Source organism: Stegodyphus dumicola, chromosome 3 (genome assembly GCF_044657685.1).
Source record: "Stegodyphus dumicola isolate Sdum_Otavi_A_Nest chromosome 3, ASM4465768v1".
NCBI lineage: Eukaryota > Metazoa > Arthropoda > Arachnida > Araneae > Eresidae > Stegodyphus > Stegodyphus dumicola.
Window position 1 is genome coordinate 252,044,144 of NC_140770.1, and position 72,089 is coordinate 252,116,232.

Consider the following 72,089-nt stretch of genomic DNA (forward strand, 5'->3'; position numbering starts at 1 on the left):
GGTATTTTCTGTGCTAATAGTATGGTTTTATGTTTTAAAGTTATATGTAAAATATGTATAACTCATCTCCAAGTCCGTGATATTAACCGATACTGACTGGTGGATTTAGTGAGCTACGCATGTACAAATTAGGATGCAGTTAGTGTTGTATTGTTGCTTTTATACAGCGTCTAGCTACAGGGCAATTAAGTGAACTGAATATGTTGTAGCTATAATTGTTGTCAGAGGTTTTATTGCGCCACACCTGTTGTGTTGAATTTATATCTTTTCCTATAATACCTAAATAATTCTTTATTTTCGGTCCAACGAAACTTCTGAGGTTATCAGAGGTTATATATCTCACAAAACAGTTCCAGTAATTTACCGACAACCAGTGACTCTGGTAGGCTTGGATCGTTTTACTTTTTTAAAAACAGGGTGACCGTTCGATTCGTCTCTTCGTGCAGGACATCCTGTAGACAGATCCTCTTCCTAATAATAATCTCTCGAGGGGACTTTCAGTTCAATGACATGTTAAGTGCCTCCGTGCCAAAAAATTACAATACATTTACTAAGATCCATAATTTCTCCGGACAGACGTGCTAACTATCATATCCAACAGGGCAGCAGATGAAATCATAAAAATTTCACAAACTTATGCATAATCATCAAAAATTGTTTACTTTGTGCTAATTTTACTATTTTTTTTTTTTTTTTTTTTTTTCCCCAGCGCTAAATTTGGCGCATCAAGAAGAATATATTGTTTTTCAAGTAACAGAATGTCTACTCTGGAAAACAAACAAACAGAGATTGTACGAAATTTGCTCATGTACCATTTTTTAGAATATGTTTTGTTAAAAATTTCTTGCTTAAGAAATTTATTTCATGCTTCCTATAAAATATATCCTTTGAGCCACATACACGCGAGATTAAAAGAATAAGGGGAAAATGCCAGCTTATGCTTTTGAAAGCAATTAATTCCTTCGTAATCAAGTGGTTTGGAATATAAATTTGTAAAAATAAAATTTCAATTCGACTCCGAATTCCCTTTCTAATTAAAGCAGGAAAGAGAGCTTCCGAAAGAAGAGAAATGTTAAAATTAGAAGATATGATTGCTTACGGCTAAAGAACAAAAAGAAAATTTCATTTGATGCATCTTTTCTAGTTCTGTACACTGACTTACTTTTTAAAAATTATTCGTACCTCGAGTATAGTTGAAGCATCCCTGCCCCCATCGTTTAGCCGATTGAATTATACATCCTACTAATAAAACGTCTTCAGTCACGTCGTGATAAGATTCTTTCGGGGAAAAGAACCAAAATCCTGTTCATTCTTTTGAAAGTAGCTATTTCTTCACGTTTTTTGGTGGGTTTAACATTTGAGAAGGGGAATTTTTCCCCCTTAGTTGCTAAATGAAGTGTAGCATGTTATTTTAGATCAGGCTTTAGATCAAGACAGACAGGATTTCTTAAGCCAAATTCCTAAAATCTCGCTTTTTTTGCAGGTTGGTTGGCGGCAAAGAATTATTATTTAGCAAGTTGAAATTCTTAACATGACAATCATACGCAATTATTTTATAAGCTTTCCCCCAAAAAATAAAATAAATCAGTAAAATATTTTTAACTCCAAAATGAAGGGCTTGCAAATTTACGACTTGTTAATGGGAATTTAATCGGTCTGAATTCTTATACGTTTCTACAAGGTATCCAGACACGTTCGAAATACTTTGGGGGGGGGGACGGTGAGGTATAATTTACAAATACTATTATCATACTTTTATCTACTTAATAGCACAGCTTAGTCATATCTGAAATAAATTTTTGTTGTTTTTTAAAATAAATTAACTATAGAAAATTAGTAGAAAGCTTTTCAAAAATGTTACAGGAAAAAGACTGAGATTTATTCGAGAAACAACAGCCCTAAAATAAACTGTATGTTCCCTTCTAGTACTTGTACTGGAAAAGTACCTAGTACTTGTAAGTAGTAAGTACTTGTATTTAAAAGTACCTAGTACTTGTATTTAAAAGATAGTATCATATACACAAATTTTAGGGATGATCGAAGAATAATTACAAAATTTTGGAGCATATATATATCGTGTTATAACTCAAGAATTATAATTAGAAAAGTATTTACACATTCGAATTTTTCTCAGTACCTGCGCTAGAAAATACTATAAAAGTACGTAGAGTTTTTCCCTCATAGAAATGGGAAATGGACTCAATGAAATGGGAAATGGGATTGATTTGACTTGTCATTTTTGAAATAGGGAAATTATACAAAAAAAAAAAAAAAAAAAAAAAAAAATCAGTATTGAGAAAAGCGCATTTTAATTTTAAATTATTGCATTTATATTAAAAAAGTATACTAACTTATATAAATTCATCACGTTTAGCCATTTTCAGTCTTTTAGTTAATCTACACTTTTTCCTTGAGAATTTTACCCCACATGTAGAAAAGGACGACAAGATTTGTTAATTTTGTTCTTTTCACTAACGACCAGGGTTTCGGGAGCACCGCGAATTAAACGGTATGGGCCCCTCTCTAAATTGCAGTTTCTATAGAATATTTAGAACTATAACATAATTTATTTCCCTTAATTATCTTATTTCAAAATTAAATGTATACGTAATATAGCTTTCATATTAACAATTTCCAAAATTAAGTTTCCATTTTAATAGTCAAATACAAACCTAGTAAACAACCCTAATAAGACAGTTTTACCTTTTAAAAACTTCGCTCAACCCTGCCTCGAAATAAAATTGCGTTCTTTAATATCCTACATTTAGTACCACTAAATTGAACAACAACTCCTAAAGCTATTGCCAATTCGTTTGCTTTTTTTAGCTTATTCAAATTAATTATTTGGGGCTCTTCAAAAACATTTAGCGTGTCGTATCTAACTGCATGCCTTCCTGTTCAAATACTTTATTACCTTTATTGGTCTAAATATGGATATTTGACCAGACAATAAGATATAAAATAAAATCTAAACACTGATTTCTTACCCCTATTAATATTTCTGATTCTTTTTTTCCTAAAAATAAATACGGATGGATTTTTTAAAGATGTAAGGATCCTAAGTTTTACTTAACGTTTATTTTATTTTAAAACTGTACTATCACTTCTTATTTTCTACTTCCGGCCAGAATTAAATGCTTTAACTTGTTTATGCAAATTGTCTTGCTAACGCCAAGTACTTAAGTTGTGGCTTTTTACCAAGAGAGAGAAAGAAGGAGTTTTAAGATGCAAGCCGCTTGCCACTGTAGTTTTAACGAGTTTTCACTCTGTTGCTGGTTGCCTTTAAGGCCAGAGGTTAAGCCGTCTTGTTATTTGCAAACGTATTGTAGTTTAAGCAGCTCAGCGTACTACATACGTACCTTTCTTTAAATAAAGGCCAATCTTAGTGCTAGGCATTTGTATACTAATTCAAAGTTAGTTTTTAGTTAGAGTTTTAGTTAGTAGTTTTTATATTACGTTCCGACCACAAGTGGTTGGTGTTTGTATTCCGAAGCTCGGGAGATCCTGTAAAAGATTGAAAATAAAGGATTTCGTATACCCTTCCTGCTTGTGTTGTCTACTTCACACTTTCTTGAATATAGCTTGAGTAAGCTTCCTGTTCCGATTCAGGACCATTCATGTTTCCAACGCAAATCAAAAGAAACACAAGTCCTGATAAAGATTTACTGATAATACAGAAATAATAAATTTTCACAACATAAAATCTACTTGAACAAATACTATATGGACATCTCTAGCCAGTTTAGTTCAAATACATACGAACCAATACGAAATTTCTTATTATTGTCTACCCCAGTCTAATAGTCTACGTACGTAATAGTCTATGTACTAACAGCATTTCATTTCCTATTATTTTACACTACAAGACATTTACATGAATATATTCAGAACACTCCTTTTTATTGAGGTTTCATATATATACTAGTACAGATTGACTCTTTGAAATATTTTACAAAAATATCTTGTATTTTCATGTATACATCGTATTTAAATCACCGAACGTACGTTAAATTTTGATTTCTATCACGTGAAAACTTCACTCGGATTCTTAATGTGATCCCACCATTTACCACAGACCTTCATAAACACTGTATATTTGAACTTAACACAGCCTTAATTTTTTAACAAGCTACAGAATTTTTAACTACAGAGAATATCCACATTGTAATGTAATATTTTAAATTCACCATAGAGCCATATTTGTGTAAAACATCTAAAAAGAAAGGATGCCTTTTCACACATGATACACTTGGAATTAATATTCAGTCACGGAACTGAAGCTTTGTCATCTTTTTCCCAACTTAGAATATAAAAATTTCTCAGCTCGGAATATTTTTTTTTCAAAGTGTATGATCATTATTTTTACAAGTCTAGAAGCTTTTTAATATATTCTTTCTAACTTAAGATACTATATATTTAAAATCGATAAACACTGAACTCTTACAGCATTTTTAGAAGGATTTTTAAGTTACCGATGTTGGACCATGATATGGAGTTTATGTCAATATTATGTCTTATATAGTATTTATGTAAAATGTTTTTGATATCTGTGAAAAATTAATTATTAGATGTACTCAAAGATCTGTAAACTCTAAGTAAAGTAATGTCAGTTTGAAATGCGTATCTTCAGTTAAATTGAATATATTAAAGTTAAGTTGGATTATTAATATTGAATATATTAAAGTTAAGTTGGATTATTATTTGGAATTCATGTCAATATTTCCTGTTGTGCAGGATTTTATTTGCTATGTCTCATAACTTAAAAATCCTTCTCAAAAAGCTGTAAGAGTTCAGTGTTTGTCAATTTTAAATGTATAGCTTAAGTTAGAACGAATATATTAAAAAGCTTCTAGACATGTAAAAATAATGATCATACTCTTTGAAAAAAATATTCCGAGCTGAGAAATTTTTATATTCTAAGTTGGGAAAAAGATGACAAAGTTTCACTTCCATGACTGAATATTAATTCCATGTGTATTGACATGGAATTAATATTGTAGACATCCTTTCTTTTTAGATGTTTTACACAAATATGGCTCTATGGTGAATTTAAAATATTACATTACAATGTGGATATTCTTCTCTGCAGTTAAAAATTCTGTAGCTTGTTAAAAAAATTAAGGCTGTTTTTAAGTTCAAATATAGCACTGTTTATGAAGGTCTGCGGTAAATGGTGGGATCACATTAAGAATCCGGGTGAAGTTTTCACATGATCAAAATTTAACGTATGTTCAGTGATTTAAATACGATGTATACATGAAAATACAAGATATTTTTGTAAAATATTTAAAAGTGTCAATCTGTGTTAGTAATATATATGAAACCTCCTGCTCAATAAAAAGGAGTGTTCTGAATATATTCATGTAAATGTCTTTTGTAATGTAAAATAATAGGAAATGAAATGCCGTTAGTACATAGACTATTACGTACGTAGACTATTAGACTGGGGTAGACAATAATAAGAAATTTCGTATTGGTTCGTATGTATTTGAACGAAACTGGCTAGAGATGTCCATATATTTGTTCAAGTAGATTTTATACTATGAAAATTTATTATTTCTGAATTATAAAGTTTAATTTAAAGTCAGTAAATCTTTAAAAAATCCATATAAGTCTGTATTTATTTTTAGGAAAAAATGAATCAGAAATATTAATAGGAGTATGTTTTAAAAATACGATAAAGGTTAAATGTAAAGCAAAATGTCTAAATGGAAAATAGAAAGTTAAAATTTACATTTGTTTGACACGTTTCGTGAATCCTTTAAGTAAAAGTAAGATATGAAAAAGAGAATCCGCGAAGTTTTTGTACAGTGTTTCAAAAAGTTAGTATAATACGTTAGAAGAGAAAGTTCGGAGTATCACTTGTTAAGTGTTAGTAGTATAGTGTAATACATTAAAAGAGAAAGTTTTACACATCTTAAGTATTAGTAGCGTAAAAAAAATAAAAAATATAATATACCAATATAGAATGAACATTGTACTTGATGGTTTAAATTTACAGAAAATATTACCCATGAACGCCTCTAGAGGGAAATTATATGGGTGTAAGTTCCAGCTTAAATTTTATAGACAGAGAAATATATATGTAACTTTACGTTCCGAGAAATGGAAGTGTAACATCAATAAGTATTTAAAACAAGGAAAACGTTGAGAGGAAAAAAATTTAAAAATAAATAAATGAGAGAAGAAAAATTCTTCAAAGAATTAAAAAATAATAATTTTATAAAAAAAAGAAAAAATTAAAATTACTTCTTGAAGTAAAATATAGGAAAAAGACTGAGTTCGTAAAAAATAGAAAAAAAATCGCATGAAAATAAATACAACTTTTTTAAAACAAATGAAACACGGAAAAGAAGTATTAAACTGTAGAAAAAAAACTTTTGTAAAATAAAAAGAGAAAAAATTAAGATTGTGAAAACGTATTACTTTTATAAAATCTATTACTTTTGCAAGTTAAACGTAGGGGAAAAGAATGTAAAACTTAAAAATGTGGAAAGAAAAGAAAATCTTATGTTTGTATAATAAAAAATATATGAGAATTAGTACATTTAATATAACGGTGAGAAGAAAAGCAAATTGCGTAAATTATGTTTGTAACATAAAGAAAAGAGAAATTTAAAATATCTTAACCTAAAATAGAAACAAAATAAATTTAAAGTTACGAATTCATTCATAATCGAGGATGTACAAAGGTCTGAGCAAGTTGGAACAGAATTGCCTATGTGCAATCCATCAGCCTCATGCTGATTTCCACTGCACAAAGTCAGATGAACAAAAAGGATAGCCACGGCCAAATATTGGATTCAAGAGATAAAAGCACGGCTTTGTGTTATCGTCCACGTTTCTCATGCCATAGGTGTAGGTTTCAAGTCCCAGCCGTGGGGTTACTTTTAAAACTCGTGCAAATACCTGAATTTTTTTCATTAAATAGTACTATATTAAGTCAAATAGTATAATCAATTAAAAATAATGGTTAATAACTTGGCCAGGATCCACGAGAACCAATCAGAAAGCGCTATGGGTGAGACTACTGCCCTCTAGCGGTCGTTTCTGAACTAAATAGAAATTCTAACATGTTGCAATCACGTGGCGGATTTATTATGACATTAGAGCAGCGAGAAGTTTTACGTCAATCGATAAACGTGTACATGAAACCGGATTACAACACAAAACAGTATGCAAAATGCGGCTGACTTAGTAATAGCAAGACAATGGAAGGTGATAATGCCATGGACCTTATAAGAAATAGACCAACCCAAATGGGTTTTCTCCCTCGTCTGACGCGTTTCCGGCTGTCACCTTGATCACATTCGGAGGAGTAGGGACGACTTGCAGGAATTTAATAGGGGTTGCCTATTGCAGAGTGTATAATTGTCAAGAAAAAGCTGGTTGTAACGCCTCATTTCACAAATTACAATTTCCCCATATTTTTATTTTTGAAACTGAGATTGATTTTTAAAAATTTAGCATATTTATTGAGCATAATTAGCGTTCCAGATAATTATAAAGCTATTGCATGCTTTCAGGGCTGCATATTTTTTAGCTTTTCCTATGCTGTAAGTATGAAATTTGTAACTACTTCTTTTAGAAAATAATATTTTAAATCTGAACTAATATAAAATTTCAAACAAGCAATTTTCTCTTGCAATTTTTATGCTTTTATGGTCTCCAGACCTGCCAGGCCAGTCGAGAACATTAACACGTCGAAGACATTTTTGAGACAAGTCGTTCTGCATGTGGCCGAGCGTTGTCCTGCTGGAAAACAGAACCTGGATGACCTGCTAGAATAGACAGTACCGATCGGTTGCAAAATGTCGTCAATGTACCTGCCAGCAATCACAGTACCTCGCACCAGGACTAATGGTGAACGACTATCCCAGCTGATCGCTCACCAGACCATCATACCCTGTGTTCTGGCTGTGTGCCGCTCGGTAACAAATGGTACATTGGACCGCTCACCTCTCCGCAGTCCATTTCTTTAATTAATATTCCATCTAATGATTTCACGGCTCTACTCTTATATGCGCCCTAAGATCATCAAATGCGGCGATATGTATTCTGCGCTGGTTTTTGGCGCGATTACGTGCTGTGGGATGGTCTGGTGGACGATGCTGTTAATATGGCCACCCTTTTGACGTTGAAACTTAGAGACGTGGTGGCAAGATTTCAGTCGCGTATTTTAGATTGTGTGCAAAGTAAATTTAGTATGAAAAGGTACGATGTTGGAGTTGTTAACGAGTCTTTTGTTCACGAGTGTGTTTATGCGGATAGAATTGCATTTTTGGAATTTCTGTGGGAGTCAGGACTTTTAAAACGGAGTTAGGCGTGTCCGAAATGCAGAGCTGATATGAGAACTCGGACGAAGAATGGTATTTCTGATAGACTTATATGGGTTTGCAGTCAAATGTTTGCTGGTAAAGTATGTGGCTGTCAGCGGAGTTCGTGGTAAGTTAACTTTAGAGGAAGTTTTTTATCGTCGAAAAAATATTGAATCACAGAAAAACATGTGATATAGCAAAATCGTGGCACTTTTGTTGACAGACGTTGTGTGACTGGCGAAATTTTATTCACGTATTATGGTAAGTGCATTTTATTTCATTGTTTTTTATTTTGTAGAATGTTATGATCATTGTTTTTCTACTATGAATTTCTGTTGTTATTTGAATTGCTTGTAATTTAGTTTATTTTGTTGACTTGTGCGCAATGCCTAGATTGTGCAATTCGTAGATGTTTTTTAAAGTTTAAACAGAATGCTGTGTACATGGTATTCTTTGAAATTTATTGATGTTATGTTAATTTATTAAAGCGAGGTGTGCGTAGTTCGTAGATTCTTTCGCTGCCTAGATTGTGCAATTCGTAGATGTTTTTTTAAGCTAAAACATATCGCTGTGTACATGGATTCTTGTCAAATATTTTTGGTTAGAAACTTAACGTTTTTGCTACCTAAATTTTTTGTATTTGTTTCGGATTTTTAGCTTAAATTGTGTGTTTAAAACGTGGTTTTTGCATGTGCGAAAACCGCGTTTTTGGAGACATTTTAGGTTTAAAGTTTAAATGCAGACAAAAAATTCAGATAGTAACATGGCACCGTAGAGTTCGCATATAAGAGTAGTTCCGATTTCACACGACTCAAGGCTGCTGCGAAGAGTTTTCGTCCTAGATATATTAGTGCATAATCTACAGTGCTACCTTGCATCTTATGCACAGTTGTTGCCCATGATAGTATTAATGGTAGCTATAACAATAACATATAATAATAATAATATATAATAATAATATAAAAATACGATGAATAAATCCATACACTTTAAAAATCTTTAGAACTCTGTCTTACTGTTGCCACTTATTTTTGTTAAATATTACAAAGCCATTTATCACAGTAATGTACTATTATTTATAAGTTGTTATAAAATTAATTTTTACACGTTAGAATTCCTAATAAACGGTCATTATTTGTAAGTCTTATAATATATTTTAAAAATCTGATGTGTACACCACACGATTTCCTTGTACGGAATATTAAATTATACGCATTTTTAATTGCATTTTATTTAAAATTATTGGATTGAATTTAATCTGCTTCGTCGATAGCACATACTAAACCACAATGGAATAAATGCATTCTTTAAAATTTACTATATTTGTTCACTATAGTGACACTCTGGAGCTAGGTTAACTTTCATTCTTTTTATAACCCAGAATGCACAAAATTTATATCTTCTGAAGAATTATCTAATCGTTGCCACATGTTCTGTTCAAATACTATAATAAATCTAAAACAATGTATAAAAGAAATTAAACAAACAAACAAAACAAAACAAAACATAAAACTTAAGAGTTAAACAAAAATCTGAAATGTTTCAGATTTTAAATTACGTCCAAAGGGGCATTTTTTAACGTTTTGTGTTACCTTTATTTATTAAATATAATGTTCTTTGCACTTAAACCATAAAATTTAGTTCAATAGCAATGTCGCAAAATAATTTTAAAATGAGCCTATCTTTAGAATTTCCGATACACAGTTCGATGCGCTGGAGATAAAAATGTTTTTTTACTGAGTGTTGCCATTGCTCGCTTTTAAATCGTTGAGTTTGTTACTCAAAAATTCGTTAAAGTTTTACAAAATATGAAATTGATAATAAAACAAATTCCGAATTTTAAATTTGTTTTATTATCAATTTCAAATTTTAAATTTGGGATTTCAGATGCCCATATTCGCAGTAGGATTACGACATTCAAAATTGGATGGCTCTGGATACCGTTGTTTTATCACATTGCGAGAAATATATATACATTTACGCAGATTTTTCATATTCAATTTCTTCAAATATAATGCAGGACTCTAACATTTTGTGGCAACAGTTTGAAAAGTGAACCGACATTTATAGGAGTCCGACGCAAAATGCCAAAACGAAAGTAATAGTCCTTCGGGGAGTTAAATCCCTTTGGACTAAAAACAAAAATCTGAAAGGTTTCGCATTTTAAATTACGTCCAAAGGGGCGTTTTCTTAACGTTTTGTGTGTTACCTTTATTTATTAAATATCATGTTCTTTGCACTTAAAACATAAAATTCAATTCAAAGCAATGTCGCAAAATAATTTTAAAATGAGCTAATCTTTAGAATTTCCGATACACAGTTCCTCGCGCTGCAGATAAAAAGGTTGCCCCCCCCCCGTAGAGTATTGCCATTGCTCGTTTTTAAATCGTTGAGTTTGTTCCACAAAAAATTCATTAAAGTTTTACAAAATATGAAATCGATAATAAAACAAATTCTAAATGTCAAATTTGTCTTCCACATGCCCATATTCGTAGGAGGATTACGTCATTCAAAATTCGATGGCTCTATGTACCGTTGTTTTATCACAATGCGAGAAATATACATACATTTATGCAGACTTTTCATTATTTAATTTCTTCAAATTTAATGCAGGACTCTAACATTTGGTGGCAACAGTTTGAAAAGTGAAACGGACATTTATAGTAATCCACCAGATTTGTTTTTCCTTAGGTTGATGAATCAACCTTGTCAGAAACTAATGAGGCTTTACTGTTAGCGCATGTCCGGTTTGTGAAGGAAGGAAAAATTATTCAAGAGATGCTTTTTGCAAAAAAAATTGACTGCAGATACTAAAGGTGAATATATTTTTAATACCATCAAATATTATTTTAATAACAAAAATATTCCTCTTGCGAATATTATGTCTGTTGCCACCGACGGAGATCCTGCCATGCTGGGTCGTCATCATGAGTTCATTTGCCCTTTTGAAGAAAGAAGTTTACCAAGTATTTTAGCAGTTCACTGCATGATTCATTGACAGCAATTAGTTGCAAAAAAAAAAAAAAAAAAAAAAAAAAATCTCACCGACCGTTTGCATTAGTAATTACAATATGCCATCTCTACTGTGAATAAAATTCGCAGTAATGCTCTCAACGATCGATTTTTCGGGCAGTTGTGTAAGGACCAACGATGAAGAATTCAGTCTTTTGCTTCTACAGACCGATGTTAGTTGGATTTTCAAAGGCTCCTCAGTAGGTTCTGGAATCTTTTCGACTCTGTATTTGAATTCCTCAAAGAGAAAAATGTAGCTCTGAAAGACAAATTACTACAATTTAAGATTGATGTTACTTGCATGACCAATTTATTCACAAAATTCACTGGAATTAATTTGCAGCTACAATACGAAGAGCTCAATTTGTTCACAGCAAAATTTGTTATTTCTTCCTTCCTAAAAAAAAAACTCACTTTGCGGAAACAGAATTTTGGTCGCAACAAGTTCAGCTAGTTTCCGATCTTGTCTGATCTGCATAATCCTGTTCGATGCAATACATGTTTACTGTCAACACCTTTAGTCTTTACACAAGGACTTTTCTGAGCGATTTGAGGATATTTTGTCTCTGAAAGTCCCTCAGTGGGTCACGAACTCTTTTTATGAATATTGAGACAGCAGATGTTTAGCTTCAGGAGGGAACTGGTTGAATTTTCAACTAATGAAATTTCGAAAGCCAGCTCCCAGAATGGTGATCATTTTGGCTTCAAAGCAACATTAGTCGCCTCTACCCAGGATTATGGACTATGGTCAAAAAATTTTAAATTGATTTCCCTTCCCTCTACCTTGTCGAGCGAGGAATAACATTGTTGTGAATAATGTAATTACAAAAAAGAGAAGTCGATTCCAAATCGTGGAAAGAGGGGATTTGCGCCTTCATCGCTTTGGAAATATTGAACCGAACGTTCAGAAACTGGCTCTGAAACATTAAGCACATACATCCCACTGATTATATACTTGATTGTTTCATTGATATTACTCTTTTAGTGTATTTTTGCTGTTTTTTTTTAAATTTTTTAATAAAGAATTTTTTAAACATAAAACATTGCTTAAGAAATTTTTGTGTGGGATTAGTCATTTCAATTTTAACAAAAGGAACCATTAACAATTACCAAGCAAAACTATCGAGTTAAATCAAACAAATTTCTCGTGCAAGTCTGAAAAAAAATTACTTAGAATTTTTGCCTTTTATAATTCAAGAACCCCCTTTCCCATATCTAAATTACAGGTTTTTCACAAGGGGGGGGTTCGCTCCTTAAGGAAGGGGCAGCTTCAAAAAGGTTGAGAATCACTGATCTAGAGGTTATAATTTAACATCATACGATGATTACAAATACTGTTGCAGGCCAAAAAGATAATTTATTGAAATTATTATTCCTTTTTGGAAAGGCAGAGTATGTTTCAATTTCTTTGAACTCTTAATCCACTGATAACTTCTTTCACTAATTTCAAAACTTGAATTTGTTTCTCATGATGTTCATTTAATCCAAATGCTGCTTTAAGGAATTTATCTGAGGAACTGTATGGCTTGGTACTATTCATAACATCGAAAATTTATTGATTAACTCAAAGAAGTTAGATGCTTTTTCTGTCTCTCGTTTCAGCTGACCATTAATAATTCAGTTTTAGTTTGTGACACAACTTAATTCCTCCTGAATTTCTACTTAAAACATCCTTAATAATATCAACATTTAAAACAGTTCCATCTTCTAGAACAAATCCCTTATCGAAAACTGAGAACACATATTTTTTCCATAGAACTCAAATATCCGCATATTTCCTTCATTAGAGCAAGAACGTCACTCAATCCTGAATTACACGAAAATTTAGCGCACCATCTCTATTGTGTTAGCACTAGGTAAAAAAATTCCCATTTTATCTTCCCCCAAATCGTAGCTTTTAGATGACAAATCTCTTTTGACACTGCAACGTGAAATATCTTCACTAGTTCACCTGATTTTATTCTTCTTTACTAACAGTACGTTAATTTGCGTCTTCATAAAAATTTGTTTCAGACGTTTTTCCAAATTCCCAGATCTATGCTTTTTTTTTTCTAAACTTCACTACTTGAGATTTTAATTTATGATACAAAATTCTTTCTAGATGTCGTTCACTTTCTTTGTCACTGAGCAAACATCCTAAAATTTTTCTTTTCTCCATTTTTCAATACGTTAATATAATTTTCTAAGATTATTATTTCGTTCTTCAAATTATCAATGCATTCTTGTTTATCTTTACACTTAGGGCATTAAAGATATTTTACACTGTCATTTGTGAGTTTTGTTTCAAAATCATTCACATTTGATTTATTATTGTCATCATCAATTTTGTACTCGGCTTCAAAATTAATTTTCTTTGGACTTAATTCATGAATGTTTTTCAGAAAGCACTCTGCATTAGTTTTCTTTTCTCTTGTCTCCGATTTCTTGGTGTTATTTCCTTTACTACATACGGTAAAATTACTTTCGGTATAGTACTGGATTTCAGCAGTTTCTTTTGAGGTAATCCAAGGAAGCGATTTTTCATGTCATCTTCAGGGTTCATAGCCACATTTTAGTTAAAAAAATAAGCACCTATAAGCACTTTTCAATCACATTTTAAGAAAAAGAATAAGCACCTGTCTAATTACATCATACACAACTGCATAACCTTAAAAATTAGAATTGTAATTTAAAATATGAGAAATGAAGTACTCTTTAAGGGAGAATAAGCATTACCTCAACCATGGAAAATAATTACTTTTTTTTTTTTTTTTTAAATTTTAAATAATAGTTCAAATTACAGAACTAGTTTACAATGAGAGGGAAAAAAAAGAAGAACTAAACTATATTGCAAGATTTAATGATGAAATTTCAGTTCAAAATAGAGAAAATAAATAATAGTAAGGCATATTTATTGTATTCGTTTGGAACCTAATAATAAATACAATTTATTTTTCCACTCATATTGATATTTAAATAATTTAAATCTAAATTCTGAACATTTTCTAAATTTTCATTGTATATCAGTTTTCTCTTAACAGAAATTGCAAGCAAAGTAATTTAAGTAAAAAAGCGGAACATTTCTGAAATCAGAAGACAGAAATTTGCTTCATGCAGCCATCTTTAACAGTAAAAGCTTAACTAACCCGCATACTTGGAATTGGGGAATATTCGGACAGTCGAGCGTAACTTGAAGGAGCGGAGGGGGGGTAGACTGTAGCCGCTCTTCAGATTTTCCCGCTAAATAAATGCTTTTGAAATTTCAATATGTGCATCATATAAAATAAACCAACGGAACTAAAAAAAATTCTGCTTAGCAAGCACAGTAAAACTCTTTTAAGTGTTCATAAACAAATCTCGGACCGAACATCAAAATTAATTATCTCTGCAAAATATCGCAAACGTTATTGCGCAATACGTGCGCCGTAATTCTTCCCTACGTGATATTACGCAATCGGAATCAACAACTGCCGGTATTGGGAGAATAAAGAACTAAATAACTGGGGTGTTTTTCATTCTAATTTTCAACAGACGGCGTTAAATTTCCGGAATAGAATCATTCTTCGCTTGGGTTGGTAGACCGCAGAACTTTTAGTCCTATTCAATCCAGATTGGAAAGTGACCCCCCCCCCAAAATAAATAAATAAAATAAAATAAAAAAGGTCCGTTGCTTGTTTTGCAGCGAACTGTAACAGTTTCAATATTCAAGATTTTGCGGAGAAAGGGGAGACCTCCCAACCTTCGTACTGTATAATGTATTGGCAAAAAAAAATGAAATTATTTTGACTATTCGATTACTTTATTTAAGACATTCCGAATATTATTCCTTAGAAAGCTAATCTGTGTTGAAACACAACCATTTTTTGAAGTGTACTATACTTCAGTTACTGCAACTATGTTATTATAAACATTCATACATATGCTCATAATATAAGTATAACGATCATAATAAACACGAATAAGAACTGACCAAGCAGAACGAGAATGCAAATTTTTAAGATCTTGATAGAAATTCAAACGTGTGTAGTATTTGGGTGGGAGGAAAAGAATGCCGAATGCAGCGGAATTTCTACTGCTTTCGCAATTCTTTGACCAACAGAACGACGGGCACCTGTCTGTACTCTCCGTGCACACCAAAAGTTATGTTAATGCAGAGAAAGGGGGAAAAGCTATTTCCGGGAGTATGATTCACCATCTGACATTCCATATTAGGAAGAAAAGTTGTTTATTTAGTTTCGGCTTTGGTACGGGGAAAAATAGCACGGAAAAATAGTGCGTTCATTTAAAAAAAAAAAAAAAAAAAAAAAAAAAAAGCAAGCAAGCACTAAAAACAAAAAAATAAGGACTTTAAAGAAAAAGTAAGCACCTATAAGGGCCTTTATATTTTATTTTCAAATATAAGGACTTATAAGCACTTATAAGGACCGCTACGAACCCTGATCTTTATATGCACTGCATAGATTTTTCATGTCATCTTTATATCGCTGCACATTCTTGCGCTCTTCACATCAATGAAATCCTATCTTCAACATTTAAGTTTCCATTCTTTCATCAAAAGCAAATCGTTCTTTGGGAAAGCGCGAAATACAATATCTCTTCCTTTCTTATTTGTGGATCATTGCTACAACGCAAGAAACCATATTGCATAAAGGATACTTTACAATATAGAATTTAAAAGGAAAACTGACTAAAACTACATACATATACAATTTTTTAAATATTTGCATTATTAGAAAACTAATATATATAATTAAAATTAATTTGGGATATGCGACTCCTAGAACATTGCCTTGCAGCAAAATGGAACTAGTTTTACACGCATTATAATCCTAGCTGATGCTAACTCCCGCTATAAAGATCGCGTCAGCAACGAGTCACGCAAAGGAATGACCTAGCCCTTTTGTTTAACCCTGGTTCACACTAGGATTTATCTAAGCGAACAGCGCGTCTGGCACAGTCGAACTCATGGAGGTAGGAAGTAAGACCTTTACCTCCATGGCGAGAAATCTAGTTTTTCTTCAGTTGAAAAATCTAAATAAACTTCACTATAGCGGAGGTAACGACTTCGTTAGACCAGATAAACCCCAGTGTGAATGGCCTTAAGTAATATAAGAGGACACCACAAAAAGATCCTTAAATATTCAAGAAAGGGGGCATAAAAAAATTTCCTTTTACCATGGAGTGCATAGTGCAGCTAAACCAAAACTGACGTTGTTCAATCCAAAAGGTATACAGTAAAATTATTAAAAGATTTAAATTTTGTTATAAACAAAGAAGGTTACAAAATGTGTTCACCGAATTTCGCGACTATATTTTCATTCCTTTGAATCGCATATTCTTTTAGAGAGAAAACTGTGTTTAATATTTACCTTAAATTCTGATACTTTTTATAATTTTTATGTTTTCACGAAACATTACATTCATTTTGATATCTCATTAACAGTTTAATTTTACAAATGAAATTAAGTATTCAGCACAAAATTTAAGTTCAAATTAATACAGCATACAAAAAACGAAACTTTTTTGCTCAGTTTCTAGAACCACTATAGCTGATCCTCCAATCCATAGAGATAATTAACACATGATAAAAAATTCTGAAGGAATTAGTGCTCAACAAAATACCTTTTCACCAGGAAGATAGCTCACACTAAGAAAATTAATTTTAAGAAAACGATTTTTTTAGGTCTGAACCTCGACATGTTTTGAAGTAGACAAGGTTCAGTAACAATAGGTTAAAAATGATAGTAGACTACTTACAACAAATTTACTAGGGAAAAGAATGTCACCATCTCATCAATAAAGCTTTGGCTTTGTCGTAGATTGTATGCTCTAGAAAAATTGACATTTTTAATGATTATTAAAATCATTCTCATTAAATGGGTTGCCATAGAAGAAATGATATCAGATTCAATAAAGATGACTAATTATTTAAATATTTTATGAATAAATGAAAATATTAAAATGCTTATTTGTCTAGCCTTAATATATTTTTTTAGGTTTAACTTTCTAAAACCAAGAATATGTTAAAACGTTAGTATTACTTCGTGGGGAATGGAAGAAGAAACACTTTTTAACAAAATATACTATAACCTTTTTTTCAATTTTTTTGTATTTAATAGTTGAAATGTAAAAAAAATCATTGTCTTACCACAGAAATCGGCCTCAAAAGAACCTTTAATCTATACAAATTAAATACCCAGTCAGCTACCTAAGCATATCTCTCCCATGATAAAAAGAGAAATAGTATGCATGATTGATTAAATGTGACCAAGTGTTAATTTATTGCTAAATATGCAATTAATTCTTCTACTAATGTAAAATTTTTAAAAGAAAAATGCTTCAGAAAGTCTGAATTTAAAAAAAAAATAAATCTGATTTTTTTTAAACTTCTTAAATATGAATGCAAAATTTAAAAACACCTAAAACTGAAAAAGAACACACTTTTCCACAGATTCTAAAACCAATTTCAGTTTATTGAGCTAAAGCTGATACAGTACAGATGAACTTAGCATAAGAATTAATTTAGAATGCTCACAATTTTGAATTATAACACAAAAAAATTATTCTTTACAACGCATATATTCTTTGAATTCATTATGCATAACAGGAATATGAAATACACTAAAATATATTATGATTAAAAAAATTAACTTCAAATTGCATACAATTATATTTTGAGAGCTTAATAAATGCCAAAATGGAATTCTAAATTTATTAAAAAATTCCAAAATAGTTTTTGGAAATTATTAATGAAATAAAATCCAAATATATAGCATTAAACAAACAAAATTCTTTATGCAGTTGCATAGTTTTGTAATATCAAATGTTATGAATAATGAATTTTTTACAACTCTTCACCACTTTTTAAAAACATTAAAAAAATTCAGATCTCAACTCATAAAATACAAATGAACAAACAATGAAACATTTAAAATTTCTGGGAACTCTAAACCAAACGTTCAATGAAAAACTAAAAAATTACATTTGAAAATAGATACCACATATAGGCATGTACAAACACTTTGATTATACTGGACCAGATAGATAAGCACCAACTACTAGTTGCAAGAATTGGAATCTACTGTACCAAAACAAAATTTTCTCATCATATTTACAAGAACTTTTAATGTATAACTAAAGTAACATTGATAATAAAGTTACTTTCTGCATTAAATGTTTTCTAAACCTTTCCAGTGGTGCTACACTCCATCTGGCTGATTCCATGTACATGCCTATGACACCACACACATACATACATGGCATGAAAAAGCATAAGCTATACTATTACTTCCTACAAGCACGCAGACAAGCATTTAACTACCATGAAACCCGGGTAAAAACATGTAAAATTCACTGTATTATAACACTCAAATAATACCCTGAATCATACTACATACTATAATATAATGGGTGGTTTAAAAGAATTGTTACACAATATGCATCTCACTGCTTTATACTATGCTAGTGTCATACCACTTCAACAAAGCATCCATCTGAATATTTTATGCATGGATGTTATACTTCCTGATATTATATATAAACATAAAAATTTATAGACTTTTACATATATTTTACATAATATAATAAGTTATTTCAAAAACCTTATGACAACTCTATCATAAAATGCAATGAGTGGGTGTCTTATAAATAGCTTAAAATTTCAGTTCTAAATGGAAGTTATATGCCAAACTAAAAACAAAGATTAATATTAAACTATTTTAAGTGATATACACATATTTACACACACACAAACACACCACAGTTCAGGCACATAACCTGGGGGTGTGATTAACAACTGACCCCCTATCAATGAACGACTATGTGAAATGTATTATTGAATGAGGATCAGTCAAAGAAAACTGACAGTAAAAGTTGTGATAGGGATAGCACACCATAACCATGTTGAGTTTATGGCTCATAAAAGAAAATTAAGTATATCCAAGTCTCTCTGCTAAACAAAAATAATATACAGATGCTCATAAAAGAAGTATACAACTTCATGCTTATTTACAAGAAAACCATAACAATACTGGTCTTGTCACAAAATAGGTAAAATTGTTTCTTATGCATCTGCATGTTGATTTTAAATATTCACTCAGGCCCTCCCCCCATACCAACCACAGTTTTTGAGCAATGTCACTTGTTCTAATCACCTGATATTATGTGCATAATTCCTAAGTACACTGGAGATGGAATTACAGAAATCCCTTATTTAATTATGACTTCAATTGTTATGCTTTTGAATTAACATGATTTATTAACTGCAACTTGCTTTCACTTAATATGGAATGAATTTCATTAAAAATGATGCACATAAAATTTTTTATAATGTAATTGTAATTACAATTAAATGACATATATTTTCTGATTTCTCTGCTTAGACTCAAAAACTTGCTTCGTATGTCTTCATCGATAACTCATGAATAGCTTTTCTTTTCTTAAACATATCAATAAATGAGAGAACACCTCCAAAATATTCCACAACCATTTTCGATGCAGATGGTTAGTTCTTGTACTGATATTTTTATATTTGCAGTTATCTAAACCGACATTTCATAGCTGCTAAGAAAAACTACTTTATTCTAATATTAACTATGATTTTTTTAGGGGTTTATTAAAAACATTTCTGGCAAAATAATGACTCCACTCTGTTCAAAGTGCACCTTATTACAATAATCATTTATATAATACCAAATATGCTGAGCAACAAAAATGCAGAAAACATTCAATAACAATAATAAACATCAAATGCATTAGTTTCACCGAGATTCCTGCTATAAGACTGTACAACTACCACTTCAGCTGGTCATATTCAGAAAGATTCTGTAGCTGTTTCATGTTTTATTTGCCGTTTTCAATCACTTGGTTTAAAAAATGATGCTTGTATATTGTTTGTTTTCTTTAGTACTATTTATCCAAAATATTTTATAAGCAAATTGAACCACTTGTTGTAAGGCTAATTAATCATTAAACACAACTGTAAAAAAAAATTCAGGGGAAAAAAAGGATAATAATTAAATAGCCTATGGATATTTTAAAGATAAACAAAATAATTCAAGCACATGCAATAATAATAATTTTAAAGTAAAAATTTATTAAATAGAATAACATTAAAGAAAAATTCATTTATTAATAAGTTTATCTCATTAACTTTATTTGCAGAGTTACTCTATGTAATTTTTTTTTATTCCTCTACACATTCAATAATATGAAAAAAATAATTTCAATATACAATTTTAGTTTGATAATGTGGCATTGTAAAAATTCAGAATTATCATACTTTTGCTTCAGATCAAAATGCACTACCATTTAAAACCATTTTTCAAGTTGACTACTCATGAAGACATACTTAGTTTATTTGCATGCACAAGATGACATATTAATTACACAAAAGGGAAAAAAAAAATGACTGATCCTCAGAAAGATGTCTTTAAAGCTAGGTGGTTATATGTAATAAGTTTTCTTAAAAAAAAAAAAAAAAAAAAAAAAAAAAAAACATGAAGTTGTAAGCAAATTTTATGGATTAAAATTCTTCAGCTTAGAAATTTCCCGAGAAAAAATTTCTAATTGCACATTTGCCATGATTAAAACGATTTAACTAACATTATTTGGAAACCAGAAACTTTGACATTAATTTAATTACTTACATGTTACACACAAAATAAAAAATATAAGGCAAATTTATTATGAGTCAAATAGATTAAAGCTTTAACAGTTACAAATTTATTTAGGCATTTTTTCACAAGAATGAAATAGATTGCCTCAATTAATAAACTGTCTGCCCTATATATGTGTTTTTTTAAATGTGAATGCTTTAAAACTATATTCAAGAGACACAACTTCTCAATAAAATAATATGCCTAATTTTAAACAAAACCTTCTCAAAAACAGATCTTCAACTAACAGAAACATACACAAATTTAGTCTTACAAAAGTCTCGAATATATATAAAATACATATCCATTGATAAGTTAATAGAAAATTTTACTTATTTTTTTTTGGTATGTTTAAAAAAATATTTCATGAAAAAAGTAATTTGCATCTACTTCCAAGAGTTTTGGATAATGTGTTCTTTGTGCAATTTTATAATCAATCATAATTTTCAACAGGAAGTGTAAATTATTGGTAAACTGAATTTTTTAAGTTAGAAATAATTATAAACAATTTATTTTCAAAGTAATTAACAATTAACTAAGGCATATATACTTTTGGAAATATGGTTCAGAAAGCTTATGACTAAATAATAATAGAATATTTAATAATAATATATATATATTAGTATTATTAATATTCAGTCTAAATGTGTGTTATAAGAAGTTACTTCATTAACATTATCATTATATTTCATTACAGCTTGTATTTTGAATCAATAAAAGGATAAAATTTTAGAATGCTGGGAATTTTATTCAGGTTCAGTTTTGAGCACAACTTTCTGCATTTGTTGATACAAGATAAATTCCCTTAGAAAATGCTTCGGGAAGGTAGGTCTCCTCCATGAAGGCCTCTGTCCCCTTAGATTGATAGCCCTTGTGTGTTCTGCCATATTTCAATAACCTAACCCAGTGGTATTCAAACTATGGGTTGCAAAAATTTATAGTACTGTTTCAAGGTGGAAAAAAATCCTACAGTGTCTAAATTGAAGGTAATGCTATGGGTGAAGTAAAAAAAAAAAAAAAAATTCTGGAGTCATTCATATTTTTATTGGTTTGCATAAAATTTATTGGGTGCCATAACGTTTGAATACCACTGACCTAACCTAATAACACTGCATATAAATTTTTTATTTTAGATTATAATAAATGCTATTTAAATTACTTGTAGTATAAATATAAAATAAATACATTAAATATATTAGCTCATTAAAATGCCTTTTAGGGTCTTTAAAAATCTTAACTTTTTTTTTTAACTCATGGAATAGTTTTAGAAATGCATATACAGATGTATCAAAAATTTAAACTGTATCCTACAAAATATCTAACTACAAATAGATAAATATGCAAAGTTTGCATGAATCAAAATAACACAATAAAAAATTTGACTATTCACATAAGAATATTTATTTCTAACAATATTTTTAAATTCAGAAAACAAATATTCTAGAAATGATCATTTCCTTCTCAGTGAAAGTGAAAAGGTTTATTTCTAAGTGCAAAAAAGTTGAATCTAATTAACCACATATATATATAATGGATATAGAATGATAAGTATACAGAATCTGTGTTCAAAAAAGAGAAAAAAGAAAATCACTGGTAAATACTTAAATTAAAATTATAATACACACCACCAAGCAGAAGATTCAAGTTTTTTTTTTTTTTTTTTTTTTTGATTAAGGCTTACATATATCCCAAAAAAAAATTAAATATTTTGAGTATCATAAGCTTTCTGCATTCCAGGTATTTAATTAGATACTTACCAGTTATCAATCAGCATTATGAATAAATTTCTTATCAAAATAAACAAAGGGAAATGAAAATAACCATTACAATAAGTATACAATCATAAATCAATTATGAAGAGAAATACTGCATTTTTTTTACTAAGTGTATTCAATCACTTTCTATCTGAAGTTATTATAATTCTGTTTCACTTCTGTTTATTACATAGTATGACACAATGCTATATATATATGAGATTTAGATTTTTTTGTCAAAGGTATGATGATTGTTACAATACTCATTTTACATGTCAACAGTACGAATTGTTGTCTATTAACAAGTAAGTACCTTTATTAATAATATATAAAACCATTAATTTTAATGAAATTATTATAGTATATAAAAACATTTTCAACACAGAACAGCATAATACAAACAAGAAAGGTAAAATAATGATGAGGATTTTATTAAAATTCTTTACATATAAACAAACAAAATATCACAAATTTAAAAAACTTATGAGTTTGTAAACGATTTAAACCAATAAACTTATACCTATATAACATAAACAAATTTTAAAAATTAAAGATCATTAATAATTCAAATAGAGTAAATTAAGATTTACTTAAAAATATTCGTGATTAGCCAGTTTCAAATGCCTTTACAAATGACAAATTTTGGTTAAAACCATGAAAAATTTTTCCCAATATCACTTAAAAACAGGACTTGAAATTACTGTTTTAAGCAAGACTTGAAACTATTTTAAGCAAGACTGATTTCGATTCAAATTTACAACAAAAATATAATACAAAAGAAAATTAAAGCAAACAAACTTAATATGCATTTATATTACTTGTAAATGCAAAAGTTTGATCAATGACAATTAACATTCAATAAAAGCAATAAAACAGAAAACAAAAACATTACAATAAGCAACAAAGTATACATTTTTAGCAAATAAAAGCAGACATGCATGCAATTTGATTTTAACCGACTTTGTCCATCACGAACCATGTTATCAGTTAAGGAACTTTAATATTCTTTACAAGTAATCATCATTTTCTAAAAGTAAATGATAAATTTAGTCATGTTTAAAAGGAGTAACATAACTTAAAACGTTGAAATAACAAGTTTAGGCACTACGCATGTTTCAGTGTGTTAAAAAAAAAAATTCAATAATGCACGGTTCACACTAGTCATTACTTATGATTCAAAACAAAATTGGCATCAGAGTATGTAAATGATTAGAGTGAGGAAGAAAGAATTCTCATTTTGGCGAAAATTCAAACTAGCATGTTAGGAACATACGAAATAAAGACAAATGCAAAACACTTACACAGACCATAGTATAAAACTCACTGCTAAATTTTATGTTATAAGACAATACCTTAACATCTTAAGGAAATACCCTTAAGCATTTGCAAAAGGCATTTACCGTGTTATCATAAATACTGTACACATTAGAGACAGCCTTTAAACTGCTTGAACTCAAACTTATTGAAAATTATTGGCATCTAACTTGTGTTTTTGAGACATAGAATTTCAAAATGAGACTATATGAATATACTGGACTGATATAATTTCAAAATGTTTCAGGCTGCAAAAGCCAAAAAAGGAAATGCCTACAGTGAAATTAAATGAATAATAATAATAATTAAAAAAAAAAAAAAAAAAAAAAATCACAGATCTAGAGGACACTGCTACTGAGGGAAAGCCCATTCATTCTGAGCTATGGCACTAGAAACGCAAGCAGCAAGGGAAGCATGAGCAGCATGTTTTTCAGTTGTCAGATTGAAGTGGCATGGCTTAGCTATAGCTTTATCACTAGTGTTGAAATGACAGGGTTTCGTCATTGGTTTGTCATTTGGAGGTGCATTGAATATGTAGGGCTTACTAAGCTGTTTGTCATTTGACAAACCAAAATGACAGGTAAGTGGCTTATTTATATCAGTGGAAGTAGGAGGTCCTTTCATACTCATGCGTATATGGAGATCTAGCATTACCTTTCGAGTGAATTTGAGTCCACAATGGTCACATGTGAAAGGCTTCTCCCCAGAATGTGAACGTAAATGTTTTTGTAGATTTCCTTTTTGACTGAATTTTTCATCGCAGAGCTCACATACAAATGGTTTTTCTCCAGTATGGATGCGTATATGTTGCTGAAGGATGGTCTTCTGGCGAAATCTCTTTCCGCAATGTTCACATCCATATGGTTTCTCCCCAGTATGAACTCGAATATGCTGCAAAAGAATTGCTTTTTGGCTGAACTTCTTGTCACAATACATACAAGGAAAAGGCTTTTCTCCTGTATGAACACGAATATGCTGTACCAGAATTGCCTTCTGTGAAAACTTTTCTCCACAGCGGTCACAACCATATGGCTTCTCTCCAGTATGAATTCGAACATGCTGATGGAGAATTGCCATTTGTGTGAATTTTTTCCCACAATAAGGACATGTAAAAGGCTTTTCGCCAGTGTGAAGTCGGATGTGCTGATCAAGAATCGTCTTCTGATTGAAACGCTTTCCGCATTCTTCGCATGCGTAAGGCTTTTCACCGGTATGGATTCTTATATGCTGTTGTAAGATTGTTAGCTGAGAAAATTTCTTCCCACAATACATGCAAGTGTAAGGTTTTTCTCCAGTGTGAATACGGATATGTTGTTGGAGAATAGCCTTTTGATTGAAACACTTGTTGCAATGTTCACAGACGAAAGGCTTTTCTCCTGTATGGATTCGAAGATGCTGTTGCAAATTAGCCGCCTGGTTGAATTTTTTGTCACAATGCTGACAAATATAAGGACGCTCGCCAGTATGTATACGCATATGCTGAGTGAGTGTTCCTTGAGAATTGAATGTTTTCTTACAAACTTTGCAAGCAAAAGGCTTAGAATGGAACTGAGCATGTTGGTGAAAACTGTTCTTGTCAGCAAATGTCTTTCCACACTGATCACAAATCAAAGCTTTTTCACCATTAACTGGCACAGGAACATTCTGGTTAACCGGTGGCTTTTGCTCCTGCTGATCAAATGTCCTTCCAGGTGGATATAAGCCAAGAGGAATGGACTGAAATGCCATTCCGGAAAAAAATAAGTTCAACATTTAAATTTGTAAAAGTAACACTCAAAGATATTTCATTAATTATAAAAGAAATGCATTCATAACAGTCTATTTTTATATTTGAATCACATAACTTAGTGATACAATCTTTACAATATATTTTAGAAATGTTTTAATAGTTCAGAATTATTATAATCCACACAACTATTGATTTACAAAACTGTTTCAAACTGTAACTTACATTAGAGTGGACAGAATATTTCAGAGTGTAATCTAGGAAGATTTTTAATACACAGGACAAGTAAGATAAAACAATATAACTTTTAAAAATATCTTTTCCTGAAATAAAAAAAAAATAATATTCATTGAATGGTAAAGTTTTTTTTTTTTTTTTAAATTAACAAAATAAGCTCATATTGCATAAAATATTAAAAGAAATGTCAAATATTTACAACTTCAACTATTTTACCATTTTCAATCTCGAACAATTCATACAATTTTCAGATGAAAATCACAATTTCTGGTATAGTTTAAAATCAGCATAAAACACATTTACTAACATACAGAAATTAACAAAACAGAACAATAAAGACACAACTACAATGTTGGGAAAATTGAAATATTAGTACAATATATAAAAGTATATTATTTTGCACACAACATATGTGTTTTCTTTTTTGAATTCATTAGAAACAGATGTTTCCTGTAATATTCACCGATTAGATTACACTGTAAAGCATAAAATTTAATTCTTTTCATGAAACTTATTTTCAGTACTCTATAACTAGTTATCACTCATGATGACACTCAAATGCTTCAGATGCTCAAATGGTTGACTGGATGAGCTTACTACAGAAGAATAACAGGCAATGTTTTCTTTTTAAAGAAATAAAATCTGCGAGAAGAAGAAAAAACACACTAATCAAAAATACTTAATAAAAATATCTATCACAACATGCTACAAATTCTGTACTAAATTGAAACATTTAATAATCAATACTAAACATTTATTTATAAATATTTCAAATAATAAATAGCTTTTTGTTCATGCACACAGAACTTTCACTCACTCTGACTTGAATATTGAAATAAAGGCTGCAATTTTTTTTTGACTAACTTGAATAAAATTTTAAAAGATCCTGCTGGTTTTATTGATTGGGGGGTAGGTAAACACATTTGTTTAATTTTTAATCATTTCCAATCCTTCTTGACAAATAAAGTACATTACCATCATTGCAACTAACATGATATCTATTGCTAACGCAGCAACTAGCTGCAAACTCCAGTACTGCTGTGCAGATATCTATCATACAGACCATCTGATGTTCCTCCCCTATACCGAACAGTTTATTGAATTTGTTGACTATCACGGACAACAGTATGCCACTACTGACTTGACCAGATTTTTTTTTTTCGCTCTGATAAACATGTACGTGCACTGAATTACAGATGTGGAAAACCTGCGAAACACTCTCAGTTAACATACAGATTTAAAAAATTGCCAAGAAATGCAGAAATTTTAACAGAAATGAAGTACTGGTAGTGTAACTGACATAATATTTCTCAAGGAAATGAAATTCTGCACAGAATTTAAAACTTTTGTAATGTATTAACTACTGAACATTAATCTTTGTACTTTTCCCTTTCTGAAAAAATCTGATGTGTACACCACATGACTTCCTTGTACGGAATGTTTAATTATACGCATTTTTTCTTGCATTTTATTTAAACTTATTAGATTGAATTAAACCTACTTCACCGACAGCGCATAAACCACAATAGAATAAATACATTCTTTAAAATTCACTTTGTTTATCATAGCGACACTCTGGCGCTAGGTTTACTTAACCTAGCGCCAGGTATTATATTTCGTTCATATTATAACTCAGAATGCACAAAATTTATATCATTTAAAGAATTATCTAATCATTGCTATATGTTCTATTCAAATACTATAATAAAGCTAGAACTATGTATAAAAGAATTTAAGCAAACAAAACAAAAAAGAAACAGTTTTTCACAGACGATTGAGTATTTCTCATTCAATCAATTCAGTTTTCACTTCGCGAGAAGGCAAAAATACATAAAAACTCAAAATATCTGTATTAAAAATTACGAAGTAAATCTTAAACGCTTATTTCCTCGGAAAAATTCCTGAAAGGATTGAGCATGATTTAAATAATAAATGAAGGCATTATCTTTGTTGTTGCGAAGCTAAGTTTCTCTAGATTGGCAACAAATCAGCTACTCAGCCGTTTCAAATGTAAACAAGACAATGGCTGCCATCAAATTAAAATTAGGCTTAGCGGCACTTAAACATTTTTAAAATTGTTGATAATTCTAAAAATATTGCATACAGATTTACTAAAGGCATAAAACCCTTAACTGGAAGATAAAAACAACATAATGATATTTAAAGCAAAAAATGTACAATTTACAAACATATAAGAGTAAAGAAACTGAGATCACTGAGCCGGGTAACAGAGTGGATATATTTATAAATATACGTTTGGCGCGGACGATTGAAACCAAAATACGAGGTGCACATCTACATGTTATAGTAGTCTTATATACAAAATTTCAATGTTCTGAGGCTACTTGTTTTTGAGTTATGCGAGATACGTACGTACGTTCATACGCACGTACATACATACGTTCATACAGACACCATGAAAAATTCTCTTCAGAATTCATTTTAAAGCAGTTTTTTAGTTTTTTTGGAGGAAAAGAGTCTTTTATTCTGCCCTTACGTACAGATATCATGCAAAAATATCGTTAAATTACATTCGAAAGCGGTCAAAGTGGATATTTTCGTTGAAACAGGCTGCCTGAAGCTTTTTGCGATTACAATACTTCCTTTTTACTTCGTACAAGGAAGTAAAAAGCCTTAAAGATACTAATTCACCCCCTAAAATCATTTATTATATTTGTCTCTAAATTAATTACAGTCAAAAGTCGTTAATTCGGACACCCATAATCCGGAATGATCTATAATCCGGACCTCAAAGCTAAAAACTTTCTGCGCATGCGCCGCGTTGACACATGCTCGTAAGACCTCTTTCGACTGCGCATTTGCGTGTGCGCAAGCGCAGAATACGTTTTCGCGTGCACGTTTTATTTATAACGGACGATGTAAGCTAAAATTATCTAATTATCTATTTCAGTTAATGTTGATGATTGCATTGTTCCTTAATTTTCAAATTGGATCCGGCTTATTATTTTTTGCAGACTGTAAGAGCAATACTATAAAAGTAAACTTGAACTTTCGATTATGTCAAATAGAATTTCCGATTCTGGAGCTCCCAAAGGACCGTACAAAACGAAAGTATGTTTCGATGTCCATCAAACAAAAAGTGGAATTGCTGCAAAAAATGGATAAAGACATGAAGAATGTGACAGAGAGGTTAGTGAAAACGAAAAAATTTCGATTGACAAGTTAGTCGGTATTCTCGGCACAGCAATTAACAGGACTTGAACAGCTGAACTTTGTAACTGAACAAAACATTATGTCTGTTTATAGAATTAAAGAGAAAGTATTATCACATAAAACGAAGCAACTTAAACAACTTACATTGAAAGAAATGTTTAATAAAGTAAACAAATAAATATTAAGCTTTTTTTTGTAGATTTTGATACCCTTTAGATCATAATTGTTCTTCATTTCATAAATTACAGTTTCATATTTTTAATTTTAGAATTTCTGCATGCCATCTTACGCGATTTAAACTGATGATCTATAATCCGGAATCGCCGAAGTCCCGACGAGTCCGTATTAACGACTTTTGACTGTATAAGTTTAAAAATCTTCTAAGGTTATTATCATCAGGTACTCATTTTATCACACATCTTGTCTAATAAAGAGGGTAAAAATGAAAATTGAAATATATAAACTATAAAACTGATGTTAATTTCTGCCTAAATTTAATTACAACTATCAGAAATTCTGTTTAAAAATGTAAAAATATATCAAATTATAAAAACTTCATTCGAAAGATTAGGAACAGCCTACTTTTCGGAAAAAAATTATATGCTGTACATATATACTCTAAAACAGGTCAACTCAAAAAAAAAAAAAAAAAAAAAAAAACTTTGTGGACCACTTAAAAAATGCATTTTATTCCACTGGGCCAGATTATAATATACTAGCAGCTTCGCTGCCAACCTTTGTCTGGCTTTTAAAAATGTACCGGAAAAGTAGCTGAAGGGAACACCAAACATTAAATTTAAAAACTGCGCAGAATTTTACTCTGCAGAACAACTTCATAAAAGAAGTTATTACGTATAACAAAATTACAATGAAATAAAGCAATATCCTTTAGTACAAATATTAATTATCCTAATAAATAAATTAACCAACTTCCCTTTGCAAAATCTTAAGAACTCAAGTGGCATATAGCAGATTAAGAAATTTGTTTCCTAAAAAATCACTCAAAACTTTTCAATATCTTAAAAACAGTGAAATGAGCAATAAATAACATAAAAGAATAAAGCAAAAAATAACATGAAAGCAACTCAAAAAACATAAAATTCAGCACAGAATTTTACTCTGCACAACAACTTAAAAAAAAAAAAAAAAAAAAAAATATATATATATATATATATATATATATATATATATAAATGACAATGAAATATGCAATCTCTTAAAAACAGTTACATAAGAAATACTATGAAAAATTGTTGCCATACCCATATTTCTAAAAGAATTAAACTATTCAAAATGATGCGATTTTATCAACAATAAGACGGGAAAATTGTTGCCAAAATCACATTTTTAAAGATGTGAGATGGGAGAAGTGTACTCGGAAGCTTCATTTAAAAAATCTTTTAAAAATACAAAATATTATCATTTTTCCAAAACTCTTTTTGTAAAAGCAGTTGCAAGGATAAAAGTTTAATGTGTCCAAAAATAAAAAAAAAAATAAACTGTACATTTTTAAAAATAAACGTTTTTAGAAAAAATCCCGTTGAAAAGGTGTTACGCTCACTTTGTTAAATAAATTCGTATTAATCGATTTATTGAAACACAAAATTTATTTTAAGTTCTTAAAATAGCTAAGTGCCTACGCTTCATGACGATGTGAAAATGGAGTGTGTAGAGTAAAATCTCGCTTTCCTATAGCCCATTATATCTCAAAATGATGCAATTTTGTCACAAAACATAAAAACGAATTCGAATTTAAAAAAAAAAAATCGCTTCGAGGTGCACTGGCTCTTGTCTAGATGCACTTATGTACCAAATTTCATAGCCGTGGGTCTATTAGCTTACACGCAGCACGAACAAAAGATACACACACAGACAGACTCTTTCTTTTATTTTATGTAGAGATATATGTGATGATAAGGTGTGTGTTGTCTGCTATGACAGCAATCCCAAGCTGAATATTTGAACTCACATACATAAGATTTAGTTCCTTGCAGTGAATTGAGAGATGAGTCCTTGACTAGGGAAGACATTATTTTGCAGTCGCGAGTGATTGAGGATATTACAAGATTACAAGATCACTGAAGATATCAGTTCCGTAGCAGAAGATTCCAGGAACTTTAGAAGAATCACAAAATCATTTGATATTCCAAATATATCTTTATTACTTATAGGACTTCACAATGGAGCCAACCTGCACCCCACAATTTTTATGATGGTGCATTACATTTTTAACAGAAGCAGCCAAGCAAGAGATGTCCTTTAGCTAGCAAGCACAGGCAGAGGAAACGGGAGAGTAGATGGATTGCAATGGCATTTATAGTAAAATGTTTCGTTAATCTGATTGGCTAAAACTTAGAAGAAATGCAGGAGTTTTTAGATGATATAATGCGGAATTATGTTTTCAGATACAACTTGGTTTAGACAACGTTATTACCCAAATTAAAAATGAGCAATCAAGAGGCTTTTTAAGTTGTAATTTTGATTTGGATATTTTTTTATCTTACATATGTATAACTTAGACATCTTAACAACTCTACCAAAGGTTGTTGACATATTCTTTTATGGTATAATACATTTTTTAATTTACATTTTATTTCTAAATTCTGTCTAACTGACTAAGTTACAATTTACATTAATTATACATATATTTCATAACTACAAAACAATTTTTTTTAATAACATAACAATCATGTCTAGTATTTTTGCATTTTTTTTTTTTTTTTTTTTTTGTGTGTGTGTGCGTGTGAGGTTGCATAGCGTACCCATAAATGAGGATCTGTGAATCTATGTATGTTATCAAGGCTTCCTTTAATATGAAAATAAAATTATGTGTTGAAATCAAAGGGCACTTCTGAAAGCTTTTCACCCTTTTGTCATGCATTTGCTTGCATTCACCTATGCATCTGTTTCTCTAATTCTCAAATCATCTACAGAATTATTACTATATTTGAATTGGTCTACAGGGTTTCTCAAGTGCGGAATGGAAAATTTATTCAGCTAGCTCTTCAAATCATGGCTTGTGTGATAAATTGAAGACAATGTATGAGAACTGAAAAAAAAAAAAAAAAAAAAAAAAATTTTCTCGTCATTCTCCTGTGGTTTTTAACAGTGCTACATTTGACTTATGAATGCTTCAAAACAAGTGAAAGAGATTTAATTAGTGTTCAAGAAATAAGATGTGTTTAAACCTACTTTAAAGGTCACCGGAACTATGTGTTTTCTGGAAAATTATTTTCACTTTTTCATAACTGCCTTTACATTACAAACTGATATTTTTCTTACTAAACTGGATTTTTAAAAATGCTACACTGCTTTATGAAGATAAACTAAATTTTATGGTATTTGAAATTTAATAATTTAATTTCGTACAGTACAAAGTCCGTAATTCGGACTCGTCAGGACTTCGGGGATTCCGGATTAGGGGTTTTTCAGGATTATAGATCATCAATTTAAATCTAATAAGATGGCATGCAGATATTATAAAATTAAAAATATAAAACCGTAATTTATGAAATAAAGAGCAATTATGATCTAAAGGGTATCAAAATTTACAAAAAGAAAAAAAAAAAAAAAAAAGCTTAATATTTATTTGTTTACTTTATTAAACATTTCTTTCAATGTAAGTTGTTTAAGCTGCTTCGTTTTTTTTTGTGCTAATACTTTCTCTTTAATTCTATAAACAGATATAATTTCTTGTTCAGTTACAAAGTTTCGCTGTCCAAGTCCTGTAATTGCTGTGTCGAGAATACCGACTAATTTGTCAGTCAAAATTTTTTCGTTTTCAATAACCTCTCTGTCACTTTCTTCACTATCGGAAGTGATATTTTATGGATCTAGAACCAAACTACAGATTTCGCTGTCCGTTAATTTATTGATGACTGGGGCATTGTCGTTGCAATGAAAAACTTCTGTTATATCATCTTCATTTATTACCGCTTCTCCACATTTCTTTACAAAATCTAATAACTGGAAAATTTCACCTTTAGTTTGCGATCCTTAGCCAGCTCCAGAATTGGAAACTCTTTTTGACATAATTGAAAGTTCAAGCTTACTTTTATAAAATTGCTCTGACAGTCTGCAAAAATAATAAGCCAGGTCCAATTAGAAAATTAAGGAACAGCACAATCTGCAACATTAACTGAAATAAATAATTAGATAATTTTAGCCTAGCTTATACCGTCCGTTATACATTAAACGTGCATGCGCATAAATTTTGTAGCTTCGAGGTCCGGATTATAGATTATTCCGTATTATGGAAGTCTGGATTAAAGACTTTGTACTGTATGTGATTTTAAGATTATTTTTAGAAAAGGTTATTAAGATAAATAATTATATTTTTGAATTCATGTTGAAAATTTTGAATTACTAAGAATTAGATAAAAAGGTAATAGATAAAACGAAAACACTACGAACAACACTGAAGTTTGAATCTCCGTTAACTTATCACATTACATTCAATTTATACGATACTAAAGATTTATACTGAGTAAAATTACCCCGACTAGAAATGCATTCAAGGCTAAAATCAAAATTCACCAAAGATGCTGTGAATTCAGTGGTTTACAAACATTACAAAAGTATAAATAAATACTCAGGGGTACTTACGTATTAACGCAACCAGGCCAAAATTCGCATAAATCGCCAAATTTGGCGACCCTACTTACGGCAACCTTATGTTAATTTATTAAAGCGAGGTGTGCGTAGTTCGTAGATTTGTTTGTTGCCTACATCGTGCCATTCGTAGATGTTTTTTTAAGTTAAATCATGTGTACATGGATTCTTGTCTATATTTCGAACTTTAAGCCTAAAATGTCTCCAAAAACGCGGTTTTCGCACATGCAAAAACTACGTTTTGAACACACGATTTAAGCTAAAATTCCGAAACAAAAACAAAAAATTTAGATAGCAAAAACGTAAAGTTTCTAACCAAAAATATTTGACAAGAATCCATGTACACAGCGACATGTTTTAACTTAAAAAAACATCTACGAATGGCACAATGTAGGCGATGAACGAATCTACGAACTACGCACACCTCACTTTAATAAATTAACATAAGGTTGCCGTAAGTAGGGTAAACAAAATAATACAAAAAACTGTATTAAAAATTATCTGTAATTAATAATTGTACATTTTCTTTCTATTCATACTTTTTTACTCAAACTTACAAATCGCGCCAACCTGGTTGCGATAATACATAAGTACCTACTTAGGTACAAAAATTATTAAAAATCTGTAGTGCTGGTAACCCTTTTTTACCGGGGGAGGGGGGGAACAATGCAAACAAGGACATTGACCAAGGAGACGGGATGCTCTTTGTCAAGGACTTTTTAAAAGAGAAAATGCTTTGCATACACATTATACATGATGAAAACCATGAACACTTCCATGCAGCCAGTCCATTCGCCACAATTTAAAACCACATTGAACTACAGTGTTTAGCAACTTGCTATTGGTTGACACGGATTAACCATTGCCAGTACTTATAAATACATTATATGCAACAATACTCCATAAATAGGATACTATAAGTACTGTTATGTATAGCAGCTACCCAGATGGGACAACAATTAGTGTCGCTGACTGCCATATCGATTCCCTCTTTGAGAAGGCATGGATGTTTGAAGTATATAATGTTTGTGCAACAAGGGGGTAACCAAAAGCGGTTGGAGACCTAATTGCTCTCCCTCTTGGAATTCCATATGGGGTGGAAGCTTAATAGTTAGCACAGTCTCACCACACTTAATATGCCAATAAGGATGCACAGGTGCTGCCTTTCCTTCAACCTGTACCTATTATGTATAATAAATAAGAAAATATCGGATATAATTTCTTCAGCACACTTAAGTGAAAATAAGTTATGCTAGGAACTTTTTTGTATCCTATCATGTGGAGAAGATAATAAGATCATGTAGCAAGGGATAAGAACATGCAGCCAGATTTTGAAGAGAAATCCCAGTTGGCGATTCAATCTCGGGGCCCACTGTAACAAAAAAAAATACCTATTTTTTTCATTGGTTTAAATCAGAGTTACTCAAAATTCTAATTGTTTTATTTGTATACTTTCTCTGGCAGTTGCAGCTGGAATGCTGCTTCGCAGGTCAATTGTTAACATGAGTTATTAAAGTGCAAGACTAGCATATAACATGAGAATTTAGGCTGTATGGATACAGCAAAGAGGCTTTAGGAGGAGGGATGCCTTCGTGGAGGAACTTTTAAGGAAACTGCTTTATATTCATATCACATACAGGGAAAACCACGCAGATGAGATTGAACCTGAGTCAAACTACCAGCATTCTGGGGTCTAACCAACTGGCCACTACGGGACATATAAATGAGGAATATAACAACAAAATTAACCATAATGTTATTTATCTATTAACAGCTATGTATTTATTATCAATATATATATTACAAAATTCAAAATTTGAACGTGCAATATCTAAAGTTCCCTCCTCCTCCTTATATATATATATTATTTTTTTAGAAATTTTTCTTATAAGATCTAGGAATTCATTCCTAGAAAGAATTAAGAAAAATCCTAAGAAAAATTACAGTATTAAAGTAATTTTTTTACCAACTGAGAATCTTGTATGTCACTTTTGTATACTTTCTGGGTACAGAATCACACTGTAGCTAATGCAAATATATCGAATGATAAGGCAAACAATAATACATTGTCGAATGTTAGCCATGGTCATAATTTCACTGAGTGATTATGAGGATAATATTTTTCTCTGACCTAAACAGTAATTCTCCAAAACATCTTTATTTACAGCAAAGGTTACTCATACTAGTTTTCATTTGTTAGTAAAGCAATAGAAAAGGGAGAATGAATTAGGAACTTAAGCTCAGTTAAGCACTGCATTCTTCCTTAAATTTCTGATTTGAAGCACCTTACTTTGTTCCATCTATTATTATTAATAATCTTATCAAAATGACAGTTTTAGTACATGAAGATGCGTGTGTTTTTCTTTTCTCTCAAACCATACATCTGTTTACTAACAGACATCAGAATTTTCCATGCTCTGAAATGATGATATAAAGTAGCTTTTTAAAAACTGATGCAGCAATAAGATCACTCAAGAATTCTAGAAATAATTTAAGATAAAATCTGATGTTTGGAACCCTGTGAGATCATGAGAGGACATATCTGCAAATATTTTTAAAAGTACTTAATGTAATTTATATCCAACTAGCAAATTTCATGATGATGATGAAAGTAGTAAATTAAAAGGTTTTTTGGCTATCACAAGAAAAAAGCAAAATTTTCTGTTTAATGGAATAAATGCACCATGAAGACGATATAGCTGGAATCTTACACTGTGAGGACAATGCCTCAATCAATTAACAGAATAACAAATATCTGTGATAGGGTTTTAAATCCAGAAATTATCCTCACTCCAACATCCAAGTCACACTTTAATTTCACACAATGATGATTCCGAAAGAATACTTTTTTTTTTTTTTTCCCTGCCAAACACCTCTTTCTTTAAAAAATCTAAAGAATATTTTTATTTTAAAATTTCTACATGTCATCTGAATAGATTTACACTGACGATCTAAAACACAGAATTGCCAAAGACCCAATGATTCCATATCTTAAACTTTCTACTGTACCGGGCCAGAGCAATAGGTATGTTAATTTTTTCCTTATATTAATATAAATGTGATTAAACATAATTCTATTATAGAATGAGGTTGGAAATAGCAAAAGCAGAACTTATTAAATTACATAGCAGGTGCAAAGATTTTTATAGCTTTATTATATATGTAGACCCCCCTAAAAATATTAGAATATGCAACTACAGAAGCACACACAAAAAATATGTAATTTTTAAAAAGAACTGAGACGCATAAATGAGTTTTTACTAAGAAATTGAAACTAAAATAATGACACATACATATATGTGTATACATATAGTGGATGGACAAAAATATGGAAACACCTTGTGAAATGCATGTTTGAAAAGAAAGATTGATTTTAATGAAATATGTAGGTGGCGCTGGCATTTTTGACTACTGACGCCACCCATACAACTTCGTAAATGTGCTAAACAGTTCAGTTGTTGTCGGAGTATTGTTATGTGAGGTTGTCATTGCATTATGTCAGAGTTAACAGACTTCGAATGTGGGCGAATTGTTGGAGCACGTATGGTAGGTGCTTCCGTAAGCAAGGTAGCCGAGGTGTTTAGTGTTTCAAGAGGTACTGTATCGAAGATTTATTCCGCATATTTGAAAAGCGGAAAAACATCATCTGCTAAATCACAGCGCGGACGAAAGTGTGTCCTGAGTGATCGTGACAGACGATCATTAAGGGCAATTGTGACGAAAAATAAGAAGACTACAGCTGCAAAAGTTACTGCTGAAATGAATGTTGTGTTACCGAAGCCTGTGAGTACCAAAACAATTAGAAGGGAGCTTCATAAACAGGGAATTGCTGGCCGTGCTGCAATTGAGAAGCCACTCATCAGTGATACTAATGGCCGTAACAGGAAAAGGTAGTGTTTAAGTCATAAAGCCTGGACTATAGAGCAGTGGAAGCGAGTAATATGGTCTGATGAGTCTTCTTTCACATTGTTTCCCACTTCTGGCCGAGTTTACGTCTGGAGAACGCCATCTCAAGCCTATAATACAGACTGCTTGTTGCCAAGAGTGAAACATGGCGGGGGTTCTGTTATGGTTTGGGCAGCCATATCGTGGTTCTCTGCTAGCCCCATGATAACTGTGTCAGGGCACATGACTGCCAAGACTTATGTGAACATTTTGGCCGATCAAGTTCATCCCATGGTACAAACTTTGTTCCCCGATGGTGATGGTGTCTTCCAAGACGACAAAGCCCCTGTTCACACAGCTCACATTGTCCAGGACTGGTTTTCTGAGCACGAGGATGAGTTGTCCCATCTCCCCTGGCCACCACAGTCACCAGACCTGAATATTATCGAACCTTTGTGGTCTACATTGGAACGGAAAGTGCGTTCTCGTTATCCACCGCCAACATCGTTATCTGAACTTGCCACTGTTTTGCAGGAAGAATAGTATAATATTCCCTTGGCAAACATACAGGAACTGTATTTATCCATTCCGAGAAGACTGCAAGCTGTTTTGGATGCCAACGGGTTTCCTACACCATTTTAAGCAAAGAAACTTGTTTTTTTAAAGGTGTTTCCATATTTTTGTCCAACCCCTGTATGATCATAGTGTAATTTATTTTTGTACATATTACATTGTATTTCTGTACTATTTTATTTACATCACAATAATTACATGGTGTCCGGCGATAACATTGCGGCAAAAACATCGCAAGGCGAAAACATCGTGGGAGAAATCATCGCAGTCCTAAAACATCGTAGTACAAAACATCGTCGTCGAAAATAAAGCGGTTTAAAAACTTCGCAGTTTAAAAACATCGTCGTCGAAAATATCGTGATAAAAAATAAAGTATCTACAAATCATCGCATGACAATAACATCGCAGACATGCTTTTTCCATACATGCTTTAATAACTGTAAATGAATATTCCCATAAAGATTTGTGAGCGCAAAATATAAAGAAGGATAATTTTTACTTTCACATTTTTTATTAACTAATAAATTTTTTCTGAAAAAGTAAGAAGGAAACTTAAGCATAGAAAATTAAATGCAACTTATAGATTATACTTTTCACGAAAAATTACCAGTAAAAACTTTATAAAAAATTATTTATTAATGGCCTTTGTTAATTAACTATGTCGGTTTAAAATTCTATTAATTGCTATAAGTTGCATTAATTTGCTATGCTTAAGTTTCCTTCTTACTTTTTCAGAAAAAAATTATTAGTTAATAAAAAAATATGAAAGTAAAAATTATCCTTCTTTCCATTTTGTGCTCACAAATCATTATGGGAATATCCATTTACAATTATTAACGCATGTTTGCGAAAAGCATGTATGGAAAAAGCATGTCTGCGATGTTATCGTCAAGCGATGATTTGTAGATACTTTATTTTTTACTACGATATTTTCGACGACGATGTTTTTAAATTGCGAAGTTTTTGAACCGCTTTATTTTCGACGACGATGTTTTGTACCACGATGTTTTAGAACTGCGATGTTTTCTCCCACGATGTTTTCGCCTTGCGTTGTTTTCTCCGCGACGTTATCGTCCACGATGTTTTCGGCTGTAACCTAATTACATGACAAACTGAAAAATAAAAGATTGAGAAACACATATAGATACATTCTTATTTTATTATATTTTTTGTTGACAATCTATGGGGCAATAGTTGCAGGGAACTGGCAACCCTTTGACCCATACAAATATTGTTATGATTTTGCTTTATGTATTATTTTTGTTGTGTACAATTATTACGTATTATTTTACTATGAATAGGGAATTAATTCTTAGTGATTATATTAATTTACTGTAAATAACGAATTTGTAATGCTCTTATTTAAGAATATATAACATTTAGTATTGTTTAAACTTTTCGTTCAATTATGACAAAGCTCTTTTAAGTTTAGCTGAAGAGTTTGTTACAGCTAAAAGAGTGGGTTTTTTCTTACTTCCGTTCACACAAAGCGGTCAGTTTGTGCCCAACTGCATTTTCCTCTTTTTGTGGGGTTGACCATATGTTTAGGATGTATAGGCGAGAAAGTATTTCAGCCTTTCTGAAGAGGAGTGTGTTATATATTTATCATGTACGGATGTCGCAAGTTTAATTGAATTATGGGTTGGAAACATTCCTCTGTTGCGCGGTAAGAAAGGGTTTTTCATTTTGTTAGAGAGTCTGAATTTCTTCAAATTTTGGCCGTTGTTTATCACCCTTGTTCTAGTTTGTTAGATGGAGTTTAAGTTTAAGTTTTGTTTAAGATTGGCTAATTTTTAATTTTTGTGTTGTTTGAGCGAATGGTGAATTTAGACACGTTACATTTTTAGCGTCTCCGAGCTTTCAAAAGCCGTTGCACGATAGGCAGAAGCAGATTTTTTAGAGACTTAGCTGTTTGGCATTTTTGATAGCGAGGTCAGTGATGTGCTGTTGGACCAAACAGTAGGAAATACCGGAGTTTTTGCGCGAGTTCGTTACCAACTCTTCTGAGTGGGAGTGGAGGAGGGGAAAAAAAGAAATTTAAAAGTTTACAATTAAGTGCCTTTTGTTTTTTGGCTATTCTTTTTTTGATGCCAAGATCGGCACTTGGAAGGCACAATTTCAAGATGGCCCCTACGCAAAACAAAATAAGAAGTCAAAGAATTGCACAAACTATGTGTCCATGTAAATATCCATCTGTTTTCACTTAAAAAAAATCCCAGAATTGCACAAATTAGGTATTGCGCACTGCCTTTAATTTGTCCATGTACACATCGATCAATTTTCATTAAAAAAAAATTAGGAAGCTAAAGAAAAGTTAAAACTATCATGATAACCAGAAATGAGGTTTTGTCGCCAAAATTTAAAAAAAAAAATGTCGCTAATTGAAGGGGCACCCAATTCTACACAAGAGGCAAAACAAAAACTGTGGTGGCCCTTTGTCAGTCATTAAAGGACATTACCGCGTTCCCTAGGTTTTGGGTGGTAGGGACCGGTCCAAGCTTTTCGCGGACTACCTTTTTGATAGTCGTGGGTGATTATGACGGAAGATTTGGGATTAGGTCCAGCATTATCCTTGTTTGGCAACTTTTGTTTGAAAAATTCGTCGCTGACACTTTTTTTTCTTCTTGTGGAAGAATTGAGTTCGAATTGCTCACGCCGAAGATACAGATTTTATGATGATAATATTGAAAAAAAGGAGTGGCTTCTTTTCAAGTATAATTCCGAAGGTTTTGCGCTGAAGATGCAGATTAGTGATGAGAGTATGAAACGTCGTCAACTCCACTTGCCCGTTTGCCTGCTTTTATCCACAGTGTCAGCAAGAACATTTCAAGGGCTGATTTTAGAGTTAAAATGCTACTAGACAGAGTAGTGCTGGAACTATGAGAAATTTTCCATTATGCCTTGAACAGACATCTGTATCGGTTTTCCTGACAACGCTGAAGTTTTGGCTGTTATTGTTTCGACGATTCGTGACTGGATCTGGGCAGCTCCCCGAGTCCATCAGACTTCTGTATGTGGATTCCATGAGTGAAATTTTTCGTTTTCTCTTGTTTTGTTTTTACTATGGTTTTGTCAAAAATTGAAAGAGTGAATTTTGTGTTTTTAATGTTTAATGGTTATGTTTATTTCGTTTCGATATGTCTTAAAATAAATATTTCTGAAAAGAAAATTTCACTGAAGTAATGTTATTCAGTAATTATATCAAGTAATTTAATGATTTACTAAATGTAAGAATACAAAATGTTCCATTCTTCTAATTGTGAAGTGTAAATTAATGAGTTGGACTAATCATTCTCGTAAAGAGAGATAAGCGATGTAATTAAAAATTTGGAGGAAATGGATTATTTTTGTAGGGGTAGTCTGGCCAACTATCTATTTAAATGTAAAGTGTTTTGGAGGCTATCTCTAGAGTGGTACTGAAAATTATGTGTTTTAAGAAAGTCAGTGAATCTAGTTTTATTTTAGTGAGAGATAGCAGACTGATGAATTTGTACGGAAATGCATTTTTAACATTTTGCTTTGATAAATAATCGTTGATTCTACCAAAACACCAGGGAGGATATTATCAATTCATTTAAACATTTTAGAGTTAAGATTAGATTTTTATGAAGTTAGTAGTTAGTTTTTCCTTTTTATGTGTTGCGGCACCAAGAAAGGAGTTAGTTAAGCAGTCAGAAGTTTAAAAGTAAAGAGTATCCTTAACTTCAATTTTTTCTACGTAACAATTCTTTGATTTAAAGAGTTGAGAGTTGATCTGATAGGATAACCTTTGTTTTTCTGAGTTGTTGAAGAAGTTTTGTATTCATAAAACTTAGAGCTAAGAAGTTCTGATTATCAGAGTTTTTTTAGAGTTAGTTTTTGTTTTCTTTTTTTTCATGGCACCAGGTGAAGTTTAGAAGTCAGAGTTAAAAATAATTATTTTTTAACATTTTTTCCTACGTAACAATATGACATTCATGATCACATTGCTTTTGCAGTGGTTTATAATTCTAGCAAGAACTGCGACAAGACATTGAAAGAGAAGAGGAAAGATCAATCATTCTTTAAGATAGATCTCACATTGATATCTCAGTTAAAGATCACAAGAATTTGAAATAACCATCAGACAGTTTTTTCAAAGCCATCGAATTAAATACATGACAAAGTCCAGAATCCAGATATCTATTACCCAGAACGATATAAAATTCGGACTTCAAAACTACCAACAGTGTTTTTATTCCGTAGGTTTTACGCATGCGCATTTAATTCCCCCCTCCACGCATAATAAAATATCTGGAGAGTCCCAATCCTTAATTTCACTTCGATACTAAATACCTTGTTATTGAACAAATAATCATTTCAGCATAAATTTGTATGGTCAGTAATCTGGCTCCGTTGTTGCACATCTGCTTTGGCCCACATCTCAATCCGAAACATTCCACATAGATACGTCATTGATCTGACCGACGCCAACCTGGCGAATCATTATTATACTTTCCTTTCATCACAGCATGTTTATCAAGACATGACAACTTGAGCAATGACTCATGTAGTGATGTCTAAACAATTTTTTTATGTTAGTAATTGAAAAATAAATGAGTATGGTAACCTTTTATGTTGACATTATGCTTGGCGATGATTACAGATTCAAGTTAAAATGCGCTAAAAAATGCTGACGAGGAAAAATTTACCAAACATTTCTTTCCATATGCTAAAAATAGATTCTGTTGATAATACAGATAGACCCAAAGATTACATTTAGTATATGTGGGAATTTATTTATTCAGAACTCTGATAAGCCTTAAGCATGTGCAAGAAATACACATACGTATACTAAATAACTAAACTAATACAATTCAGGCTCAACTGTCTCAGTGCACGATTGAAGCATAATAAAATTTAACGGAACAATTTAACAATTTGTCGTTAGTCGCCAAGCTTGTGATGCATAGCCAAATATGTATAGTGAAGGATAGCTAAATTTGATGATGATAGCCGCTAATTTTAAAGGTTTTAGGATATCGCAAAACAAAGGTGAAATTTTCCAATTAATGGATTTTTGTCATTGGATCCTAGCACAGTCCACACCCTTGGAGTGCCCATTTATATGGCACGTATCAATGTGTACATGGGCAAAGTGAAGGGAGTGTGCAGTGCCAAGTTTGTGCAATTCTCTGATGATTTTTTTTTTTAAGTGAAAATAGGTGGATGTGCACATGGATACCAAGTTTGTGCAATTCTTTAACTTGTTATTTTCAAGTTGGCGACTTTGAGAACGTGCAAAGCAGTGGGTGATTTTGCACTTTCCCGATTTGTCACCAAGGGTGTGGGCTCTCCTTGGATTTTACCGATTAAGTAAAGAAATGTGGAGAAGTGGTAATAAATGAAGATGATATAAAAGGAAGTTTTCCATTATGATGACAATGCTTCTCAATCATAAATCATTAATGAATGGCGAAATCTGTAGTATGGTTCTAGATCCAGGAAATACCGCTACTGAAAGTGAAGAAAGTGACAAAGAAGTTACTGAAAATGAGAAAATTTTGATTGACAAGTTAGTTGGAATTCTCAAAACAGCAGTTGCAGGACTTCAGATTATGTCTGTCTACAGAATTAAAGAGAAAGTATTAGCATAAAAAAACGAAGCAACTTAAACAACTTACATTGAAAGAAATGCTTAATAAGGTATACAAATAAATATTAAGCTTTTTTTTTTTTTGTAAATTTTGATACCCTTTAGATCATAAATACTTTATTATTTCATAAATCACGATTTCATATTTTTAATTTTATAGTTTCTACATGCCATCTTATTAGATTTAAACTGATGATCTAATATCCGGGAAAATACTAAATCCGTAATCACTGAAGTCCCGACGAGTCCGGATTTCGGACTTTGTACTGTATAACATGACAAAACTTTCAGTGCTGCGAAGCAACAGGAAAAAAGTTCATTTAATGGTACAATGGGCCTGTCCTAGGATTTAAATGAACTTCATAATACTCAATATTCTGAATGAACATACAAAATGACATAAACATTTAAATATCTATATTATTACCTCACTTCAAGTGGCCAAGGTGAATAAACACAGCCATGTTACTATATATTTCAGTGGTGAATTCAAAAAGTACAGTCATTTTAAAAGTTGAAAGTTTTATTTCTGTTTTAATTTAAACAAGTTCATAAAATACAAAAATATTATTAAAACGTTCAATACCATTCAAATTAAATTTAAAAAAAGAAAAGAACATACATGAGTGCAATTTATGTTTTGCTATAGAATGTTGCACTATTTTCAGACAGAAGAGGAGTGCGTAAGAGTAAACCAGCAAATGAGGTACAGAACATACAGCTTTAAAAACATCTTTGGTCATTTATATAAATGACATAATGTTAATAAATGTTGCAGAAGAATGTTATTAAGAAGCAGCCTATATACACAATCCATCTAAGTCTCATTTTCCTAGGCTGGTTAGTATGCATCTACTAAAATTTTAAAAATGCCACACAGACTAGCAACAGCTATTGTAACATAAATTATGGTTAATGACAGATTAACTGGTTTCTATATTAAACAATACAAAACAAAAAAAAAGTTCAGTTTGTTTATAGCAAACTTACGAGAAAATTACTATCATAAACTATCATAAACATCATAAACTATCAGCAAAAAACAAAAATGTTTATGGAAAACACAAGAAAGAAAACAAAAGTGTGCAAGATAACAGCACGATAGCGTTTCTCTTGTTTTGTATCGAGAATGCGAAGATGCTGCTGTTGGTTAGTATACTTGAAAAAAAAATTATTGAAAAATGAAAAAAATATTGAAATATTCAATAGGTTTTGCATCAGGAGGAGGGGCATGCTTTGGTCCAGGTACTTCAGAAAACGTATTTGATTCATTCGAAAAAATTGTATCCACAGATAAGAACTCATCAATAATATCGTCATCGGAGGTACTTGCAGTTACTTCATCATCATCACTGCTATCACTAATAACTTGTAATCTCTTAGAACGAATGATGATGCCAATTCCACTATCACTTTCAAGGTCATTACTATACTCTTCATTATTACTTCTCATAACATAGCCACTTTCAAATGAATCAGAACTTGACATGGGTTATTTCGTAATTATCAGTATAACACTTGATAAAAAAATGAAAACAATTTCCAATTCCTATAAAACAACTGCTACTGATATCATTACAACTACTCTCAATAATTGCGTATAGTATACTAACCAACAGCAGTGTCTTCGCATTCTCGATATAAAACAAGAGAAGCACTATCGCGCTACGCCATATTTTTGGCATACAACAAGTGAAGCACGATAGCGCCGGACCCAAACGGTTAAGCTTTCCGGCTGATCTTTACAATATGGTAACTGGTAGTTTGGCGACATTTTGGAGGCGATAAAGATTACTACCTGGGACTTTGGTAATAATGTGAACAGTACTCAGTTCCGATTACGCATTATTTTGTGTGAGGGAAATGAAAGATCATGTGATATGTCATGTGATATTAATGGACGAATTACGGTTCTTTAATCAGAAAAGGGGGGAAATCGGGAAAAAATCTGGAAATTTTGTATTTGCCTTTATTCTGTGTTGTGTGAAACAGTGTTCGTTAATTTTTGGATCCCATGGCCCTAAAGTGAATTCGAAATGGGTATTTAGTGGGATTGAAAGGGGTAATAAGTGTTTCTTTAAGGTTGTGCGAGATAGAAGTAAAGATATTTTATTAAGTTATTTATTTTACCTGGTACCTTGGTGTGAACTATAAGTATGATTTTAAAGATCCTGAAACAGAAATAAGAAAAGTTTATCGGACACGTAATCAAGATTCTGAAGAAGAATAGGTAAGTTAGTATTTTTAATTATTTGAGGATATTATTTTTATGCATTGTTCTAAATGTAAGGTGGAAGTAAAGTAATTTGCGTAAATGTGCATGGAAATAATTTAAATATTTGACACTAAGTATTTGTAACCATTTGTAATGAAGTAAAGGTATGAGTTAGTGACGTTTGTAATATAAAAGATAATGTAGAGGTAAAAGTTTTTGGATATTTTATTTATTTTATATGGGGAAATGTTCATATTTGGAAAGGGTAAGTACTTTTTCACGATCAGGTAATTTCATTTATGTTCTTTTTACCGGGTTTAAAGATTCAGAAAATTGTTATGCATTTTCGCGACATTTTTCTAATTTATGAGAAAAAAGCAATGTACATGGATATAGTGAAGAGTGTGCGCAATGCCATTTTTGTGCAATTCTGGGATGTTTTTTTAAGTAAAAATAAGTCGACGTGTACATGGTTTAGTGATATTTTAATTAAATGATAGTTATTTTGTGAATTTTACGTTTGTAGGAATTTGGTATACGTTTAAGTTGAAGTAAACGTGCATGGAAATAATTTAAATATTTGACACTAAGTATTTGTAATGCTTGCGGTATGAATTCGTTGGTGACGTGTATAATATAATAGATGATTTAGAGGTAAAAATTTTTGGATATTTTATTTATTTTATATATGGAAATGTTCATATTTGGAAAGGGTATAAACGTTTTCGCGATCAGGTAATTTCATATATGTTCTTTTTACCAGGTTTAAAGATTCAGAAAATTGTCATGCATTTTCGTGAAATTTTTGTAATTTATGAGAAAAAAGCAGTGTACATGGATATAGTGAAGAGTGTGCGCAATGCCATTTTTGTGTAATTCTGGGATGTTTTTTTAAGTAAAAATAAGTCGGCGTGTACATGGTTTATGTGTATGTGTTATTTTGAAAAACGCGTAAGGAGTATGGTATTGTGCACTTTTTCCCAATTTTGCAGTGAATATTTGTCATGATTAAGCAGTTTTGTTAGATAAAATTTCTAGCATAAGTGTAATTCGGCTAGTAGATTGTTGGAAGAAGTGTTCAGTAGATAAAAAGAAAAGAAACATGTCTTTACTTCGTGAAGACAAAATGGCGGCGGGAAAAAAAAAATAGAGGGTTGCTGTAGGAGAGTTGGTCGCCAAATTTTCGCCAAAAAAACGCCAAGTTACCATAATGTAAAGATCAACCAGCTTTCTTCATGTCTAATACTGTTTACTCTTCTTCAGATTAAACTGTGATGAATCTTCAGTTTGTGGTAATATGGCAACCAACCATTCGATGAAAAAAAATTTTTTTTTTCTTATTTTGAGTTTTAGCCAATGTACAATTTTGCTAAAATTTTCCATTTTCTTATTATTTCAATTGACCAAAATTGCTTTACGTTCAAAACACAGTCAAAAAAGCACGCATTAAATTTTCAAATGCCTATTAGCTGAAATGGTGATGTTTCTCTGAAAAAATGGAACAAACATGTACACAAATTTATTTTCTTCAGGATAAATGAAATGACCTATGAAACTGGAGGGAGAGGATGCTAACATTAGAATGACTGAAAAAATAAAATTTAAATCATGAAATTGCCTTCATTAAAATAATAAAAAGTGGTTGAAAATATATATAGCTTAAGTTAAACACAGAACTTATTTGAATAGGTTGTTACACATGAAATGTAACTTAAAAAAACTAAAAACCCTGAAATTCTCAGATTACACCTGATCATCTTTAGATTTCCAGCTAGGAATCTTTGTTGGCGTAAAAACCAAACACCTGTTACAAGATCAGTCTAAACGGGTGATGAAAATATACGAAAATTGCTTATAGTATTTTTTGTTAATTATTATTATACAGGTTATTCATCTTTCCTACACTTTTTTAACTTCTCTTCGATTAATTTCAATTTTCAGTTAACAATGGACATCACACTTAGTATCACCCTAATAATGGAGGAACAGACTTGAAAAAAGTTGGCTGATCTTTGGAATATGGTAACTAGTAGTTTGGCGACATTTTGGAGGCGATAAAGGTTACTACCTAGGACTATGGTAATAATGTGAAAAGTACTCAGTTCCGATTACGCATTATTTTGTGTGAGGGAAATGAGAGATCATGAGATATGTCATGCGACATTAATGGACGAATTATAGTTCTTTAATAGGAAAAAGGGGGGGGGGGAATTTAGAAAACTGTAGTACTATATTATTTTTTATTAAGCTTCATTGTGTGTTGTGTGAAATAGTGGAAGTGTGCGTGCCACGTAATGAAGATTCTGAAGATTAGGTAAGTTAGTATTTTTAATCATTTGAGGATATTATTTTTATGCATTGTTCTAAATGTAAGGAGTAAATAAATTAATATGATATTATTTGAAAATTGTTATTAGCAATGATTTAGTTTAAAATAATTAGGATTGTAATCTAATTTTTATTAATTTAATGTTTGTGCTTATTTATATTTTAAGTAAAAATTTTTTAATTTAATTATATTTTTATTTAATGATCGTGATTTTGTGAGTTATATGTTTGTAGTATTTTGGAATACGTTTGAGTAGAATACGTTGAGTATTTTCATGAAATTTTTCTAATTTATGAGAAAAAAGCAGTGTACATGGATATAGTGTGTGCAATGCCATTTTTGTGCAATTCTGAGATGTTTTTTTAAGTAAAAATAAGACGACGTGTACATGGTTTAGTGATATTTTAATTAAATTATAGTTATTTTGTGAATTTTATGTTGTAGGAATTTGGTATACGTTTCAGTTGAAGTAAACGTGTATGGAAATAATTTAAATATTTGACACTAAGTATTTGTAATCATTTGTAATGTTTGCGGTATGAATTCGTTGGTGATGTTTATAATATAATAGATAATTTAGAGGTAAAAGTTTTTGGATATTTTACTTATTTTATATGTGGAAATGTTCATCCTTGGAAAGGGTATATACTTTTTCGCGATCAGATAATTTCATATATGTGCTTTTTACCGAGTTTAAAGATTCACAGAATTTTTTTGCATTTTCGTGCAAATTTTTGTAATTTATGAGAAAAAAGCAGTGTAGATGGATAAAGTTAAGAGTGTGTGCAATGCCATTTTTGTGCAATTCTGAGATTTTTTTTTAAGTAAAAATAAGTCGACGTGTAAATGGTTTATGTGTATGTGCTATTCTGAAAAACGCACAAGGAGTTTGCGATTATGCACTTTTTCCCAATTTTGCAGTTAAGCAGTTTTGTTACATAAAATTTCTAGCATAAGTGTAATTCAGCTAGTAGATTATTGGAAAAAGCGTTCAGTAAATAAAAAGAAAAGAAACATGTCTTTACTTCGTGAAGACAAAATGGCGGCGAAAAAAAAAATAGAGGTTTGCTGTAGCAGAGTTGGTCGCCAAATTTTCGCCAAAAAATCGCCAAGTTACCATAATCCAAAGATCAACCAAAAAGTCCAACTAATAATTACAAACAATACAGCATTATCTAGGTATCTATTACATTCCATTAATGCTGTCTGTACAAAAGCTTCAGTAAATATATTTAACTAACGTATGTTGCATTAAATTTAACACATTCATTTACAAAAACATTAAAATGCTTAGCCGACACAGTAAAAAAAAGTAGTAGACATTTTTAAACATTGTCCTTATGATATTAATACCACGTAATAAAAATCTATATAATATAAATATTATGTGTTCTCATAATTTACTATAATATTGGGTAGAGTAGACTTTAAGGTACCCCTTGGTATTATGGCGAAGTTGTTGTTTCATTTATCGCCAAGTTTTTGTTTCATTTATGGTAGCCTGAGTAGTTGAATGTTATGGAAACCCTATTGTGACATAATAGGGTGCATGATTCTGGGAAATTTTGAATCATGGGATGTTTTGTAAGCATTTTTTGTGGTGTGTTTTAAAACTGTTTAGATGGATTTGAATGGGTTTGTAGGAAGAAAGGTTCAGATGGTCACTACGTGAAGCGTTCGATCAGAAAGAGTACCTGGTTTGAAAAAAGTCATTTGAGTATGATTGATATTTTGATTTTTACGTGGCTCTGAGTGTACAAAGCGAACTTGAAAATCATGGTAAGTGAATATTTGCTTTTGGTAGTGCTTAAATGTATAACATGTTTTTCCTTTTTTATGTTATTTTATTGTTTGGTTAAATGTATTTTATTGAGATTATGTATTTTTTGTTTGCCTATATTGTAGACTTTGGTGCTCCTTTGACTTTTTAAGTGAAAATATATTGATGCGTACATGGACAAAGTAAAGGGCGTGCGCAATGCAAGTTTGTGCAATTCTGGGATTTTTTTAAAGTGAAAATAGGTAGACGTGTACATGGATAAAGTTAAAAGAGTGCACAATGGCATTTTTGTGCAATTAGAGGATTTTTTTTCAAGTGAAAATCAGTCGACGTGTACATGGATAAAGTCAAAGGAGTGCGCAATGCCATTTTTGTGCAATTCGGGGGTTTTTTTTAAAGTGAAAATAAGTCGATGTGTACATGGATACCGAGTTTGTGCAATCGTTTGTCTTATTATTTTGGCTTTGTGTAGCAGCGATTTTTGGCGCAAAAATAGCCACTTCGCAAGCCAAAATAACGAGTCAAAGAATTGCACAAAATCGGTATCCATATACCGCCAAAAATCGCCAAGTGGTTCCCTAAACTATACTTTTACCATAATATTAGATACAATGGTAACACTTTTTAAGAAACTTATTAATTCATAAAATGGTACAACTCTAATATAGGCCCTAATTTCACCAAATGTGGCGATATGTGTTCTGCGCTGGTTTTTGGCACGATTGCGTGTTCGATGGCAACCCTGTTGACGTTGAAAAATCTTTCGCTGGAGCTCGTTGATTCGCCTCTGTGTCTGAGAAGATGGGAGGGAAAGATAAAATGGTAGTTGTTGAATTGAAGTTCGGCAAAAGGAAATATCATTGTGGCTATCCTGTTGAGGGGTAGTGGGTATTTGGAAGTGTGGAAAGAGGGTCTGGGAGATTATTTTTAATGGCAGTGCATGATAGAAGTAGGCGATAGTGATTACGTGGCGGCATGTTAAAGGCGGTATGAAATTTATATTTCTGCTATTCGAAAGCGCATTAATCCATGGTAAGTGCATTTTATTTTATCCTTGTTTTTATTTTGTAGAAGTTTGAAATTTATTTTAGTTTATTTTGTTGTTTAGTGTCTAGACTGTGCAATTCGTAGATGTTTTTTAAAGTTGAAACAGAATGCTGTGTACATGGTATTATTTGAAATTTATTGTTGTTATGTTATTTTATTAAAGCGAGGAGTGCGTAGATCGTAGATTTCTTCCTTGCCTAAATTGTGCAATTCATAGAATTTTTTTAAAGTTTAAACAGGATGCTGTGTACATGGTATTCTTTGAAATTTATTGTTGTTATGTTAATTTATTAAAGCGAGGTGTGCGTAGTTTGTAGATTCGTTAGTTGCCTACATTGTGCCATTTGTAGATGTTTTTTTAAGTTAAAACATGTCGCTGTGTACATGGATTCTTGTCAAATATTTTTGGTTAGAAACTTTACGTTTTTGCTATCTAAATTTTTTGTTTTTGTTTCGGATTTTTAGCCAAATTGTATGTTGAAAACGTAGTTTTTGCATGTACGAAAACCGCGTTTTTGGAAACATTTTAGGCTAAAAGTTCGAAATGTAGACAAAAAATTTAGATAGTAATATGGCAACTTGAAGTTTCTCGCCAAAAATATTTTGCGCGAAATTTGGCGACTTGAGGGCGCATATCAGAGTAGTTCCCATAAAATAATGAATATGTATCAAGACAGAATTTCCATATAATGTTTTTTTTTCTGCTCTTTCAAATCAAATTATAATTAAAGAGATTATATTTTATACATAACTCTAACTTATATTTTATATATATTAAGTAAGATGAGGGGGGGGGGGGTTAGAAAGAAAAGAAAGAGAAAAGAAAAAACAAAGTTTTAAGGTAATTGAAGTTCTGACTAGATTAGTTTACAATTAAAATCACATCTGCATACCAGGTATAAACCTGTATAATGTATAAGGTGAATAATTTATGACAAATTACACCACAAGACAAAATTAATTAAAATTTATATTAACTTATACTTTACAGTGTGTTTTCTACGGAAAATTAAAGCAAATTTTTGGAGGCGCCAAAAGAAAAAAAGCTACAAAATTCTGAAATCTGAGGTTAATCATAATTCACATGAATGCACTCGAAAAAAATTCAAATGTTAATTAAAATAGTGAATTTAGCTCATACAATTTCTGAGAATACAGTTTTCTGTAATTTAATACAAAAATGTAAAAGAAAATCCAGGGTATTTTTTTAGTCACAACTATTCAAGAATGAAAATTAACATTCACTGAAAAATGCATCTCTAACATTTACGTTCATCTAAAATACTTTCAAAATAAAGTATAAAAACATAAAATGAATTTGGTTTTCCTTTCAAGTTTCAAATCGAAACAATAATAATAATGAAAACAGAAAAAATAAATAATGCTGTCATCAGCTGACGGCAATAAAAACAAGAAATTCTATTGAAGCATTCAAAAAATGCGATTCCGTATTGAGAGCCATTTAACGAATATAAATCAATTAGAATTAAAAAAAAAAAACCTTCATGAAACGATAAGGAATTTTTTCTTTTTACTTACAGAAAATACAATTTAGCCAGAGATTCCCATTTCATAATGTTTCCCGACGGTTTTGACATGAACTATTTTCCTGTAGTGCTTACGTTCCGCAGTGCAGATAGAGTTTTTTTATATAACTCATAAAACTACGATGCGCAACTAGAAACTAATTTTCAAATATTAAAGCACAAAAAAAATAATACAGCTGTCAAACAAAACTTACATAACAGTAATACTTCCTTCAGATAAACAGAAACTCATTTCTTTTCAGCTTGGTACGACACCTATGTGGTAGGAGACGCTGCCAAGCTACATTTTTTTGCATGGCTTTTTTTTGTAAACAATCACCCCGCCTCAGCGTTCTTGTTGCCACATGCTTTTATTAACAAAATTTACACACTATTTTAAAATGCTTTTTTTTTTTTTTTTTTTAAGGAAAACTGATATTGAATTCAACACAGTTTTTATTAATGAATTCGAAAATAAAAACAAAATGTTCCAGTTATTTTCATCTTCCTTTGCTAAGCAAAAATTCCTAATCTATCTAAAACATAGCTTTATCAAAAATATTCCGAGAACAGCCGGACACCAAAACTAAAGAGAAATGTTTCATTACGATTAAAAAAAACTTGGCAGTCATTTCTATAGAAAAAGTTCCTCAAATAAGTAGAAAATAAACAGCGAAATATGAATGGATATTTGTGATAGAAGGGCATAACTGATGAATAACACTTCGTTATATTAGACTGAGTTATAACAAAGCATGCGTAAGCTATCTGTCTGAGTGAAGGAATGTTTTCGTGGACGACATTTTAAGGGAAACTGCCCGTATTTATGTTACACATGTGAAAACCCACTAAATTTTCCATGCAGTCAATACGTTTACCAGGATTTGAACATGGTAATCATACGAGAAAAAAAAGCTCCAGATGAGAATTCAAAATCAAATTTCATGTTATAAGTTATTTTAATCTGCATATATCATTTTATGTATTCTATATACCTATAATGTACTGTTTCATTCGTAACTTGAAATTTTACTATTACTTTTATTTTTAGCAGATAATAAGCCCAGTCATAGATATTTTTACAAATTTAATCGTCAATTTTTAAATCTCATTTCTACTATATGCATATAAAATGAGGTCTAAGGTGGTCGTGAACATCATCGTTTGTTTAAATAATGAGCGGTTTGTTAAAAATCAGATTAGGTGAAAGATCTTTTAATGTATAGTATTTTAATACTCCTTAGTACAATGTAATAGGTTTAGTTTAGTTTAGTTTAGTTTAGTTAATGTAATAGGTTCATTTACAATACGCAACATCCACAAAGTAAACGTTACAACTGAATTCGGCTATCTTTTTGAACAACAATCTCTCTCTCGTTGCCATTCCGTAACAGAGAAATTTACCTCTCATGGAGTTTGATAGTGAGGCAACATAAGGATTGGAAGGTCATGAAATGGGAGACTAGATTTACGCTTCAAAGGCATTGGATTTAGGGACAGAGAGTTTTAGAAATCGTTTGCTACGGGCCAAAAGATTTAGAAGCGTTCTTTTTTTTTTTTTTTTTTTTTTTTTGTGTGTGTGTGTGTGTGTGTGTGTGTGTTCTCGTATGTTTTATTTATTCTTAAATAACACATATGCAGAAGCTTAGACAGAAATTTGGAAGCATGCATTCCTCCTCCAAGCATACATTCCATTCTCTTTCCAGAGGTGGGGAACGTACAGCCTCTGTGAGTTTCTTGCGCGGCCTTTAGCTCTTCTACATCTTGACACTCGAGAATAAAACACGATCTGTGTGTTGTATCAATTAATATTTAAGTATATAGATTACGATAATCTGAAAAGTAATAGAATTAAATATCGTGCTGGCATATATTGAGCATAACATGAATTAGAGTGTTGCAGTTCTAGCAGTCCTTTTAGCAGTAATTTTCAATTGCTTTACTTAGATGAAAGCATTTAAATTCATTGCTTAATTTAGATGAAAGCATTGATAAAATTGACTCGGTGCAAGTGTTATTTTTTATTCGTAGTGTAACTAAAGATTTTCAGTCTTACGAAGAACTTCTTCCGCTGGGTACACTAACTGGAAGAACTCGCACAGTTGGCATTTTCGGAAACGTCAGAGAAATATGCCATCGATTGCAATTAAATGTCAGTAATTTAAGTTAGTACATGCAACGATGGCGCACCTTTCATGAGGGTAAAAAAAGAAGGATTTGTTATTTTATTAAAAAAGGAAAACTTGAAAAAATGATAAAATTTTACTGCATTTTGCATCAGCAAAATGCATGAGTAAAAATAAGCATTTTGCAAGACACTCTGGATTTCTGGACTATTTCGATTGTCAACTATATTTGAATAAATGTAATGCATCATCGTGAATTTCGGCGGATGTTAAATTTAGACGAGGAAACATACAGTGTTGATCTACCGTACTACTGCCAGGAGTAACAGAGAAAACACACTCTGTATTTATTATTTTGCGTGTCAAAAAAATCTGTATTTCTTTTCTGTGTAAAGAGGTGCATATCTTCATTCCTAGACTGTTACATTTCTTGTAAACGTTAGTGGCTATTGTCCTACTGTCTAAGTCTTATCATTGCTTAACGGACAAAGCTCCCTGGTCTAATCTGTTTCCTTGGTTTCATTCAGAACCCTATATGAATTGGTCAGGGTAGGGGGATAATAACTTATAAATTTATATTATATATTAGATTTCGGAAAGCGTCAGTTATGTCTGTGGAAAGCGTCAGTTAACTTACCTGCCTGCAGTGCAGACAAGTTAATGTGCTTTAGATTTTCTTCCTCAATGTGTGGTGTATATGTATAAAAATTCAGAATGTTTACACGTGAAGATTACAAATTTCTGGAGACAAAGGTAGAAATTTCAAAGAAAGTAGAGAATCGCAAATGTAAAACAAAGTTAGCAGCTGGCTATGGAATTAAAAAAATATTTTGTCAACTTATTTGAAAAAGTAGGAATCAAATTTAGATTCATGGAAAAAAAATCTAAATTTGCTAGCAAAAGAAAACGCAAGAGAAATGCATCCCAAGAAGATCTAGAAAAAGCTCTACTGCTGTGGTTCCAGGAGGCTAGATATCGAAATTTTCCGATAAATGGACCCCTATTGTAGACTATAAAGTATTTATCCCGCTTTCTTAGTATCCCTTCGTAGTGTAGTGGTCAGCACGCTGAGTGCGTATTCTACAGGTTAGTGGTTCGATTTCCGGCGAGGGAATTGCTCATTTTTCCTCACCCCTGCTTAAAAATAACCTAATGACTCTATAGTGGCGCCCGAACTAAAAGCGTTGCGGATGATGACTCTCCACACTCAGGATTTGGCGATTGGGTCCCCTAAAAACCCCAGCCGCCTTTTAAAAGGGGGGGAGTATATAATGTATTTCTCCCACCTTATTGGCATGCCTTCGTAGTGTAGTGGTCAGCACCCTGGGCGCGTATTCCAGAGGTCCGTGGTTCTATTCCCGGGAACGGCGTTGCTCATTTTTCATCACCCCTGCTTTAAAAATAACCTAATGACTCTACAAGACTGATGAATTGGCAAATTGAATGATTATTCAAGGTTTTAAGTGCAACGATGGATGGCTTTCTCGACTGAAGTCGAGGCACAGTATTTCTCTTCTAACTGTATGTGGTCAAAGCTCTGATGTAAACGAAGACGTATGTACTAACTTCGTTAGGAAACTGACAGGGCTTTACTGGCAGTTTCCTACTACTCTAATTTTCTGCCGAAAGATACTTTTAATGCAGATGAAACTACATTTTTTATAAACTCTTGTCAAACAAGACATTACATTTTAAAGGTGATCTTGCATAGGAGGCAAAAGCAGTAAACAGAGAATTACAGCTTTAGTTTGTGCTAGTATGGATAAGAGTGAAAAGCTTAAATTATTATTGATTGGGAAGTCCAAGAATACACTGTGTTTTAAAGGAATTCGAACACTGCCAATTGATTATGTAGCCAGTACAAAAACATGGATGACACGAAACATCTTCAGTAACTGGTTAAAGGAATAGGCCAGCAATTTTCGAGAGTAAAGCTTAAAATTCTCTTATTTTTAATTAACGCAACCTGCCATAAAACCTTCCAGAACTTAGCTCCATACAGGTTGAATGTTTGCCGCCAAACACAACTGCGAAGATACAAGCAATGAATCAAGAAATCATAAGAGACTCTTACAACAAATATTTTTTCCTTTAGATTGTGGTGAAAATCAAATTACTCTGCAGACTCTGCATGATTTATAAAACAAAGGGGGATGCTTTAAAGAAAGCACAATTAGTAATTGCTTTCGTCATGCTAAATTCATGCACGCCGAAGAGAGCAATCATATTGAAGAATGTGACGATATTGGCATAGCTTTTCCTGAATTCAAAAAATTTAGTTGTGATAACGTTACTTTTTCTATTTATGTAAGGGTAGATGAAGATTTACAAGTCTGTGCTGAGCGATGATAATATAATAAAAGCTACACAAGAAGATGAAAAAGACGAGACCTTATCGAATTCAGAAATAATGCAGAAAATTGTTAAGCGTCCTAATGATTAAGCCACAATGGACTCTATAAAAATCTAAGAGCATGTAAGGATTATGTTAATTTCATTAACAGTTAAACTTCCTTTCGTATCGCTTCTTAATTTCAAATTACCACTTCATACCAGAACGTAGTTTTAGAATCACGTCTGAAAGCTAATGAGGAAGAGTGGTATTTAACTGCGAAGTTCTACTGTCTTAATGAGAGATTACCAACCAGATATTCGTCCAGATATTGCACTCGTCCGCCAAATATTGCACCAGATATTGCACGCGTCCGCCTTTTTAGGCTGATCTCTCGTAAGCTATTATTACGCTCGACCGTACTTTAGGCCCTTGATAGCTTCGCAGTCAATTAGCGTTAAGGGGCCAACTTCGTTAGAATCTTGGTAGCTTCGGCTATATTTGTCTAGTTAAGAATTGTTTAGTTTAATTCTTAGTCTCTTAATTTGAAGCCCGAGTGTCGACTTCATTTTACAACTCCATGACGGAGTTCTGTTAAATCTTATTTGAATTATAAAGGGTTAAAAGACCCTTTCCAAGTTTATTCATTGACTCACGAACTCAAGCGACTATTCGCTTACTAGATCTAAAGATTCTTCACTTTCAACTGTAACTTAGAATTACACAGTGGAGAATACTACAAGCATTTATTCAGACTGAATCTTCATTTGAAAATGAATTGAAATGTTTAATTCAAATCGAGAAGCTGGTTGAAAAATGTAAGAATAATAAACAAAACCAAACATCCATTTGAACAGTTTTTTTCCAAAAGTTTAATTCAGATTTTTAATCAAAGTTTGTAGAGACACAAGGTATTTTTTTGGGAGCAGGCAAGATGAAAATTTAGCAAACGCCTTCGCCGGGAATCGAACCACGGACCTCTGGAATACCGGCCCAGCGTGCAGAACCACTACAGCCCGAAGGCACGCCAAGAAGGTGGGAGAAATACCTTATATATTCCCCCTTTTAAAGGACGACTGGGGTTTTAGGGGACCCAATTGCCAAATCCTGGGTGTGGAGAGTCATCATCGACAACCCTTTTAGTTCGGGCGCCACTAAAAACGGTTAAGTTTACTTTCTACTTCTTTGCATATATTCTCCTTCATTTTAAAGGTAAGTCTTTATACTGCTTTTTAATATGTTTAATAGCATAGTTTAATAGGCAGCATAGTTTAATATACTTTCCAGGGTTATAATTACTCGGAGATTTTTCTTCTTCAGTAATAACGTTTAATTTTTTTTTACCCAATGGCGGGAATTGCCTATAACGGCGTTGACCACTACTAAGGCCAGAAGTGGTGGCTATTTTATTGTGAAAGCAGCCTAATAGGCGGCCACCATTACCTCCTATGAAGGGACAGGCAATTATACATCCATGCCTTCTCCGGGATTCGAACCCGGGTCCTTCGGTATCGCAGTCAGGCTGCCCTAACCACTATACCGTCTGAGCGTCACTTTAAAAGTTATATTCTCATAACATCAGATAATTTGAACTCTTTTTCTGAGAACCTTTGCGTTCGAATTAACGAGCATCCATTGTATAGCATACTCATAATTTAAAGCAGGGAACTTTTATTTAATTGTCATTTCTGAGAACAATTTACTGGCTGCCCTTTAAAAATTCGCTCTCTACGTGGAAGTTTATATCGCCCATGCTCATGCAAGCATCTCCGAAAGCATCTCTGCAGACTTGTCCTCCTATGACCTTCCAGTGCTGCACATAGCAGATTTTATATTAAAATGTTTCAAGAATACTCGGATGACCTTACTGTCGCATCCATTTTAAAAAAGCTACTTTATATCTTCATTTCAGTGCATGCAAAATTCTGATGTCCAATAGTTGATTGATGGATATAAAGTTTAGAGGAAAAAAGTAAAACTGAGATGTTATTTTTTACTAAAATTTTGATTTTGATAATTAATTTTTGTAATAATAATAGACTAAACAAAATAATAAGTTGGATCAAATTAGAAAGTTATGGAAAAACACAATTCACAGTTCTAGCTGAGCCTTTAAAAGTTAATCAGACTCCATTTTTTTCTTTCTTCCTTGCTCCACCAACAAAAGGGAACCAGTGCATATAGCACTGCGCTCGAAACAAGAATTCCTTTTCGGTGGTGTAGTGGTGTATTTAATTATGGCAAAGCTCACTAGGGCTATCTGCCTAAGGGGAGGGATGCCTTCGTGGAGGACTTTCTAAGGGAAACTGGCTCGTATACACGTTACACATGGGGAAAACCACGAAAACACCCATGCAGCCTGCCCGTTCGCGGGATTCGAACCTCGGACCGAACTACCAGTGTTCAGCGACTTTACCGCTGGTGGGCCTCCATTCCTTTTCGGAGTTCTTACTGTATACAGGGATAGATAAGACAGAAATATTCTACTTGTTACAACCACTGGAGAAACAAAAATGAATTTGTTAGACGCATATGCTCAAAGATGAAATAACGTGCACAATAATTCGACATTCGCATGGATAATGATGTTTTTCTGGAGGGGAGAATCAGCTGATAGGAACAAAAATCGATTTGCAGCATTTTCACTTTTCCTTGAGTATCATAATTAATATGTTGTGAAGTGCCCAGATGCGGTGAGAGGCCGATGCTATTCGCACCAACATAACCACGCATGCGCACTGAGTTGTCGGATCCGTCATTTGAACCCAATCTAAAAGAACGGATTCTACTTACGCGAACCGCCTAAGTGTTGTAGTGAATCTTTTTTTTTTAAAAAAACAGGTTACTACCTTGGCGTAGTTTATCATTTTGTAAGCGTTGGCGACTTTCAAAAGATTAGAAAGAAAAATGGGTTTCTTTTCTTATACATATAAAAAGAAGGAACACATTTCCTTTTATTAAAGTATATATAAAAAAGGCAGATTTTTATGTTCGCAATGTTTATCGTTTTCCTGAACGGTTGGAATAGTTTAAATGACTGAGTTGGGGAGGGGCAAAATCTTGTTTACATTTTTTGTACTTAGAATACATTTAGCTTCAAAGATGTGTTTTGCACAATAAAGACTTTAATTCATTCTTCTTTGAAAATTTTCGTCTGAGAAAAGATAATAAAAACTAGAAAGAGGATTTATGTGTAGAAAATTTAGACATGAAATAAGTTAAAAGCGATTAAATCAACTATTAAACGAACAATTAATCATATAATACCGGATATTAAGAATTTTATATGCCTGTTTATTTTTTTAATGGAAATACTTGGCATTTTCAGGACAAAAAGTATTTCAAAGAACTTTGAAATATTAGTACAAACACATGGATAAGGTTCGGAGAACAGCCTTGGTTGCGCCAACTTGGCTCCTTTAAGGATATGGGAGACATTTCATTATGCCAACGGAAGTAAATATCATGTGGGGAATAGGTGCTAAGGAGAAAAGGAAAATACATGGGAAAAAACGCCATTAAGATGTGTTTATATTTGTTTGGTACCTGATTGCTAATTTGGTTTTGTTATGTTGCTAAATTAGCATTAAAAGTCGAGTAATGTGCGTCTATTGCGAAAACGCAGGGCAATTACTTTTCGATCCAATTTTATATATGTATTAATATATCACATTCCTGCTCATATGATCTTCATATGATAAGCTACTTTTGACACTTATTTCTGGATGTGTATTATTTTACAACTTTTTCTGCTTTGAAAACCCAAGTATTGAAACATTATGTGTATGCTTGTGAAAATATTATTTCAGATATTGTCGTATAACTATATTATAATCTCATATTATTCAGTTCTCATATAACTAAGATATCCCAAACCTTATCCCAAACACATTAATAAATTAAATTTGAATAAACAATGGGATGTAATTTAAAAGACAGAAGAGATTTATATTTAAACATTTGCACACATAAATGATTTATCAGATTTTATTTCATAAATAACTTTGATTTTGAAATATGGCATTTGAACCTATAAACATATGTGGATACTGAAAAAGTGATGAATATATAAGAATATTATAATTTTCAGTAAGTTTTCTTATTGAATAATAAATTCTGACAGTCCTATGCTATAAGACTAGGGTCTAAGTTTGCATAAAAATTCCTCTGTTAAATAAAAGAATTTAAGTAAGTTCTGTAGCCTTTTTGTCAATACATTAAAGATTTTTTAACTAATTATACGTCCTCGCTTGCAATTAGAACCATCATTAAATCCCTATTTTATCTAATCCTTTCCTGAACATTATCATGCATATAGATTGATCTCGTCCTTGTAACTGATAATTATTACTTGCAAATTATTCTCTTGCTGGTTTAAGATCCTATTGCTGAGTTAGAGTTAACAACCTTCGCTCTCACTACCGCCTGCCTTACGGAAATCGGCGTAAAATGTTGGTACCTGCTGAGGTGATTGTGCGCATGCGCGAACGTAGGTCGTGTGAATAGCCTCTTAGCTATTTGCACCATCGGTGCGATTAGCCACTGCGGCGATGAGATGGCAGATCGTCTGGGCTGCCAGATTTATCGCGAAATCGCAAATTCGGAGAAAAATTAACGATATGCCGTAGACGTAACCAGAACATTTTAAAACGCATTCTTAGCGGTTTTCCTCGGGAAATTCTCGAAGGTAGGTTAAAGCTGTGTAAACTCTGCCTTTATACGGAGAAAGTAGTATCTTAAGTGAGGTAGTAGTGTTTGAAGTTCAGAGATTAGCTGGCGAGCGATTGACCGAATCGGGGGCTGTACTTTAGTGTTTTGCGTTAAGCTGTCTTTAACGTTATAGCCTGAAGGCTGTGTTGCTGATTTATTCAGCCTGTTTATCGTAGTTTTTCGACGACTGTAAACGTATCTTCAGAACAGTTCTGTATAATACTGACAAATAAATCGTGTTTTGATTCTTCATCAAGTGTTATCAATTATTCAAAATACACAAACACGTAGAATGCAACAACTGGCCTCGGGGGTGGGATTTGTGAGTAATTGCCAGTGGCCCGCCTGCATGGGAAGGATTTGGTGGAAATGGGAGATTTGATGGAATTGTTGGCGGCTGTGTGTGCCGCACGGGACGAGATGAAGACTGAGATGAAAGCCGGACAGGGGAGATGATGACTGAGATCAAGGTTGGACACAAGGGTGGTAGAGCCAAATAAAATTGTGTCAAGAAGAAATAAAACCCGGAGAAGAAAAGTTGCAAGAGAAACTCCAGATGGAAGTGGAGTAAGGCAAGATTGGAAGCGACATCATGGAGCTCAGAGAGGAAACTGGAAAATAGCAGATGTGGGGGAGGGCTGGGATAAGCCCGGGAAGGAACTTGAGGATTCTGGGATTATCCCAGTTTCTTGTTGTGCGGTGGTCGGGCCGCGCCCATATGATGGAGAATCGTTATGGAGTGTGTGTAAGACGCAGTTTTCGATAGTGGCGAAAACTAACAGGTGGGACTCCCACATGAAGGCCTCTCGCAGTTAGCTGCATCATTCCAGGGCGGTGCTGTAGACGTCTTGGGTGTCCTCTTGGGGGACCGGATTTCGAACTTCAACGCCCTCTCGAATGCACTGGAGCTGTGATTCGAAGGGAAATGCGTGAAGGACTGTGGCTGCCTGAAGAACTGTGACCGGTTCAGAACTCGTGAACAGAAGGTCACGGAGGGATTTCGAGAACTGTCGACTGACACTGAGAAGTTGGCGCATTAGGCATGTCCGGGCTGTCCACTTGGTGTCCGCGAGGTTCTGCCCTTGATGAATTTCGTCGATATAGTCAAGGATACGGAAATTCAGAAGGCTCTCAGATTGGCGGATCTGAAAGACCTAGGGGTCGCCTTTGAGGTTCGGGTCGGCTCGGCAGGCGACTGAAAGGGATCTCCATTTTATTGGAGCGGCCGAAAGGTAGACCCAGATTTTTTATGTCGCAAAACGGAGGGAATAAATAAGAGAGATTTCGGAGGCGTTGGGAACGCTGAATAGAAGAAATACTGAGAAGAAAACAATCAAGTGCTTGAATTGCGGTCTGGGGGAATGTCTCCTCAGGGCTGTGAAATCGTGCCAGGGAAACTAAAATGCGGCAATCTTGCGAGGTGGAGGTTGCCGGGCAGAGATGCAGCCCCTTTGTAAGTTTTCCAGGTCTCTTCGGTGGGCGGCGGAAATGGCGGAATCTTCGTCGGGGGATGCGTGAGTGGGCATCCTTGTGGAATGATCACTGATGCTGGAGCAGGTGTGACCATCGTCAGAACAGATATAGCTCGGGAATTGAACGAAGCATTGCGACAGACTTCACTCTGTGTGACTTTGCAGACAATGAAGGGTGATAAAATTCCGATTTAAGGTTAAATTGGCGGTGGGGCCTGCCGGCATTTGGCTTTCACCGCTGGCATCGCGGACGAATTAATATTCAGACTGGACTTTTGCAGAAGTATGACTTTATAATGGACTTTCGACATGGCGAGATGCACTCTGCAAGGGATGTTTGAAATGGGAAACTGCGTTCCTTCATCTCATCGGATTGCAGCAGAGACGGATGTCGTCTACCCTCCGATGACGGAATAATTGATAGCCGGCTCCGTGGAAAACAATGGCTTCGGGTTTGGAATGATTGAGAGTACCCTGACGATAGCCAGGGAGATGTATTGATGGACCTTTCGGGGGACTTCGTCCCCTGTGGGAGTGGCGAATGTTGGCCTTAGACCGAGAGCCATTCAGAGGGGTGAAGTTCTAAGAGCATGCACTCCCGTTACGGGCATTTAAAGGGCCCTCACAATTCCGACTGAGGCAACTGGGGAAAATAATTGAAGATCTTCTGCAGAGTGCAAATTTAACCAACGAACAAAGACGTGCTGCAGGAAAAAAACAATAAAAGAATTTGAAGATCTATTTTCTGGAACATCCAGATATATTGGAGGCACAAAACTGACGCTACATCGAATTGATATGGGGATCACTCTCCGATTAATCAGAAGTCTGCCGTTGCCTAGACAGGAAAAGGTTGGAAATCTTCTGAAGGAGGTGGAAGAAAATGGCATCATCGAACCATCCTCAAGCCCATGGGTATCTCCTACAGTTCACGTTCGGAAGAACGACGGCTCAACAAGATTTTGTGTCCACTACCGGAGACAAATAGACTATAAAAGACAGTTACCCTCTTTCTATGACTGACGATACTCTAGACACGCTATCGGAATACAAGTGGTTTTCCTCTTGTAAGTATCCTCAAGAGTGGATACTGGCAAGAGGAAATTCACCCCTATGATAGACAGAAAACTACGTTCACTACCGGCCCAGGACTCTGGCAGTTATATCATTTGGTATCAGTAACGCCTGATGGAGACAGTGCTTCGTGGCCTATCTTACGAATTGTGTTTGGTCTACCTAGATGATATCATTATAGTGGGCCATAGTTTCGAGGAATATCTAGAAAATATCAGAAAGGTGTAGCAGAAATTGGAAGATGGCAACATCAAGTTGAGTCCTTCGAAATGCAAGTTCTTCTGCAGCGAAGTCACTTATCTGGGGCAAGTCATCTCCGCCGAGGGTGGCCACACAGATCCAGAGGTGTCGGCAGTTAAGGCCTGGGAACGCTCTGTGCATACGCATCAAGTAACAGAGCTTCCTAGAACTCTGCACATATTACAGAAGATTCGTGAAAAATATTTGCAACATCGCAAAGCCCCTACATATGTTAACAGAGAGTAAACAAAATTTCGTATAGACTGAGATGTGCGAAAAATCCTTCAATCAGTTGAAGGCGGCATTAACATCTACGCAAATGCTCGCATATCCCCAGACCGGAAAATAATTTATATCAGCAACGAAAACGTGGGAGCTGTCCTTTCCCAAATGACTGATGGTCAAAAGCGAGTAATAGCATATTAGAGTAAGTGCTTGTCCAAATCAGAAAGGAATTATTGCGTCACCCGTAAAGAATTGCTCGCTATCGTAAAAGCCATAGAACATTTCCATCATTATCTATATGGCAGAAAATTTTTGTTGCGGACCGATCACGCTTCCCTAACCTGGCTATTGAATTTCAAAAATCCTGAAGACTCTAGGAATATGACTTTGAGAGATAAAACATCGTAAAGGCTCCTCGCACGGAAATGTGGATGTTTTATCCAGGAAGCATCCTGCACACTTAAGGCATTATTCAAAAGCCGAACCTAAGTACGGGTTGGCGAATCCTAGCATCCGGCAAATAACATCTTCAACATCAGTCAATCCAAATCCACGGAGTGACGAAAAAGTTAGAGAGGATACTTTGGCGGATCCTGACATTAGCCCAATAATAGAGCTGAAGGATTCATCCAGTACAATACCCAAGTGGCAGGATATTTCCATTTTCAATCCTACAACTGACGGCTACTGGGCTTTCTGGGACTCGCTTCACTTCCAAGATGGAGTCTTGTATCGACTATGGGAAAGCAACGAAGGAACTAATAAGAAATGGCCGCTGTTGCTTCCTCGAAATCAAATACCTGATATTCTGAAGGAAAATACACATCAGCCCAATAGGATAGCAAAAATAGGACGGCTATATGAAGACAAAAAACAAGGTTCGAGAGCGCTTCTTCTGTCCGAGAAAACCGATGTTGAGAAGCGGTGTGATCTTGCGCAGCCAAGGAAGGACCAAAGGAACGTAGCTGGGGAAGACTGCAGTGTTACATCCTAGGAGCACCTTTCGAGCGAATTGCCGTCGACATACTCGGACCTTTGCCGCAGACCACGGATGGCAACAACAAATACATCTTCGTTGTCATGGATTATACGAAGCGTACCCAATTCCAAACCAAGAGGCTATCACGACAGCTGAAGTTCTGTTACAGAAGTGGGTGTCCAAGTTTGGGAATTTTCTCTAGATTCATTTCGACCAAGGCAGGAATTTCACTTCGGCTGTGTTCAAGGGACTCTGCGACCTATTGGAAATTTAGAAAACGCAGACAACCCCGTTGGCGTAATGGCAATTCGCACATTGAGTTGATCAATGTTAAACGAATTTCGTTTACTGCGCATGCCCTGGATAGAAGTTGGCGCAATTACAACTGTGGCTCAATTTTAAAAGAAGATAAATACGGTATACGGCTGATATTGTGTTATCTGGACATTTCGTGGTTTTAAAACTTGTCAGGTTGTAAGTTGCTTCTGTAAACTACGCAAATTTTGGTTTAAGAAGGTTTACAAAGGAGGAAAATCATTACAAGATATATTAGTTGAATGCTTATTAATTATACTTCTGAGGAATAAAAGCAATTGAGTATTTACCATGTGTTCCATTCGTGTTTACTTTAGCAAATTAAAGAATAAATCCAGTTTAAATTACTGAATTAAAGTCAAATAAGTGGGCTTTATTGGAATAATCAATTCATACATATAAAACAGCTAAAGTATGTGGTCTGATGCCTGCTAGGCATTCAAAATAACTGATATTAAATGTAATGTTTATGAACAAAATAAACCAAAATGAAATGAAACAGAAGCACATGCAAAAAGCACAAACAAATTTTCTTAGTATTCCAATTGTAAAACAGTAAAACCAACATGACTAACAGGTTTGTTGTAGGGTTGCTTATGCCCCTCCTTTAGTCTCCAGTATTTCCTCCCACGCCAACGGTACACCGTTGAGCATGCGCAGTAAGCGGAATTCGTTAACATTGATCAACTCAATGTGCGGTTTGCCATTACGCACCCCGTTGCATCAGCAGTCTAATGTCATGGTGGAGAGGTTTAACCGTACAATCCTGAACAAGCACTCGCTCATGATTTCCAGGAACTAAGACTGGGATCGCTTGCTGCCCCTGTTCCTGCTTGCTTACCGTAGAGCCGTTCACAAGAGCACCCCCCTATTCTCCATCCCAGATGCTCTTCTGTCGTGATCTCCGTCTGCTAAGTGACGTGCTCTTTGGCCGCCCTCCGAATTCCTCGCCTGAGAAGTACGTGCAAGACCTCTAGGCTCAATTGGATACGGTACACAGGTTTGCTCGGGAATCGATCAACATCTCGACAAACAGGATGAAGAGATACGACGCAAGAGCCACTGAGCGTCAGTTTCAGGAAAATGACAATCTGTGGCTATGGAATCCGAATCGTCTTAAGGGTATTTCTCCCAAACTCAAGAGTCGTAAGAGTATTTATAGTCGCATTGGGAGGTCCCTACACAATTCTGAACCACGTCGTGGTACGGATCCGTAAATCCCCGCCCCGATTCTAAACCTAAGGCCGTCCACTATGCCAAATTACTCCCATACTATGAACATAGTACATTAGGGGCGCCCATAATTATTATAGATTAATTTTCTTATAATTTGTAGATATAACTTGCACACACTTATAAATAATATAAATATTTACTTTACTTGTTTTGTTACCTTCTGTTTGTACCGAATTTGGCTTTTGACCACGAGTTGTACTGCCCTGGACGCACAGTCCTTGGGAGGGGGCAGTGCTGCGAAATGCCGATTTGTGGTAAAATCCCCAAAGCGGGGTTAGGGTTAACAGACTTGGCGCGAAATCGCTCATTTGGCAGCATGCCATAGATGGAGTGAGAACATTCTAGAACGCATTCTTAGCGCTTTTTCTCGGGAATGTTCTGGAAAGTAGGTTAAAGCTATATATACCCTGCCTGTACGCGAAGAAAGTAGTAGCTTGAGTGTTCTGAGTTCAGAGATTAGCTTGAGAGCGATTAACCGAGTCGGCAACTATATTTTAGTGCTTTGCCGTGAAGCTATATTTACTGTTATAGCCTGAAGGCTGTGTTGCCGATTGATTTATCGTACTTTTTCCACGACTGTTCACGTTCCTTGGAACTCTCCTGTATAATATTGGCCAATAAATTGTGTTTTGATTCATCAAGTATTGTCATCAATTACTCCAAATCCAGGAAGCCGTAGAACGCAACATTATAGAAAAGATACGTACATCGGCAATACACTAAGCAATGATAAATTTTGAATCGTATTATTTACAGATGCATTAGAAAAAAATGAAATTCACGAAATTATTTCAAATTTTATCTGATTAATTAATTTATTTAAGGCTAGTTCTATATTTAGATTGTTACACTAGCTGCATGTTAAAAAAATAACTATTTTTTATGCAAGAACTTCGGTAAAAATGGTTTATTTAAAAATAATTCTAATAATTTAATCATAATTTTTCCAGCAGCACATGTGCCACTTGTTTTATTCTTTTCAGATTAATGATCAGAGAAAAAAAAAAAAAAAAAAAAAAAAAAACTGGAAATCTTAAGAAAATGTTTAGTTTTCTATCTGGAGGGGAGGGATTCTATAGTTTTTAAAGTAAATTTATATACTATAGGAACATACTTTCTTAAACACAGAGCAAAAGCGCAACAATTTACAAGTAACATATTAATTAAAAAACTGATAATTCCTTAATTAAGACACAATAACACGCCGAATAAATACTAATTCAGAAGTCAAACAACAAAAATAAGCGTTATATTTACAAAATTTTCACAGGACTAGTTTCGATGGTTTTACCGAACCACCATCCTCAGCTGCAAAACCGCAAATGAACAAGATAGGAAATAATGATTAGATAAGATAAGAAAGTCAGGACAAGAATAAGCTGCAAAACTGCAAATGAACAAGATAGGAAATAATGATTAGGTAAGATAAGAAAGTCTGGACAAGAATAAGCTTATCTTATCTAATCATTATTTCTTATCTTGTTCATTTGCGGTTTTGCAGCTGAGGATGGTGGTTCAGTAAAACCATCGAAACTAGTCCTGTGAAAATTTTGTAAATATAACGCTGATTTTTGTTGTTTGACTTCTGAATTGATAATTCCTTGTTAATATACCACTTTAAATGCTTCTTTTTGTTTACAGAGTACTATTTAAAGACAATTTAATTATCTAGGTGAGTTTCAACATGCAATTTCCAGTGGCATGAAGTTTATTCACTCCCTTAAGCAAATCACTTGATTATTATATTTTTGTCTCATTTGCAAAATAGTTGTGTAATTTGGATATATTCTACCTTAAGGTAAAAATCATTTGTATCTGATTCTACTATAAATTGGTTATTAAAATAAATAGTACAGGCCAATAATAATAACATTAGAAAGTATTTTTATTTAACTAAAAAGTCTAAATTTAAATAAACATTTAAAACACAATCTTTTATAAAATTAATCCTTATGATTAGATTGAAAAGCAAAATTTAAATCATGTGTTTTCATTCAACTGTAACCATAATTTTAATCCATTTTTCTTTTTAAAGATGCAGTTACACTGTTACTTAGAAATCATTACATTATTTCCATGTCAAAAAATTCAAAACAGTGCTTGCTAAAAACAATAATAATGCAATTCATATATTTAAAAAATAAGTGATATTTGAAATAGGCATTTTAAAATTTTAACTTATACAAGGGGGGTCCAAAAAAAAAAAAAAAAAAGAGAGAGATTTTAGAAATTCTTCCAAAAATTGCATAATTTTTTCCTGCCGTTTCAGAGCAACACTTTCTGAAAGACGTGTATAGTGCAAAGTTAGAATTCAGACATTCCTCATGCAATTTTTAAACTTACTTATAACTAGTAGTTAAATAAAATTATTAAATTTCCTTTATGACAGTTACAAATTTTATATTTTTTAGTTAAACAATTAAATTGGGAAAACTTACTCAAAAGTTCATAAATATGTTTCTAAATAATTCAAGTAATAAAAACAGCTTAGTTATAATAATAGCATTGCAGACTTTTATGAATAGTCTTAGTAGTCTGTTAGTATAATTTTAAATTGCTTCTACTGTAATAAATTGTAATTGTCTTCTCTGCACATAGTGTTTTATACTTACTCATCATCAGAAACATTTAACACAGTAAATTCAACAAAACATTTCACATCATCATGATTTTTACTACTATTAAATTCTTTGAAATACGCTCAGATTTGTTATCAAATTGAATTAAGCTTCTAGGCACTGCCTATACTGAAATTATCATCCAATCACAAAATTTAATTTTTACGAAATATACCCCATTAGTTAAAAATTTACTACAGTACTTGAATAATTTTCAAACTGGTGAAATTTTCTGACACAACATGCACAGCCACCTTGAATTAATTGTGCTGTTAACATAAGTGCATTTATCTTAATCAGAAACAATACTGTCAGTATTCCTGCATAAATTGTTTGATGCCCAGCACATTCTATAAATGGCATTACTGAATCAAAGATCATTTTGTAACACAATAATTATTATTATCATAAGGGATTAATTAATACGAACAAAAATGGGTACTTCCTAGTTAAAGTGGCCACTATATCAGCTTTTAGTGACATTTGAAATTTCAGCATTACAAAGTTGACAAGTTTGAAAAACTTTGGCAACAAAATACACTGGCTACTTTAAAAAGGAAGTATATAGAAAGGTATTATATTAACAGATTAATTAAAGCAACACAGTTCTAATTGTATAATAATGCGTAATCTCTATTTTCAAGATTTGCTATCTCATGAAGCCCCTGTATAAATTAATGGAGATTTCAAGCATAGATGACTCTTGCAGTTTCTTGTGACAGTTAAATAGTATTATTCTTTCAGCTGCTTAAACCTTTCTCTTTTCAATATAAATAAGGGTGAAAATGCTGTACATGGGTTTGCTCTATCACTTGTATATACATGAGAGAAGTCTTGGCAGTGGCAAATGTGAGGTAGAACAGATGCAATCCGATATTTGGTGCAGTTGTATCTTCGGCACTTTGAGCAGAATACTCTCCAAGCAGTTTGTGAGTTGGGATATTAGACATGGTTAATGGTAGATGGCTTTGTAGCCCTTTCACTTTTACCTATTTCTCTACTTGTCCTTTTTTTAGAATGAAAGAAAACTGATATCATCTTTTACCAATTGCTTATTAATTGATATAATCTGTTTAGAAGTAGCAACCTTTAAAAATTCAGTACATGATGAAACATGTCTTTTTGCATCAAACAGGTGGTAAATTATTTTCCCACAGAAGTTACAACTCAAAGTTTCATTTTTGGAATGGCAATTCATATGAAGATTCAAATTGTATCTTCTCTTAAATTTTTTACCACACAAAATGCAAGTGAAAGGCCTTTCGCCTGTATGCTTAAGTATATGTCTGCTTAAATCACACTGGTAATTGAAATTTTTGCCACAAACTTCACAAGGGAAACGCCATGCCATTATTTTGAGAGCTAAAAAATAGAAGTTATGGAAATATTAGACATTTATACTCTGAAAACATTTAAAACTTCTTCAAAACTAGCATGCAGTATTATAAACATATAAACAAAATTAACCGTGAAAGTGTATTAAAATGCTCAGAAAATATTTTAAGCACTTCATTATTTCCACTGAAAGAGACTCTTCAAATTGAAAAGTGTCATCAGGTGTCAGCAATGAGACAAATTTGTCGGTGTTAAATATGGTCTGGATTATTATCCCCCAGAAAGACTCGTTGCTTCATGTCTTCTAACCCCATAATGCAGCGAAAATGAAAAAAGGAGATTAATGGCCTTATTGATCATGCTCTCTCCAGGATGGAGTTGTTTGAAGTTCATACACATCAAAGTTCGCTTTAAAAGATGGTAAATAAGAATGCACTTTCATTTTCCTTTCAGATGGTATTGCAATGGGAACTACAGCTCATTTGAAAGCATGTCTTTAGGGGATCGTCTTTGTTAATTTTCAGATAAGAGATTAGAAAATGCAAAGGAATTTTTCCTCCTGGGAAGCTATTTAATATCCTTGAATATGACAGCTTCGCAGGAGAAAAATACCTTTGTGGAGAAAAATTCCTTCATGCCTGTACAGCAAAGCATATGGGGCTATCTGCCTCAGAAGA

General features: G+C 32.8%; 1 protein-coding gene across 2 annotated transcripts; it reads right to left on the reverse strand.

The window, feature by feature from the left end:
- Positions 1-17,761: 17,761 nt before the first annotated feature.
- Positions 17,762-53,096, reverse strand: LOC118198621 (uncharacterized). Of its 2 annotated transcripts, none has more exons than XM_085814048.1 (2): positions 52,966-53,096; positions 17,762-26,638 (listed from the first exon to the last, which is right to left on the reverse strand). In XM_085814048.1, exon 2 carries the CDS (start codon positions 25,783-25,785, stop codon positions 24,385-24,387), a length of 1,401 nt encoding a protein of 466 aa, XP_085670174.1. In that variant the 5' UTR covers positions 25,786-26,638; positions 52,966-53,096; the 3' UTR covers positions 17,762-24,384. The 2 variants fall into 2 exon arrangements, with proteins under 2 accessions (XP_085670174.1, XP_085670175.1); XM_085814049.1 differs by lacking the exon at positions 52,966-53,096 and adding an exon at positions 52,764-52,955.
- Between the last annotated feature and the right edge of the window lie 18,993 nt (positions 53,097-72,089).

Coding starts and splice junctions, on each gene's coding strand:
- LOC118198621 (XM_085814048.1), bottom strand. CDS start 25,785: ATGTTGAACTTATTTTTTTCCGGAATGGCATTTCAGTCCATTCCTCTT.